At 39.1% G+C, this 72089-nt stretch overlaps 1 long non-coding RNA gene across 1 annotated transcript; it reads left to right on the plus strand.

Moving 5' to 3' along the window:
* The first annotated feature begins 16738 nt into the window (after positions 1–16738).
* LOC140694292 (uncharacterized) lies at positions 16739–32993 on the plus strand. The gene is made up of 3 exons (XR_012070029.1): positions 16739–16833; positions 17461–17538; positions 32688–32993. It is a non-coding gene; the product is annotated as an uncharacterized lncRNA (long non-coding RNA).
* The last annotated feature ends 39096 nt before the right edge of the window (positions 32994–72089 follow it).

A 72089-nucleotide genomic window follows, 5' to 3' on the forward strand; every position in this document is an offset into this window, starting at 1 on the left:
GGATATTGAAGTTTTTAAAAACTTTTCATCTCTCGAATAAATTTCAGAAGAGGTGTCAGGAAAGAGAGCAAAAACTAGACAAAAGAGAAGAGACAAGAAGCCCATCTGATGACCAGCTCTGTAGGGGAGTAAGAAGAGATAAGTGAGAATAGCAGTGGAGAGGTCTGAGATGGCAAGTGCTTGCAAAGCTAAAAATAGAGAATTTAATCTGGGATGGAAGAAACTGTGAAACCTGACGGGGACTGGTGATGTCTCATTCTGTAACGGTCTAACTTTGCTCTCAGTATCAATGAGGAATGTTATTGATGGTGATGGGGAGGAAAATTGGGGATTGGGTGCCAAAGAAAAAAGTATTTCGGCTGAGTGTCTTTGATGTGCTCATCGGAGGAAGGGGGAGGACCGGAAGAGTGGTGAACAAGTGCCGGCAAGAGCTGCGGCAGGAAGCAGCCCACGTGGGGCAAAGGTTTGGGCAGGTTTCTAAGCGGAGAAAGAAACCATTTCTGGTGCTGATGCAGCGCACAACGCAGCAGGACTTGGCCACAAGAGCCAGGTAGGAAAAGATGGAAGGAGAGATAATTGAAAGATAAGAATGAAGCTTGAATCTGGTAGCCAGAAGGAAAAGGTGTTCCCTCAGATGAAAGGAAGAGGTGGGGAAAGGAGCAGATGCTGACAAGAAAAGCAAAATTATTAAGTTAGTATGGAATGCTTAATTTAGCAGTATGTTCAATATAATGACTTAACATCTCTCTCAATTCTCATAGTGTAAACAGCAAGCACAAGGAAACAAGTTTAAAAGGAACTCCCAAAATCTCACATAGGAAAATCCCTCCATGTAACCGCACACACCAACACATTTATGCTATATGTTAAGATTTTGTTTTCTAAAGCCTTGGAGGATTTGATGGAGATCTTCACTTAAAACTTGAACCTCATGTGAAGTTCCCTCACATATATACCCTGGTGTAGAAAAGCATCGCGTCCTGCAGAGTTCCGAAAGAATGAATGATGCGTATACACGTCTATGCTCTTGTGTTACTCAACGTGATAAAAATAGTGTTTAGTGTGCTTCAATCCCACAGATAAATAATGCGTTTATCCGTTGCATTACACCAAATAAATCAATGAAAACAAAGGTCTTTCTGCAGAATAATTTTGTCTCAGACGCTTCACGTAGATCAGGAAATAGATTTCCTGCGTTCCTGCGTAAACAGCCCCAAGCCGGTGGTCTCTGTTTATGGTTTTGTGTAAATTTAGAGGGGGAGAGGCTTGTTTACTAGAATAAAGTCTTTTAAAAAAAATTCTTCTCTTTCATTTAGGTTAATAACACACCACATATATTTGTCAATCAAATTGGAATTACTGTCAGCCCATAATGCATTTTAGTTTAGCCAATATCCGTCAGTCCTGATTTATTTGCTTAATACAAATCTAATTGCGTTTCAGCCTGCTCGCCTCCTCTCAGCTGTTAACCGACCAAGTACATCTTTAATTTCCAAGACCGATGGTATGGTAGCAATGGAGGGAGAGAGATTTGCATAAGGCCCCAGAAGGGTGCCAAAACTCTTCACGCTTTAAACAACAGCCTTTATTATTCTGTAAGTGGATGTGTTGAATTTTCATGCTTTTGTTTCCAGTTCAGCCCTGACAGAAAAGAATAAAGTAGATTTTGCCAGCACCCCTGCTGTGCCCTGGGGGAGAAATTCAATGTGCCTCATTTGTCTTAATTGGAGAACCGCCCTCAGCACCAGCTTTTTCTATGAATACATTAGCATAACCGACAGAAAATTCAAGCCCACTTTGGTAGAAGTAGTCGCTCCCCCTGCACACACACCTCCCATTTTTAGGCTAATAAAAAGTGCAAGAAGGGAGAAGTCCGTGTTTCATCTCCTGGATTTTTCAGAGTTGCCGTTGGAAAATTCTCCTTACAGGAGAGATGCATCAAACCTATTTTATCTCTGCGCTGTTATTAGAGCCGGTCGTGAAAAATGTGATAAATATCATGGATGACAGAGAGCTGAAAGCTTCTCTTTATTCTTCATAATGTGCTAATCCTATATCCTTGTTCTTTGACTGGTTATGCTGCTTGTTCAGAGGGGAGAGTTGGTTTTACACAGAGACAAATGTGCCGCAGGTCTGAATGAAGCTGGGGGGAAAAAAAGAAAAGAAGAATTCTTACCGAGGCGAATTTATTCGTACTGAAACAGACGCACTTATCTCAGTCAGAGCGGGATTTCCAACTCCGTGCCAATTCATTGGAGAACTATTAAATTCATCTTCACGTTTTTCATAGTACAAAGGGGTTCTGAGTCTGGACAAACAGCCTGCGCTGTGTAAATCATTTCCCTCATCCAGGCTCTTCCAGGGTCTGATTGAACTAATGGAATTTCAAGGTAGGTGTTTCAAAAGAAATATTTCGTTTCCATGTTCCCAAGACTGGTATTAATTCTTTCATCACATCTGTTCAACTCACTTGCCACTGCCAGTGAAAGAAATGGAAAACATGAGGAAAGATATAATTTCTTAATAAAACGTGGTGTACACATTCTCTTGGAAAGATGGCTGCCTTTCAAAAAAACAATGAATCCATATTTTGTCTTGATTTTGCTCCAGCAGGCCTAATTTACCACATCAGTCACATGCTGCTCTCACTAAAACCCTTCCAGGGATTTTCAGTAAGGTGGGGGTTTTTGTTAAAAGCTTGTTTTGTTTTGAATTATTTGGATGCCCATTTAAAAATTAAATACCCTTTGGGTCTGGTCATTGTAGGGAAACAGAAGGCAGAATCACTTTGGAATAATAAATGCGTGATGCAGAAGCTCCTATGGCCTAGAGACAACCAACCCGTTCTTACTTCTGGGTAAACCCTCATTGTGTCGCCAGTTGCAAGTTCTTGGTCCCTCCATCGGAAGCCCGAAGGCAGAATGAGGGATGAATCCACTCCTTCCCTCCCACTCCTGCCCCCTTCCTTTGCTTTTCTTTCACTCAGCCCCAATAAACATTCCAAAAGGCCAAGAGGAGGTGGTGAGTGTTGGAAACTAAGAATAAAATGTTTGCTTTCTTCTGTAACTGATTCTAAAAATAATCATTTGGCTTTATCTGTCCGGTGAGAGGATGTCAGCTTTTCGGTTTACTACTGGTTTCATTTACATTATAAAAATGACAAGCAGTTTACCCAGTTTAGCAGATAATCCCTGCTGCTTTCTAAACAAACATTCCAGCCACTGTGAGAGCTGTAACTAGAATCCTTCTCCCCACAACCCCCCCTTTACCCCCCCAACTTGCCTTGAAGTCTGGTCTGGGGTCTGAACTCACCTCACTCACCTGGCTCAGCCTTTTCTGCACAGCAGTATGAAAGAGGGTCCTCTGAACGCTCTCTCCATCCCAGACTCTTCATTTCTTTAAAAAAAAAAAAAAAAACTCATCTTCCAGGAAACTTGTATTTACCACTGTTCCTAACAGCTTTTAAAAATTATAAGAAAAGAGAAATAGGATTAGAGGGAGCAATGAGGACTGAATTACAAACTGTGCTCAGTAGGTTGTTGCTGTTGTTCTAAAGTATATTTTATTAAATATTTTTCTTAATGTTTGCTGTTGTGAGAATAACGTGTTCACCTGGTCAAAATGAGAAGATACTGATTATAGAAAAGAGTGAAAGCCACTCGTGTTTGGGGGTGTTTTTTTTTTGGTTTTTTTTTTTTTTTTTTGGTAATTGTTCCAGTTTCTGAGAAAGACCTTGCACCCTTTGTGGATATATTAAAGGAACTGGAGTTTTGAAATACACTGATATGGTACTTTCTTGTTGCTCTGCGCGCTTGCACGCGCAAACACACACACACAGGGCTGATCTGGCCCACCTCTCCTAGGTTGAGACGTGCCAGTGGGATTTAACCTTTTTAGGAAGACTAATCACTAACTAGTTGTTAACCCGAGCAGAGTTAAGGAGGAATGCTTTATGGTAATTCATACATTATTTTTTGTGCCATCACTCTTTGTGAAAATCAATTTTCCCCACAAAAATGAAACATTTGTAGTAATGACTCTTGAAAATCAAGCATAGGTATTGGGGGGTGAGGTGGGGTGCATATTACAATTGAGAAACAGATGGAAAGGAAATGAACTCTTTCCCTGTTCACAAAATATACATGTATCTGGAAGACCCGGAGTGAAAAATCATCCTGATGATTTCACATTGCGTTGTCATGGGCCACCAGCTAAGTGGATAACTTGATGAGGAGTCGGGTCTTGACGTGGCATGTCTCAGAAGAAACTCCTGGGATTCTTCCCTGGATCAATACTTTAAAGACTGAAATTTTTAAAGTTATATAAATATTAACATGGAAAAATCTAGAATTGACTTTGGAAAGTATTCTTTTTGACTCCATGGATTTATTTAATTTACACAAGTTCCTTACGTGGTCAAAACACAACAGCCAAGCAATACAAATTAGGAGAAAACTTGTGAACAAGAATAGGAAACCAAGTAGGACTAGAGTTGAAGATAAAATATTCCTGAGTTTAAACACACAGTTCAAATAACAGTGACCTAACACTCCATGTGATAATCATTTCCGTTGCAGTTACAAAGAAAAAGGCACATAAGTGCTAATTTAACATCAACAAATTAACAATAACATGTGCCACTTCCTGTAGTAATGGGCAAAATGAGGGGGTGAGGGGGAAACACTTACCTGGTACTTGTTTTGTACAGTGAAATTTCTCACTTTAGGAAATTTGTAACAAATTAGCCAAACGAGAATCCCCAGTTTATTTAGGGGACACCTTATGATTTTTTTTTATTGTTTAAACTTCTTTGGAAGCTACTGATTCACTGTTCACTTTCTTGGTTGATAACCTCTGTATCTGATTCTAAAGACTTAGTCAACATAAACTGGGAGAGTCATTTCAAGTAATCTCTGGCTTATCTGTTTGACTCTTTTCAGTAATATATCTCTTCTCTGAAAAGAGAAAGAATGTCAGATAGTGAATGATGGTTGTTCAGTAACTATCTCCTTTAGGTTTTCACTGGAAAAAAAAGCAAGACACCTGTGTGAGGTATGCAGTTGTACACACATTTTCCCTCTGGGAAACCGACCAGTTCCCTGTAAGAAGGTGAAGTAGAAGCAGTTCATTCTGGCTTGGATCTGAGGTGTCTGGACAAACTGCAGTGTTATCTGGTCTGACAAGGGAAAGCAAGGGATAGAGGGACACAGACTGTTACTGTTCCCAGCAGCTTTTCTCGAATGTTCTGAAAAATGAAGAGAAAGAACAGGGTCAAAGAGTAAGAGATCATATAAACACACCCACTTGATACTGGAGGCAAACAGAGGAAAAGCGCATGTCCAAAAGTCCACCAGAAGAAGGAGGTTCGGGTGGTACTGGAGTGTTCAAGAGAGCTCAGGAGGTGTCAGGGAGAAGACATTGCGGGCTGGGTCACAAAAAGTATGCTGGGAGAGGAGACGCTGTCAAAGATTCTTTGGGCTGTGATACTGCTGTTTTCCTCATTCATTTGAATAAATTGTGTATCTCTAGATCAGAGATTCTGCCCTAAGAACTGAGGTAAAGTGGAATGAAATGTAAAAAAATCCAACTGATCAGACTCCCACAGGGATTTTGCAAACCACCTGGCTTGATGAGGCTTAGGATAGCTTGTAAAGTTAGGCAACTTTTGACTCCCTATCTAGTTCTGATTTGCCTGAGTCTCAGCAGATTCGAGGGAAAGGTCTTGAACTCAGCAATTCAGACATGTATTGATGGGGTATAAGTGAGGGCATTGGATCCCCAACCGCAGAAGAAACAATGGCATCCCTCAGGAGGGGGAAAAAGAAACATTATGATGAAAGAAGTTCTGCGTTGTGGACCAGATGCAAAAACAGTTCTAACAAACAGAGAAGTAGACCCAAGTGGAGCCTGAAACTAAATTTGAATCCATCCTAACATAGCCCTCAGAGATCCCCTGGATATGCTGAGGAAAAGATGGCTCTATGTGGTTGTAGGATAAGAAAATGAGAAGAGGTAGCTATGAGGACTAAATAAAGACCCATAGATCCAAAAGGATACACAAATGTCAAGGAAGTCAGGGTCAAGCACAGAGACCAGAGTGCCTAAAGTTGTGAAGGTTAAAACCTGGTAAGCACCACCATTCAGATTCCCTGAAAACAGCAATGGTGATGTGCTGGGACACTGCCGGAAGCACTACCAGGGTCAGTGTGATCTGCAGCGGAGCCTAGGAATGGCAGGGGGCTGGTAGTGGAATAAAGGTAGTGACATCCACACAGGGAGGAAGTTAAGATTCAGTCAGGTTGGAGCTGACTTGTTCCTACCTGGGAGCTAATGATGATCATTCATCTTCAAGGCTTTGTGTATGACCTGTAGATGAGAAAATCCTGTTGCATCAAGTAAAAACCCCATTATTCCCCTCTCTCAGAGTTTCCACGACATGGTCTTGTTTCACCCTTTTGTCTAGTGGCTAGTTAATCAAAAGAAGAATTCATCACTTACACTGACAAAAATGAAAACCATTTAAACAGTGTGTGAATTCTGACCATCATGAATTTTCTTCAGCTTTAAGAAGGTGTGTTCTATGTCAGATTCATGCTATTGCTATCTATTGCATCTAATTCTTCAGAAGGCAGAGCAATAAAAATATGAACATGATATCAATGTATTACATTATGAGCTGACAAAAATACCCTAACTTCAATTTTTTTCCAGGGAAATAGAAAACCAAAAGTACACCAAAATTTCAGTACACAATTGATCTTTCTCTAAGAACAAGTTAAGGAGCATAGAAGATTTGATTTTAGTGTATGCAAATAACCTGAATTAAATGTGCTTCAAACTACTGACCTGTCACATACTAAATGAGTATTCAGTATCTTTGATCTGTTCTCTTTCAGTGGCTGGTTATCATATGTGGACAATATGGCATTTAGGTTGGGTTATAGGCAATATAAACCAACTCCGACTTAAGCAAAAAGAGACTGTTAGATGAAAAGGTAAAAGTCCCAGAAGTGAAGATAAGCTCCTGGCCTTTGAAAGGACAGGATGCAGAGTAAGTTTTAGGGGTCTAGGGAGCATGACTCAATAGCCACTCTCTTTAGGAAGCCACTGTTGGGATAAATAACAACCTCACTAGCCAGACTTACACTAAAAAGAGTCACATTAGTGATACTTGGGTCAGGTGCCCGTTTGATTAACAGTTCCACTAAGACCACACATGATGAGGAAGTGACAGGTTTTCAAAGAAAGCATGTGTGCTATTAGAAAAATGGGAATGGACACTGAACAGGGAAAAGCAACAGATGTCCAATAGAGCAACTTCCTGAAATGTACCTGTGTTGAATATTGATTAGGGAAAGGTGAGAGGTGAGAGTATAAGCACTGGCAGCAGAAAAATTTCAGGCTGCCTTTCGTTCCCATAAATGACCTCCAAGGAGATCCTCAGTCTCTGAATACATTGTAGTAAAACCCAGAAATAACGATGTTGTATAATGGCAAGGAATATCTGCCTAAGAGATGCATTTAAATATGGTGAAACTGAGACCCCCTAAAAATGAGTTCCCTTATCAACTTTGTGATTTATTTCTCTATCCAAAACTTTATTCCCTGTCTTGCCCCCTCTGATCTCAGTCTTGTGCTAACTGAACACTAATCAAACAGTCTGATGGCTAAAATTGCTGTTGTCAATAACACCATTAATGCACTAAAATTACTATTATAGATATCATCATTAACATACCAACTCAGGTTGTTTATCCAGGGCAAGATAAGCTAACAGACCTTCAAGCCATGTACCACCTGGCCAGAGAACCATAAACCAGAGGCATCCTAACTCCCAAAACTGGGATTAAGAAATGTCACAGAAATGTCATAAGAGAATGATTAATTCCAGCTTCTTTGTTCTTCCCCTTAAAAAGCAAAACAAAACAAAACCTAACTCAAAACCAAGTGGGAGTGGATCTGAGGCTTGTCTCCCATTTCCTTACTTGGTGTTCTGCAATAAACACGGTACTTTCCTTGACCATTGCCAGGTGTCGGTAGATTGGTGTTGCTGCATACTGGGTGAGCAGACCTAAGGTCTGGTCAGTAACATTGGTCATTTTTTGCCTCCTTTGCAGGCTTTAAATGCCCTTTCCTGGTTTTGTACTGCTGACCACCCCTTGATCACTTTTTGATTTTCCATTTGATCTTCATTATTTCTCCATCTCCCCACAGATCTACTCACCATCCCAGTGTCTCAACAATGCCAAACCTAAAGCAATGGTATCTGAGTTTTAGTCTTTCATAAAACAGCAATCTTTATCAATGTGAAAATGACATTACACTCTAACTACCCTCTAATCCTTGGTACCCAGGCACTATAACCTCAGCTGTCGCCTCACAACTCCATGTTGGTCTGACTATAGAGCTTTTAGCAAAAGCGAATTCTTGTGATGCAATTAAGAAAAGTCTAGGTATAGACCAAGCAGCCTTTCAACTGTGGGCATTTTTAAGGCTGGTCTGATTTTGAAATGGCTCCCTTAAAGACCAAATGGGGGAATGCCAAGAACTCTGGGCAGTACTTCAAAAGTCAACAGCTGCTCTGCACTCCCAGTCAATCCCAATTTGCCACTTGGCTGCTTACTGATGAGCTTTTGTACCAGCGTTGGATAGCCCCATAGTGTATTTTCTAGTTCACCCATTGGCTTGTCAAGCTTTGAGCAGATATCTGGTACCCCAGAAGTTTGGCTTCCCTGCAAAATAGCTTGTTATAAGGGAAAGAGTATTTGATTGGAAGTCAAGAGTCCAATTTCAGGTTTGAACTGTTCCTAATTACATGTATGGTGTTAGACAAGTAACTGAATGTATCTGGGCTTTAAGGATTTTTTTGCTTCGTATTGTTGTTATTGTTAACATTTTATTATGGGAATTTCAAACATACACGAAATCAGAAAGAATAATAATGAATCCCACATAACTATCACCTACTTTCAATAACTGTTAATTTTGATTTATCTACACTCTGCTGTACCCACTAGATTATTGTAAAACAAATACCAAACTCTTCATATTATATCCTTAACTATTTCAGAGTATATCTCTGAAAGACTAGAACTATTTTGTTTTTTAAAATCACACCAACATTGTAACCAGGCAGGACCCTTGGGGCTTTCCTGGGACAGACCCCGCCCCCCACGTCCTCTGCTGTAGCTCCTCTCTGAAGTACCCAGATAACAGTATCTGATGCACTTTCCTGAGCTGTTTTATGGAGGCTAAAACCCCCACCAAATGGAAGGCAGTAACTTGACCTACTTGAAGCCTACTTGAAGACCATGAGCATGCAGTCCCTGTGACACCTCCCTGTTACTTCACCATCAGCCAATCAGAGAGTTGTGCACAAGCTGATCACACACCCTGGGATGCCCCTCCCACACCTTGCCTTTAAAAATGCTTTGCTGAAACCCATCAGGGAATTTGGGGTTTTTGAGCATTAACTGTCCCAGACTCTTTGTACATACGGTGCCTATAATAAATGCTGTGATTTTCTTCACCACAGCCCTGTATCAGTATATTGGCTTTACTGCGTGCAGGTGAGAGGATCCAAGTCTGGTTCAGTAAGAATTTTAGATACTAAAAACAATCATAATTTAGCAATATTTTAAAATATCCAGTCAGTGTTCAAATTGTCCTGATTGTCAAATGTTTTAAATGCCTTTTTAAAGGATCCAAATGAGGTTTACAAAATTTAATTGTAGAAATATTTCTTAAGTCTATTTTAAACTATAGATTCTCTCTCTCTCTCTTTCAACTTATTTAGAGGGGGAAAAAATGAAATCATTTGTCCTGTAGAGTTTCTCAGTATGAACTTTGCTAATTCCATCCTTGTAGTCATAATATTTAATATATTCTTCTGTCCCGTGTATTTCCTGTAGTTAGATCTAGATGCTTGGTCATTTCAGGTACTAATTTTTAGTAACAGTGCTTATTAGGTTGTATTGTTTACTTCCATTATGAAGCATATTATGTTGAGTTATTCATCCTTTTGAATTGCTAGCAGCCATTGATAATCATTGTCTAAATCCATTATTTCATAAGGTATTGTGGAATGGGATATATTTCTAGAATAGCTTCTACATTTACTAGCTGCAGTACTTCTATCAACAGTAGCTTCCTCTTGCAGGCTATTTTGATATCCTGCAGAATACATATATAGGAAAGGCAGTATAAATATTGGAACATTTCTCTGTATTCACAACTTTTAAAAAATAATTATTTCCTTGGCATCTTCCAAAGGAGAGCAATAGGATTTTGTTTTGTTTTGTTTTGTTTTAAGATCACTATATACACTTCTAGGTTTGATATGCTTTAATCCATCCTAGTTATTATTCTTATTTACGCTAATGGGAACCTCTTCAATTAATCTAATAAGGCAAGAATACATAAAACACATTCACAGAAAACATGATAAGCGATGTAGAAAATCCAAAAGAAATGACAGAAAATACTCCTGGAACTAATAAGCAATTGTAGCAAGACTGTAGGATACAAGTTTAATATACAAAAGTCAATCCCTTTCCTGGCAGTAGTGAAAAAGTATAATTTGACATTTAAAATGCCATACTGTTTACATTAGCACTCCCAAAAATGTACTTGAGATAAATCTAACAAAATCTGTACAAGATATATATGAGAAAAACTATAAAACTGAACAAAAATCAAAGAAGGACTAGGTGGAGAGATATTCCATGTTTGTGGATATGAACACAATATTGTCAAGATGTCAGTTTTTCCCAATTTGATCTATAGATTCAATGCAATCTTAATCAAAATCCCAGCAATTTATTTTATGGATATCAAGAAACTGATTCTAAAGTTTTATGGAGAGACGAAAGACCTGGAATATTCAATACAATATTGGAGGAGAGCAAACTTGAAGGACTGACAGTACCTAACATCAAGACTTATAATTTAAAACTAATGCTCTGCAAAAGACAATGTCAAAAGAATGAGAAGACAAGCTACAGACTGGGAAATAATATTCACAAAATACTTACCAGATAAAGGATTCGTCCAAAATATACAAAGAACTTTTGAAACTCAACAATAAGAAAACAGTCTGATTTAAAAATCAGCTTTAGGGGGAGGGTATAGCTCAGTGGTACAGCATGTGCTTTAGCATGCACAAGGCTCTGGGTTCAATCCACAGTACCTCCATTTAAATAAATAAATAAATGAACCTAATTGCCTCCTCCCCCCAAAAAAACAAGCAAAAAAAATTTTTTTAAAAGTTAAGTCTTTTCTAAAAATTGTCTTTAGAAGATGTAGAGGAGGAAGGGAAGGAAGAAGAAGAGGAAGAGGAAGAAGAGAAGACATAACTGGCAAGAAAGCAATGCAAAAAACAGCCCCTGTCTCTGCAGTGCTGAAGTTGGATGTGGATCCAGACAGAAATCCCTGAGACTTTCTTTAGCATGCTCTCTCTTTTTTTTTTTTCAGTAAAAAAGCCAATAATATAAAAACTTTAAAGTTATCAAGAAGTCAGATTGTGATGATGACCTTGTTCAAATCAAGCCTGAATAGGTAAAAAGAAAAACAGATTTTTGTGACTTTAAAAATACTCCTAAGGTATTCAGGAAAATGTCCTTATGTGTAACATCTCCATTCTGAGTGATTCTGGATAAATGATGTGTGGCTGTAACTTCCTCCTTGGTTAAATTACAAGCTATTATCCATTACAACATGATTGAATATATGCCACTTCAAACCAAGCCCAAGATAAATGACCTATATTTCAAGTTAAGCTTTTTACATTTGAACAGAAGACAACAACCTTGGACTATGACTAAATCCCAGAGCAGAAAGCCTGATATTTCATATATTCTAAATATCATTGAGTCAAAGACAATGAAATTTGTTATATACTATGATATTTGAGAATGTATGTGAGCTTTTACAATGTACTCCATGGTTCAGTACTATTAAGCACTGATACATCCTGCTGATGCATCGCATCATCAACCTGCCAGGAAGCCTTTGGAGAGCCATTTGTCCCTGGATCCAAATCAAATATGTATCCTGACTGTTAAAAAATATTTTGTTAGACTCAATGACCGAGCTATCTTTGACAGGACTGCCAAATGAATTATGACAATGGTTGACCGCTTTGGGCCCTGGGGCCATATTGCCAAAAGGAAAAAGAGAAAAATCTGTTCTTTCTAGTCTGATCTTCTGCAGAACAAATGCATCACTCTTTCTGTTCTAAATTTCAGTTGAATTAGAAGGTTTTTGCACTCTTTTCTATTGGAACTTAACAGGGTCTGGAAGTCATATATCTTGAGTATTATTTGAAGTGGCATAAACTCATAATCAGTGCACAACATTAGTTCTGAATCACAACAAAGTTGAGGCTAAATGGAAAGAGGTGTGTAGGAGCCTGACTTACCTGCGTTCAAATTTCAGCTTTCCCACTCATGAGGCTCCTAGTTTTAAAGTGGGAGAATAACAGCCATTTTTGGGGACTGCTGTAAAGGTCAATGGTGAATGTTAAGTGCCTGCCATATTGTAGGCATTCATTTAAAAGATAGCGTTTATTATTATTATCTAACAACAACAGGCTTCTTCTAAAATTGCTAACTTAAAGGCTAATGAGGATAAACATATGAAAACAATTATGTATAAGGCAATGGGGAGCAGTCAACTGGGAAATGCAGAACCTGCCTAAAGGCCTTCATAAACAAACATTATCGCAAATAACAGTGTCAACAATAATAAATTCACGGTGCCACCCAAACCTACCCTGTCTGCCCATTGGTCTCTAAACATTCAAATTGTTTCTAATAATGTATTTAGGAAGAATCATCAGAAAGTATTTTGCCTTTGGGCAAGTTTATAGCTCAGATATGCAAAAGCAGCTTTTACTTTTTTTAAAAAGACAAATAGTTTCTAAATTCATTTTAAGTTCCACCTCACTCCTTTGATCAACACATTAGTAATCCTACACATCCCAGCTTTGTTTTACTGCTCCCCCACTGATTCAGAAAACACAAAACCTTGGATTTTTTGGTCTGTTTTGTACTTTTGGGGGGGTATTGAAGTACTATAATATTTAAAATGTGTCAGTTTCTGGTGTACAGCATACTAGTTAAGTCATACGTGTACATCCATATATTCCTTTTCATATTATTTTTCATCATAGGTTACTATAAGATATTGAATATAGTTTCCTGTGCTGCACAGAGTAACTTGTTGTTTATCTGTTTTATATATAGTAGCTAGTATCTGCAAATTTCAAACTCCCAATTTATCTCTCCCCACCCTCTTCCTCCTCTGGTAACCATAAGTTTGTTCTCTCCGTCTATGAGTCTGTTTCTGTTTTGTGAAAAAGCACATTCACTTTCTCTGTCTGACTACCTGAACTCCCTAAGTCAACAGCAACGAGCAGAAAGGAGATGCAGGCTGTGTTTCATTTCCCTCAGGCTTACACCACATTGTTATAATTTTCTTAAAGTCCAAGGTCTGAGGAATTATGTAAATGGCAGTAACTTATCTAAGACAAAGACTTAACTTTCAGCTTTATTGCATTTCTTTGTATTTTATTATTTCTCTACATTGTATTTTAGGAAAGTTTTGGAAAGTACAAAGATCTTACCTCATGGTGGGGGGGGTGGAGAACTGTTTAAAACAATTACTTGGTTTTATTTTTTTTCCCCCAAAAAATTGTTCTCCTCCTGTAACTATTTGGGAGTTCACTTTCTCACAAAAGATGGGCTTTCTGAAAAATTTCCATTGGCAGTAACCCAATGTCATATTACTTTAAATTAAACCCTCAAGTGTTTCACTTTCTCTTCCTTAGCACCACAAACAATTTCTTCCTCTTAGTGTTAGACTCAGTTTAACTCAGCAAGCTTCCAGAAGCAGTCCACAAGGCCCCCAGAGGGCAGAAATTCAAACTTACACCTTGAAAGATGCTGCTAGGATTTGTGGTTTTATATGTTCAACACAGTCGCCAGTGCATCGCCCATGTTCAGTTGTGGGGGTGCACTGGGGGCCAGAGTGTCTGTGGAGAGAGAAGGGGTTGAGAGTGCATCTTGAAGATTCCTAGGGGGTCAGAGAGGTACTATTTATGGAAGTTTTGTATGGCTGGAAAGGAATTTTAGGCAGTTGTGTAAAATTATTATTCAAAAATTTATCTAAGGATAAAACCCAGATCAGATCAAATAGTCTAAAGAAATGATTCATAATTCAAGATTCTAATATTGACTCTTTAAGTCGAAAACATTTGCACTTGCCCAGAATTTATTTCACCCTCCAAATATATTTATAACAATTTTATGATCTGTCATATGTATACAAGTCTACCAGCCAGAATTATTTTAATTCTATTTAATTTTTTCAGACAATATTTCTCCAAAGCACTGAAGATTACTTGGGGGTAAACCCACAGTTGGAGAGAAGCAGCAAAGGCTTAACATCTTTCCTCACCCAGGTCCCCTTCCACCCCCACCCCATCCCAACTCAAACACTCAGGTTTAACTGAGACAAAAAATACAGATCTGAAGAACAAAAGCTGAAGTTTAACCAAAGTGTGAAATCTCATGGGACAGGGACAGAATAAGGCAGAATAAGGTGGGCTCCACAAATGAAAGTCTGAGTTTGCTCCTTGGATTTGCTTGGCTGAAAATTGCTTTCTCTTGCCTGGAAGAGAATAGATCAGATATGACTCTTTTTTCTTTTTCTTCTTTTTTTCCCTATGGAGTGACTCTTAAGAGTGGCTCTCAAGCATTTTGTTAGGAGTCTCTCAATCGTTCACTGTGTATTCCTTTAGACTTTGCCTTTCTTTTGAATTCTGTAGTTCAGTTACCTTTTGGTTGATTTGTGTTGCTGATGATTTGAAGACGGTTCTGGTTCCCTTTGATTCAGCTATTTAAAAAGATTTACAGGTGGGTCTCTTTAGTCATGCCCTGAAAAGGTGATAAAAATTTTTGTAAGCTATTTAGAGACGCCCCAATTTAACATAATTCTACTCTCATTTCTCTTCACCTTATCCAGATATCCATTAAGCTGTTTTATATAGGCAAAATATGAAAGGACAAGGCTACTGTGGTATTTCTTAACCTGTTATCCAGACCACAATATTTTAACAGGAATGAAGAGCCAAATGCAAATTTCCATTCTCTTTGTATAACATTTATGCAATAAAGAATAAATTGAGGACATGATTTTTCATTTCTGAAGTACTAGGGCTAGTAATGCATGAGCTGCAGAGAAGCAAGCACTAATCTATCTCGCTGCTAAGAAATGAAATGTCAGCTAGAGGAGCTTGTTCTTACTGGCACTCTTTCACAGAGTTCTCCATCAAAAGCAAAGGAAAAAGCCAGTCTTTTTCCAATTGCATTATATCACAGTACGTCTACCCTTTTTTCATGTGTCCTGATTTAGTTCCTTCATATGGAGTATATAGAAGCTTTCTTTTTTTCAAGGCTACCTCATTTGACTTCATTTTCACAATGAAATAAGTGATTTTTTTTTTCTAAAGAAAAGTAGGATGGAAGCAAAGGAAATACTTCCTTAAAAGAACATTTGTTTCTCAATAGTGGTTGTATTTCTGGGCTGGCATTTTACCTGCTATGGGTTTTGGGTGGTGTCACAAGGGGTGTGTGTGTGTGTGTGTGTGTACCTGATCAGTTCTCTTCACTCGTGTTATTGGATGAATTACTTCTCTGGTGAATTGAGATCACAAATTTTTAGGTGAATTTAGATCACAAGTAATATTAATGATAATAAAGCACTTTCATATAGTAGGTGGCTGAAAAGCCTGAGCGCTTACTATTTGTTTAGTTTTTAAAGGTGGGGCAATTATTTTTAAACATATTTCTTTGCAAAACAGTAGGTAATACCATTGATTTTTCTAGTAGAAGTGCATTTTTAAAATAATGTGTTTATTTACAAAACACTGAACGTAAAGAACAGACTCACTTTTTACAAACTGGTTTTAAAAAACATTTATTCAAAATAATTTAGACTTCAAGGAAAAGATTACAGAAACCCACACTACCATCTATGCTTTATGAACTGGAAGTATCTATGGACATTTTGTTGATTTTCCACAAGTGTGTCTTCCTGTAATGAAACATATGGTTACATCTAAGTAAAGTAACACCTCCTTTATTGGACTCCCTCAGGGATTCTCTATTTGAAACAGTGAGATTTTTCCAGGTAACTGAGGCTTTTCTCTACAAAGATTTTTCAAATATTTCCTTAGAAGTGTACCACATAGGTCCATCTTTTTTTTCAAAGTGCAGTGTTGTGGGGAGGGTGTAACGAAGTGGTATAGTGTGTTCTTAGCATACACGAGGTCCTGGGTTCAATCCTCAGTACCTCCACTAAAATAAATAAAACCTAATTACCTCCCCTCAAAAAAAGGCAAAACAAAAAAATTTAAAAAGCAGTATGAAACATAGTTTAATCTTTTAAACATAGCTTAATCCCTCCTTTGTAAATGTGGGCTAATGATAATACTTAATTTGCAAGAGTGTTTTAAATGTTTTTTACTAGGCTGTGTCTCTGCCGCAGATGAGTCAGGTGCAGCTCATAAAGTTATTTGTAAGTTCCTCACGATGCACAGGTGCCTCCTCTACAAAATCTGAGGGGGTGGGGCTGGTGAGGAGGAGCTCTGTCCTAGCCAATCACGCCCTGTTCTGTTTTACTTCCGGTAAACTTACCTCTGGGAGCGGCATCCGGCTCCCCGTGCCTCCCGCCCTTCCGCGGGAGTTGTGTTACTGTTCAGGGGCTGAAAACCGGAGCTGAATTTCTTAGCCTCCCAGGTAGCGGGTACTGATGAACACTGGAGCCTTACCTGTGAGTAACAGCTTAATAGTTCCAAGAATAGTGGTGTACCATCAGGGAGCCTGTGCTGGTTGCGAGCCTGTCTTGGCTCTTCCTTCCCGCTTCTTAATTGCGCTGCCCTGAGCTGGGACAGCTGGATACGCGCCCCTCACGTTCAGAATACCTTGCACTTACCTTTGATTGGCTATTGCTTCTGGGTGGAGAGGAAAACATAAGTAAAACTGTCTTAAAGAATAGAAACTTGGGGCTGTTATACTTCAAATACAAGTGGTTTTCAAACTTGTTTTGGCAGCAGAATCCCTTTCCCAACTTCCTAGGCTAAAGAAAGTGAAACAGAGCTACCTCCCACTTAACTCAGCACCTCCTCTCAAAACAAGGAGGCCACTTGGAAAGAGACTCCTCAGAGCCCACGGCCTTGTTCTCTTTCTATCCCTAAACAAAATACTCATTTTTAAACTTGATTAATCACTTTTTGATTCTCCATAATAAATGTAAAAACCAGGATAATAGTAAAGACATTTTAGTAGCTCTAACAGGCTATGACCTTGAATACTACCCACCCTTATGAAGGGAGGCCAACCTTCTCCCACGTTTCAGAATTTCAATGTAGAGATATTTTTTGTTTTTTAATCTTGGCAGATGTTTGTGTTCCTCAGTGGTGAATTTCTCTACATGCCTTTCAACACCTGCCATCCATGGAGAAGCCAACCTATTCAAGTCAGTACTCATTATCCTTAAAGTAAGATCAGCTGGGATCCTATTATGGGCCTGGTCTCGATGACTAATATATCCTATTTTTAATCTCTCAGCACTGATTTTTAAGATTTTTAAGTCATCTTTTATACAATGGGGAGTAATAAAAAGAATATTGGAGCAGAGTGAAAAAAATTAGAATATGACAACAGTGAAATAGTGTGTGAAATATCTTTGAAAATGTGTTGTATTATTCTTTGATTTATAAAGACGTTTTGTTTGAGGGCCCATTATGTGCCAGGGACTGGGCTAGGTACTGGGGACGCAGTGGTGAACTAAACTGAATCTCTCTCCTCATAGTGCGTACATTCTAATAGAGACAAATCGAGCCATAGATTTACTCTTGTTACTGTTTTCTATTACGTCATCATCATCATTGTTATTAAATAGAGCAACTTGGCCTATTTGTGCCATGCCTAACATTTGGATTGTGAACATAGCATGTTTGAAGTTCAAAGGTAAAGACTTGGGTTTGTGTCTTGCCTCCGATACTACCTTGATAGATTCACAACCAAATCAGTTCATTTTACCAGAGACACTTCCTCATTTGTAAATGTGGGATAATAATAATACTTAAGTCGTCAGAGTGTTTTCAGTATTTTTTAATATGGAAAATATAGTCTATATATCTTAAAGTGCAATACAATACTACACCGACAGTTATATATCTGTTCATATGGTATCTTTCTACAGAGAAGCACAATGTGGTGTCCTCACTTTAGCTAATTATCTTTTTTTTCTAAACATATGGTAAAAAAAATTAACTGGAAACAGTGTTCACTGTTCCAGATAATATGAATTGTGTTCATGTTGCAACATTTAAGCTACATGCATAGCCATGAATTGGCCAGTGTTTTGCCAACAGCAGAGTAAATGACAACAATTCACATATCAGTTCTCCACTGTTCTGATTACAACCTTGTACATGGGGATGATTCATGGTTTACTTGCTTTTCAAGTCACAATTTCATGCAGCATCATTTATCTTCTATCAGCAATTTATACTCAGACCAAGAATCCACGTGCTGATCTCTTGTATGTCACATTATTTCTAGTCTTGCACAGCCTCATTCAGACTGTAACATCTTTAATGTAAATGGTGCAGATGGCCTTGAAAAACACGAAAACGCAAACTTTCATTTATGTCTACTTTATGACCATAATTATTTTGCCTAGTAGAGAGAGTCTTGTTCCATGCTAGGGGCAGAGTAGTTTCTTCAGTAATTTTTATCCACTGAATATTGTAGTGTGTGTTATCATGTGTTTATATTTCACATATCAAAACCAATCTAATTCCAGGAGAACCACATGGGTTAGAACCATAGATTTGAACCAAATAAGAAAAGACAGATGATAGAAAGAGGGTGGTCTTTAAGATGGGCATTCATTGATTCATATTTTCATTCAGGAAGCATGTTACAGATGCTTACTGTGTACCAGGTCCTGTACTAGGACCAGGGGTACACGTTCCCTGTCCTCAGGTAGAAAGAATTTAGTGAGTGAGTGAATGACATAAATAGTTACAAAACGCAAATAGGGGTAGTGGGAAGAGGGCATGAGGAAAAGGCATGGAAACACATAAATTAGTGCAGTCTAGAACAGGCAAATCCACAGAGAAAGATTTGTGAACGGGGAGGTGGAGGGATTGGGGAACTATACTTCTAACAGAATGGGATTTATTTTGGGGCTGAGGAAAATGTCCTGAAGTTAGGTACTGGAGTTGGTTGTACAACCTTGTGAAAAATATTTTAAAAACCACTGAATTGGTATACTTTAAAAGGGTAAATGTTATATGAATTACACCTGAATTTTTTTTAAAGCACAGAATGCAGGTTCAGGAGAAACATGAATTTTCCAGTGTAAGTGGATGTATTAGGTTCCAGGATTACAATAACAAAATACCACACACTGGGTGAATGTGTGGCTTGAAATAACAGAAATTTATTGTCTCATGGTTCAGGAAGATGGAAGTCCAAAATTAAGACATTGAAAAGCCCTGTTCCCTCTGTAACTCATGAAGGAGACTCCTACCTTCCCTCTCCCCAGCTTCCAGTGAAACCCATCAACCTTTGTCATTTCTTGGCTGGGACCTGCATCCTTCCAGTCTCTGCCTCTGTTGTCACATGGTGTTTTCTCTATAGGTCTGTTTCCAAATCTCTCTTATTAGGACACTGGTCATTTGGGTTAGAGCCTATCCCGGTGACTTCATCTTAACTTGATCATACCTGCAAAGACTCCATTTCCAAATCAGGTCACATTTTGAGGTTTCAGGAAGGACATGAATTGGAAGGGAACGCTATTCAACCCCTAACACTGGAACATAGAGGAGAAGAATGTTAGGACTTGATGATGTACCTATAATGCTGTATTAGGAGTTTGTTCTTAAATTCCTAGGCAAAATGTAGTTTTGATTTTTTGAGCTGGGAAACTAACAACTACATGTTAAGAGAATTAGTCTGGTGATAACTGGTAGGATGATGTGGATTTAAAAGAGACAAGAATTAGAAAAACCAAAAAGGAAAGTTATAGAGAACATTGAGGAGGGAAAATCCTCAACTTGAACAAGGAACCCATACCCCCACTGTTACCATTTCAAAAAATCCACAATATTCTGTAATTAGCCTGCCTCCAGGGCTTAAGAATGGTAAAATGCTGATTATTAGTATTGATTGTTTTGTGAAAAATTATACAGTGGAAATGTATTTGCCTTGCTCACCAGTAGAAACACAGAGAAGTAGAGACATTTAGAGAATATTTTAGGAGATGAAATTCTGAGAATTTGATGCTGGATTAGATATGCTGAGGAAGAAGATACCAAAGAAGGCTTCTGGTTTGTAGTTTACATGAGTATGTAAATCATTCACTGAAGTAAGGGATGTTGGAAGAGGACCAGTTTGGGATTGGGGATGGAGGTAGAGATGATGAGTTTAGTATTGCACAAGCTGAATTTGAGATGCTTTTGATATGTATTTAGTGGTTATGTAAAGGATCTGAAGCGCACTGGTGAGTTTGTGTATAGGAGATAAATGGAATTAGAATATGGATAAGATCTAGAGTAGAGAGTACCTAGTATCATGAGGGGCTCTGAATTGAAGATCAGGGGGAAGATGAGCCTGCAAATTACACAGGTTGGGAGAGACAAGAGAGGAAGAAAACAGCAGAATTTCTCTACTGAAAGCAAGAGAAGGGGCCATTTTAGATGAAGACCATGGTCAGTAATGTCCAGTGCTATTGAGAAGTCAAGATGAAGATTTGGCTGCCTGGAGATAACTGATGACTCTAACCAGTTACTTACCATTCCTATGCTGATAACTCCCAAATGTAAAACTCTAGTCCAGCTCTTTCCTAAACCCCAGAATCATATCAGTACTTCATTCCTTTTTATGACTGAATAATATTCCATTGTATGGCTATACCAAACCTTGTTTATACATTCATCAGTTGATTGACATCAGGTTATTTCCACCTTTTGGCTCTTATGAATAATGATGCTGTGAGTATTCATGTCTTGTTTGAACATATGTTTTCCTTTCTCTTGGGTGTGTACCTAGGAGTGCAATTGCTGGATCATAGGGTAACTCTGTTTAATGCTTTGAGGAACTGCCAGATTGCTTTCCAAAGCAGTACCCATTATCTCTTGGCAAGATTACAGCACCAACATTGTTACTGCTCATCTTGCTTCCATCCTTGCTTCCCTACAGTCCATTTTGTCTGCTTGCATCCCTCCAGTGTATCCTCGGTTTAGTCAGAATAAAGCCAAAGCACTTGGAATTACAGGCTCCCACACAATCTGGCCCTGTGTGATCTGATTAGTTTTATCTCTTGCTGTGCCTCCTCCCCTTGCTTGTTCCCTCTTTATCTCTTAGCTGTTCCTTGCATGCACCAAGCACACTTCCACTGCTTATATGCTCCCTCTTCCTGGAACAGACTTCCCACTATATCCATAGTGCTTTCTCCTTACCTCCTCAGGTCTTTATTCATATGTCTCCTTCTCAGTGAGGCAGTGAATACTCCATTAATCCTTTCCTGCCTTCTGTGTGTGTGTGTGTGTGTGTGTGTGTGTTTATTTTTATCCATCATATTTATTACCACTGAAAGTATTGTGTAGGTTGTGTTATATCTGGTTTCCCCCCACCAGAAAGCTAGCTCCATAGAGGTAGGGATTCTTAGGTTTTGTTCAATACTGTAGCTTTAGGGCCTAGAGTATATAGTAGGATTAAAGAAAAATTTGATGAGTGATTGAATGATTATGTGTTGAGCCTGGCAGCCGTACTGGAAGAGGTCAAGTAATGAATGGGAAGTGAGGACAAGAGTCAGTGAGAGTAGATACACTTCCAGTTTGAGAATGAGAGACTGAATGTACACCAGTCCCTCTGCCTTCTCTCCTGTTACCGGAGATTAAGGGTCCATGTTCTTAACTAAGGCCAACTCTCCACATGTACCCAGGTTCTTGTTGGGAGGAAAAAGTTTTTCTCTACCAACTTAGATACAGATATTCAGAGGCCTGAAAATAAACAGATTAACTGGAGAAAAGACGAAGTTTCCTTAAAAAGAGCACATAGGAGTTGCTTAGTGATGACTAACTCACAAGATGGCTAGAGATAAAGGTTTATATACCAGCTTAACAAAGAGCAGTGGGAAGGTCTGGAAGATTCTACTGGGCTTTTTGGTGCTAAAGGAAATGGGCAGTCCATCTCCTTCCTGGCTGGGAATTTCCTCCTGGTGGAGGATGGGGAGTATGGCAGCTGAATTCCTGTTTCCTAGTAGCGAAGGTCACCCTTCTTTCAAACAGAAAACTCCTTCAGAGGGGGGTCAGTGAGCAGCTATATTTTCAGGAGGTTTTGTTTATTTAGATAATGTCTTTCTGTGACTGCTGTCTATTCAGAGGTTTTCAGTTTAAAATAATCTTCCGACCACTTTGGTAGGCTGCTCTTCCTTCAGTCCCATCCCCTGTAGCCTGCACAGACAGATGCCCTTGATGCACCCTGTCAGGAAACCAGTCACGGAGAAAACCACATGATGGTCCCCCTGGATGCTGAGCATGGTGCAGGGTCCTGGTCAGGGACATCACCCCTGCAAAGATCTCCATTCAATCCTGCATCATTAATTTTCCCTTCTCAGCCACATCATCTTGTTACATACAAACATTCTGTTATTCTCCCCAGTTTGTTTTTTTTTTAAATAATAATACCCAGATACGTTTATTGAATAAATAACCGTAAGCTACTACAAGATACTGAATATAGTTCCCTGTGCTATACCATTTAAACTTGTTTATCTATTTTATATCTATTAGTATCTACAGATCTCGAACTACCAGCTTATCCCTTCCCACCCCCTTCCCCCCGGTCACTGTAAGTTTGTTTTCTATGTCTATGAGTCTGTTTCTGTTTTGTGAATAAGTTCATTTTTTTTTTGATTCCACATATAAGTGATATCATACGGTATTTATCTTTCGCTTTCTGGCTTACTTCACTTAGAATGACAGTCTCCAGGGCCATCCATGTTGCTACAAATGGCATTATTTTATCATTTTTTATGGCTGAGTAGTGTTCCATCGTATAAACATACCACAACTTCTTTATCCAGTCTTCTGTCAATGGACATTTAGGTTGTTTCCATGTCCTGGCTATTGTAAATAGTGCCGCTATGAACATTGGGGTGCAGGTGTCTTTCTGAATTAAGGTTCCCTCTGGATATATGCCCAGGAATGGGATTGCTGGATCGTATGGTAAGTCTGTTTTTAGTCTTTTAAGGAATCTCCATACTGTTTTCCACAATGGCTGCACCAAATTACAAGTCCACCAACAGTGTAGGAGGGTTCCTTTTCTCCACACTCTCTCCAGCATTTATCGTTTGTGGACTTTTGAGTGATATCCATGCTGACTGGTGTGAGGTGATACGTCATTGTAGCTTTGATTTGCATTTCTCTGATAATTAGTGATACTTGGTCTCCCCAGTTTTAAATAAAGTAAAAACCATTGGCTTTAGTAGAAAAATTTAAATATATACTGGGTACTGGATGACACCTAGGAATTACTGTGAGTATAATTGTTACCAGACTCAGATTTGGCTGCTTGCTGCTCAAAAGCCAATACTCGAGAGATGAGTATTGGTTGGAAAGGGAAAGTTGCTTTATTCAGGATGCTGGCAACCTGGGGAGAAAGCAGAATTATGTCCAAAAATCAACTCCAAAGATTCTGCTCAGCCATGAAAGTTTTTAAAGGGAGAATCATTTAAGGAGGGGTCAGAGTCTTTGTTTTCTTCCACTGTGTACCGACTTTCTTCTGATTGATTGGTAGTGATGTTCCAGGAATCTTGTGCTCAGCCTGAAGTCACCCTCCTCCACCTGGGTGGGGGCCTTAGTTACTACAGAAGAACTCAAAGATGTTGTTATGTCTATTTCTTGTGGAGGAACCAGGACCCTGCCCCAGGGCTGCACTGTTCTTTCCTAACTGCTCCTTTGTGTCTGCATTCCATCCTTTCCCTGATGAGCAATGTTTGAATGTGCCCTTTGGAACTCAGGGAAGGTCAAGGGGGCTGAATGAAGCCTATTTCCTATAAACAAGAAATGGGAGACACAGAAAGGATTTGTACCCAGGAGGGCCCCACAAGGTCCTGCTCGGTTTCATAGTCACAGGAGACCACAACAAGATCAATAAACACAGAAGGCCCTCTGTTCTTCCTAATTTACAGCAAGTCCTGTCTTCTCCCACAAGCTTGGAATGAAGTCTGCACAGAAAGGGAGAGAAAAACTAAGGGTTCAGACCAGTGAAGGGCCTGGAGAAAGTGAAGCAGTGCTCAGGGAGACTGCCCTAGGACTGCCAGGAAGGCACCTCTGTGTGCTTAGAGAAAAAGCTTAGTGAACTGTGATGCCTGGAACTTTTGCCATTGTCTTTGGTTAAAACATTTAAAATTAGGTTGTGGATTATTTTGTCTTGATAAAAAGTTGACTTAATTTTAAGGGACTAATTATGAATACATAGACTTATGAAGTTAAAAATAAACAAACAAACTAGGCAGCAATCCTAATTTTAATCTAGGAAATTGTGTAATAAATTTTCAAAGACTTGAAAAACTAAGTTAAATAATCAATATTCTGCATTGACTATATAACCCATCAGAAGGAAATAGCTTTTGGAATAAAAGAGCAAGCAAAAATGTAATCAGCCAAGTTGTCAGATTCCCCCAAACCATTTTAGTGTTCTAAACGCCAATCCCCAGACCATCCTTAGATTAAGAACAGAAAAGAAAATACTAGCACTTACTTCTATAACTTACTTAATATTAATGGTCTTAAACACTCATAAACACAACCTAGAAATTGCCAATCCTGCACTTCTGTTAGTTGCCTTTCCCTGCACAAAGCGTATACATTCTGTATTAATTTCCTAGTTAATTCAAAACTAGCTAGTGTGTTTCTATAGATAGATATCACCAAAGAGGAGGAAAAAATGGTGAAAAAAAAAACTGTCTTATGGTTGTTGTTGTATTACTGTTCTCAGCAATGGATTAAATTATATCCAAAATACCAGTGCATTACTAATTCCTGGAAAAATGACCTCACAGTGAGGGGTTTCTCTAAATCACTAGTGGGTTTTAGGCAAACCTCCTTAAGCTGCCAGATTTAAAAGAAAAATCTGCTGGGGACCAGTCCGAGGCATAGGCATCCTCCACATAGGAGGGCACAGCCAATGGTTGAGACAGATATTGTTGTGTAATAAAGAATTTAACTGGCCTTTGTCCCCACTTCCTAGGAGGGAGTCGCTAAATCCTTGGAATTTCCAAAAGGAAAGGAGTGTCTTTGTTATTCATGGTGGGCCCCTTGGGCCACACTGGGAATTATGCCAATGAGGTGACTCCTGGTGAGCCCTTGGGTAATTTCAGGATGCAGGCTACTGTGCTTGAGAAACTAGCCATGTGATGAGGAGGTTGAGGCTTTGAGCCATGCATTTATAAGCCCAACTTCCCAACTTGTAAGAAGGGGAAGGGGGTTTAAGATTGAGTTTACATGGCTAGTGATTCAGTCAATCAAGACTATGTCATGAAACCCCAATAAAAACTCTGGACATCTGAAGCTCCCGTGAGCTTCCAGGTGATTGATACTTAACAATGTGCTAGGTGGATCACGCATCATGAGGACAGGGAACGTTTTTGTTTTGGATCCTCTCAGACCTCACCCGCTGTGTCTCTTCATTTGGCTGGTTCCAGTTTGTAGGCTTTATTATAAAATTACAATCCTAAGTATAATGCTTTCCTGAATTCTGAGTCATTCTTGCAGATTATAGAACCTGGGGAGGTAGTGGGAAGCCCCAAATTTGTAGCCAGTGGGTCAGAAGTATGAGTGGCCTAAGAGCCTGCAACTGGTGTCTGAAGTGAGGGGAGTGTGGTGGAGCACTCCACCCTCCACCCGTGAAATCTGACCCAGCTCCAGAGAGTGAAAGTCAGAATGGCACAGCAGATACATACACAGAAAACTTGAGCACCTGCAGTAAGTGCTAACAGGGGCCATGCACTGAGAAGGTGCAGGGGGCACACGGAGAGGTGCACAGAACCCTTTCTAAGGATGAGTAACACATTTAGCAATTGTCTCTTGCGATGACTCTAAGAATGTTTGTTTTGTAAAAATGGAAAGTAAAAGGAAGAAAATAAAATCTCCCAACTGAAGACGATCAAATCAATGTTTATATTCCTGACATATTTTCTTCTACACGTCTTTTTAATGGATTTTTATATATTTGAAGTAGTGCTATAAATGTGATTGTTTTTATTTCCACTTAGTATGTCCACCATCAACATTATTTTTTGACGTTAAAGACTCATCAGAGATTTTCTTTTAAATGGCTACACAACACACTATCGTATAGATAGGATGTAGTTTATATAAAACTTTTGCTAACTTTGAGCCCTTGGGTTGCTTTTGGCTTTTGATATAACAAATCTTGCTAAGATGAATCTTTATGTATAAATCTTCGTCCACATTTCTGATTATTTACTTAAGGTAAACTTTAAAAAACAATGTCTGATCTTATTTCTTACTCTTAGAAAATCTGATTTTTGATTGGCCTCAGACTTCAAGTCAGAAGCTCTCAGACAAGACAGCCTCTATCTCTTGGCAATTTGTTCCTGGCATTTTCCTTTGGTGTCCTTCATCCTCTTGGCCAGTGGTTAGCATATCCTGTGGCTTCTTCCTTTTTTTTAATTAGTACACTGTTTCTTTAGAGCAGCAAGCTGACTTTGGTCTTGCAGGACAGGTGGAATAATGTAACACTGAATCTTGGGCACCGAGGTTTCTCACCTTCTCTGTTTAGGGGCATTCCACAGCATACTGGGGACATCATCTTCTTTATACAGATTGAAAAATTTGTGGGTTCAGCCAGCTCTTGGGGTACTAGGCGTTGAAGCACAGTAATACAAGTACAGCCAAAAATACCTTTGTCCTTCCCCCTCCTTTTTTTTAAACAGTAACCAAATTGAGAACACTCAGATTGGCATATACTAGGCATCCCCTGAGCAGATTTGTTCTTTCTTTCTCTCATGCTCCTTAATCTATTACAGAAGTGCCCCTTACTCAGGAGCGGGTGCACTGGCTGTGGGTCACAACACCCAGCCTTGTGGAGAAACCTGTTTCTGCCACCAATTCAGACCATATATAGCCCTTCCTTTCTTCACCGAGAGCATAGGCGGCAGCTTCTGGAGCTAAACACTTCTCATAGAAGGTTCAAAGTTTGCATGCGTTGTCCACTTCAGTGAGTTTCTGGCAGCCCATCATTGGGAAAGAGATGTTCAGCTTTCTCTTGAAACAGCCTCTGAGGCACCACAGCAGAGGGTGATAAACTCTTGAAGTAGAATTCCTGAGTTTAAAGGATTTGTTTTTATAACTCCTGAAACCTGATGCCAAACTGATTTACAGAAATAGGAATTTGTACTCCTGCCAGGCATGTGCAGTTGTCTAACTTAAAGCTCATTTGCCAAAACTAAATCATTTACTTAAAAAGTTGGAAACGTAATAGTCCGTCAAAACGTATTGCTTTAATACGCATTCATTTCACAACTTGTGAGGTCAGCTGAATATTTTTTCATACCTCTTAATTAATTGTACTTTTTCGGTTTGAGAACTTTGTTCTGAGTATTCACTGGGATCTTAAGTGTTTAGCTAGTTGTTAAATATATATATAATACATACACTACAGATTTTTTTCTACAAAAGACTGATTGATGTTAAGATAGGGTGTTAGCCTTTTATGAAGTTACGATATTTACAAGTCATGGATTTTTTCCTAACTTTCATGTTTTATATCTTTGCATATTGAGGATTATGTTTTTGTGAAGTTAAAAAAAAAGTTTTGATATTTTTGTTTGTGCTTGTGTGTTACTCAGATGGCCTTTTCAGAAGGGACTCTGCCCAGTGACCAGGTGTATGCTTAGCTGCAGCCTCCAGGTGTTAGGCCTTTCAGGTTTTACCTCAGCTTTTGAGCTAAGGGCTCACTATTTTCAGGATGATTTTCAGCCAGTGAGAGAGCAAGGCAGTAGTTTAAAGCCTGGCCATTTCTGCCCAAGGCGGAAACAACAATTTTTAAAGGTTCTATCATATATAGTTATTATAAAATATTGACTAAATTTCCATGTTGTTCAGTATATCCTTGTAGCTTATATGTAACAGTTTCTGCCTCTTACTCCCCTACCTTTATCTTGCCCCTCCCCTCTTCCTTCCCCCTACTGGTAACCACTAGTTTCTTCTCTGTATCTGTGAGTCTGCTTCTTTTTTGTTATATTCACTCGTTTGTTGTACTTTTTAGATTCCACATATAAGTGATACCATACAGTATTTGTCTTTCTTTGACTTATTTCACTTAGCACAATGCCCTCCTAGTCCATTATATTGCTACAAATGGCAAAATGTTGGGGGGTTTTTGGCTGAGTAGTATTCCATTCCATATATTCCATATATATATATATATATATATATATATATATATGTATACACACACACACACACACACCCCCCACACACATCTTCATTCATCTACTGATGGACACTTAGGTTGCTTGTAGAGCTTGGCTATTGTAAATAATGCTGCTCTGAGTATTGGGGTGCATATATCTTTTCCAATAGTGTTTTAGGTGTTTTACCTATACACCCAGGAGTGGAATTGCTGGGTCATATGGTGGCCCTATTTTCAGAATTTTTGAGAAACCTCCATACTGTTTTCCACAGTGGCTGTACCAATTTACATTCCCACCACACAATGAATATTTGTTGAATCATTCGTTGAATGAGACAGGAAAAACCATTATAAGCCTATTACTTATTTAGACTTGAGAAGGTAATTCCCAGAAGAACTAAAAAATCAAAAAGGTTAAAAAATTGCTGCTGGAAATGGGCCTAAATGTGGAAAAGGCTACATGGGAAAGGGATGCTTTTCTTAAAAACCCTCTTCCCCTATTTGATTGTTTCTATCTTGAACGTGTATTACTATGATAAAAATTCAAAATACTTTTAAATAAGCCAAGATGGCTGGAAAATCATGGAATGATAACAGTGTAGGCAGGCTAGCCAACAACAATTTGCTTTATAGTAAATTGCTCTAAATATGTTTTGGGAGCAAACTATTGAATCTGCTAATGGTAGATACAGATGGTACAAAACAATAAACTTCTTTTTGGTGTTGGATGTAATTTTAAATAGAATCTCTTTTATCATGCTTGAAAGGGACTTCAATCTACTTACTGGATCAAGCTTTATATTATTACATTATGTTCCACATTTTTCACAATGAGTGTAAACTGTATAGGGTGTCATCATCATTCAAGGCTTTATGTAAAATGTGATTTTTTTGCTTCTTGAAATGTGGGTGGAAAAATAATAGAAATAATTTTTCATACACAGATAGCTGGCATTTGTGAATGCCTGCTAATTTGAGGAGGGAGGTGGGGAGAAACGGATGGAAGTAACAAAAATAATTTTGTCGAGGGCTGCAAGTGACATCCATTCAAACAATTGCTTTTTCAGAGTCCTCAGGCTTGTTTCTATTCAGTGTTTGCTGAGCTTTAGGGAAGGCTGAATCCCACCATGGCAAACTGCCATCTTTGTCAGAGCAAAGAGCTGTTTACATTCAAGGCACATAAGAAGTACAATGTGAAGTAAGAAACAGTGTGAGTTCTATTACGGCTGATTAGTCCATTGTACACTGTTTCAACTAACATCTTCCTTGTGCTAAAAATAGTGCCAAGCCACGGGACCTCAGGCAGCATGAGCCATCGGTACTGTACTCTTTCACAAGACCGCCAACAAAAGCTGCCTCTAACTCCCCGGAAAAATAAAAGGGCCACTTACTAGCTTCAGCGTCCTCCAAAAGATGTAGTTTATCTGAGCTGTTTGGAAACCTTGCAGAAAATGAGGTGTAGAGAATACACAGCTTCTAAAATGTGGGTCGTCTTCTTGGTAACTTCCTTTTCTTGTTACGATACTTGACGTGAACATCATAAAAGTCAGTGGGTTGCTATTAAACTTGCATCCTCAGCTGTTGCTTAATCATAGAAACAGTGGCATGAGTGCATATATTGACACACCGGGCATCAGTAGCCTAAATGAATTAATTAAATAAGTCTCTCTGTTGGAAATGACAGAAGGAGAAGGAAGTAGTATGAATAAACTGAGTCCCAGATCATTTCATCACAAAGTCAGTAGCTTTTCTCATTGAAGGGGAGCAAACAAACTGCTTTCCAGTCTCTTGAAATTCTGGAAGAATTTGCACTTCAGTAATCCCACATCCAGGGGCAATCTCTTAAGAACTCAGCATTACCAATCCTGAGACTCAATTGATAAGCACACTCTCCCCACTCTCTCACCCCCGCCTCCCCCAGCATTAATCCTCTTAAAGATCGTACTAAGTAATGAAAGAGTGTGATGAAAGAACCCCACCCTTTTTATTACAGCCACACAAAATGCTTGTTGTAAATGTTTCATTAACAAACTGCTGGACTAGTATTTAATATCCTTGGCTTCCCCTCCCCCTGGACCCATTGGTAGGTGCTCCTTCGAGGAGCATGACTAAATGTGTGATTTACACATGTTTAAGAGAAACATTCCCACACTTGAATGCTGTTCCATGACAAAGGGTGGGGAGGGCCTGAGAGAGAGGTGTTGAACCCATTGTCGACGTTTTAATTTACAGTTCCCCCTTCTTTATGGGCTTTAAAAGATGAATGACTTCCACCCACTTACCCGTTGATGTTTCATTTCTCAGGCTTCTTTCTAACTGCTGGTCTCTGTAAGTGCCCTTGGTGATATAATTTGAGGCTGGTCCTTTTGGAGACGTAGTTAGATGCTCTAATATTCTAAGAAAAGCAAGATGAATTCCAGTGTGTATCCACTGTGCAAAGAATCCTCTTCCAAACCACAGAGAGGCCAAAATAGATGACTTTACTTTGAATATGCCAAAAGATGCCTCATATTTTGGGGAAATATGCATCCTATGTTTTTTCTCTGGAGTTGTCTAATTAGAATCTGATGTTTATGTTCTTTAGCTAATCTAGTAAATCCTAACAGGATACGTGTATTATCTGATTTTTTAAATGTGGCATTTTGGTATAAAAATAAACTTGCCTTTGAGACAAGCAAGATATGCCGATGGCACGATGGATATGAATTAGTCAATATCCAGTAACAGTATGTATTGATGCAACTTGAAGGTACAGAATCAGTCTCTTAAAAGCAGAGTTTAAGTTAAATCCTGAGAGAGGATTCATATCCAGATGAGTGCTATTGAGCCAAATCCTTAGAAAAAAAATTTCTATTGCATTCCAGAAACTGTAGGCTTTGAAATTAATATAATAAAGAAACCACACACACTGACGTAGCCACTTTTTATTCGTGTCTTTGCCCTGGGTATCACTCATTTAACATCAGTTCACCATGAGCGTCGGAACATAGATGAAGTCACTCGGTTTGGGTCAGAACCACCTTTCGTCAGTGTGTGTAGTTGTGTCTTTAGCACAACCATGGTCTGGTTTCAAAGTGAATAGATTCATTTAGATCAACAATGCCCTGGGGGATAAATGCTTAAATGTATTCAACCTTAGAAGAGCTGAAAACATCAATACCTTCATAAAGCCACTTTGATTTGTATTGACTCCGGTTGTGCTGCTAATTCATATACATCACTGTTTACTTCACAGCGCTTTTAACATGACTTTTGATTTATAAAAATCATGATTCAATTTCTCCCAAGAAGTGGCGAGCTCAGACCTCCCCATCTGATGTGACACAATTGAAAGAGGAACTCTCTTGTCACAGCATTAATAAATTGCCGTATAACAGTTTATGTGCATTTAAAAAAATTTTTGTGGTAACGGGTAACAGCAAAGTAGATTGCCCAAATAAGGGCAGTCAGTTATCTAAGCATGTTATTAATGTGTTCACAGCAAAACCATTGATTTATAGTGGGGCGAAGTCTACAAGCTAGATGCATTTCCCGCTCAGAAAATCTGTGTTAAGCAAAGGAGCAAATTCACTGGACAAGGCCATGTCCTGTCATTTGTTTAGAGCCAAGCCCTAAGAGACTTTTATGTGTAGGAAACACGAGGACACATTACATATCAGCATAACTAATATCCCCTGTTCCATGAAAATAATACTGTCGGCCTCTCATAGGAGTTTCAGTTTTGTTTGTTTGACGCTATATACAATGGAGACTCAAAACTCTTTTCTAGCACTTCTTTGATTTCTAAGCCACTTAAATAAATGGCTTTAAACCAAGCCAGTGGGCTTACGTGACCAGATCTGGATTTTGTTTAGTTTATTGGTTAGTTCCCAAATTTAAGTCAGGATTGAAATATTTTGGATCTTCTTTTGTTGAAGTCTTATCCAGAGGTGCATTTGAACAAAGGTGTTGGTTTTATCAAGAAGAACATTCACATGAGGTCCTGGATTCAATCCCCAGTACCTCCATTAAAAAAATAAAAATAAATAAAATTTATTTAAAAAGAAAGAATAATGTTCATTCCTCAAAATGTTGCCTGAAAATAATATTGAAGCAGACAAAAAATTCAGACTCTAAGGAGACAAAATGGTGACAGGAGAACTGGTGTTCCTTTTTTCTCTGGTAAAGATGAGCCGGGACACAACATATCTGTGGCTCCAGAAAAATTCGCAGTTCTGATGGAGATAAACTTAGAAAGCCTCGACAGCCCAGACTCGTCAGCATCTCACAGTTAATTAAAGAAGTGAGTGAAGGCATCAAGGCTGGCTCCCATCTGCCTGAATAATTCACCGCCTGTATCCATTATTAAAACCCGCTACTTCACCGCAATGCTTCCCAGCTCGAGATGGATTGGTCTCAGAACCAAGAGATAAATTGTAACAAGGCCTACAGCTATATTAATAAATTGAAATGAACATTTATTTGCTCATCTAATTAGAACTGTAGTTTTTCCAAATAGTGTAGTCATGCATTACCTTGACAGGCAGCCCTCCCTACCTTTTGTGAGATCAAATGAACAAGAGGGCTTTGCCTCAGATTTGGGGTTTCTCTGCATAAAAAATCCTTTGGTCTCTGCTGTTCTTTTAAACCATTCACTCCATCACTATGCTCCGCCGATCCTATCTCTCCAGGATTGATGGGAGCTTAGCTTTTGAGGTACTTCGTCAGAGCGCTGCAAAGAATCGCGCATATCGAACGCGCATTCCTCTTTTGTCCTGTCTCTTTTTAAAGGGTTGCGGGAGGAAAAAAGAGAATGGAAAGGTTTTCCCTGCCCCCTCCCTGTCTCCAGTTCCCTTCATTAGGAGGACAAAGCCTTAGAGCTGAGGTTCACAGAGTCTATGCCCGGGTTTGATTCCTGACTCAGTCACTAACTGGTGTGTAACCTCAGTTTCTTCCTCTGAAAAATGAAAGTAATAATATCCATTTTCGCGGGCTCCATATGAAGTTTCTAGAGGTTGTCTGTAAAGGGTGGAACCCACAGTAGCCTCCTGTCAATGACAAGTGCTGTTATTATTCAACAGTTCTTACCTTCCCCTGTTTGCAAATACTTTATAATAAAAGTTCTTTATAACGGGGGAAGGGTATAGCTCAGTGGTAGGGCAGATGCTTAGCAGGCATGAGATCTTGGGTTCAATCCCCAGCACCTGCACTAAAAAAATTTTTTAATATGTAAATAAATAAACCTAATTACTACCCCCCCCCAAGAAAACAGAAAAAAATACTTTTCCTTATATTGCTATGCCACAATAGTCATGTTTATCCTTCAGAAATTGAGAGCTTAGCTACATTATATAAAGACTGCGCCATGTGAACGTGATGAGTGATTTTTTAATCTAAAGTATTTCCATAGCAGAAGTCCAGGCTCCTCCCGCTAGATCATAAAGCCTCAATGACAGATTCACAGATAATTGAGTATCAGCTCCCTTCATCTATTCTTCACCTCGCAGATAAGGTAGGAAATTAGCGACAGTTTCTTCCTTGGCAGGTTCTGGCCAGGACTGCATCATTAGAAGAAATAGTATTAGACATAGTTTGAGAGGAAGGGCAGTTCTTATTTTTCTCCAGTGAATTCTGAAAACTGCTGAATAAGACAAACTTCACCAAGTTTCTGTCTTCTCCCTTTACTAGCGGAGGGCCTAGGAAATAGTGGCTCATAGGACATAGCTCGGTAATTGGTTTTTTACCATAATGATCAGTATCATTGTTTTGAAGACCCTACGAAATAAACATTTTTCTTTTGTGACCTATGACACCCTGAGGCATACAGAGGTTAGAGAAGTCGGCCCTCTTCTTGATTTTACACAACCTTCAAATTCAAATCCATGCTCCTGCAGACTTCAACCTTGTGATCCCTGGAAAGGAATGTACTCTTTTTGTTTTTTTCTTTAAATTAGCAGAAATGGTACTTAACACATACTTGTTGGAAATTTAAGGTCCAGGTGATTGAGCACTTTTCCCTTAATAAAGGGGGAAATTTAACAAATTAATGTCTAGGTTGCCAAAAGGAATATCAGCGCCCTTCATCTGTTCTTTACTTCGCAGTTAAGGTAGGAAATCAGTGATGGTTTCTTCCTTGGCAGGTTCTGGCCAGGACAGCATCATTAGAAAGAATAGTATTAGACATAGTTTGAGAGAAAGGGCAGTTCTCATTTTTCTCCAGTTAATTCTAAAAACTGCTGAATTAGACAAATTTCACTAAGTTGGAAACCCTTTCTGAAAGTAGAATTTAAGGAAAAAAGGAAAATAGTTTGCAAGGTATTAAATACATTCCTGAAAGATCTGATTGATGGTGCTCTTTTATGGTGGCTTTGCTTGTGGGGCAAGAGTACAAATTAAATAAATCGGTGTCAAGTTGTATGTTATCTAAACAAATACAGTATTTTGTCTTGCAGCCGGCTCTTAATATAAAACAAAGGGAAGTAGGATTCACTGTAGACGCTCGTTCAGTAATTCCTTAGGCTGTATACTCAATGGAATGTTTAAAGACAATATATATTAGGACAGAATTATTTCTATAGGTTTTAATAACTTTTTAAAATTTAAAACGAATGCGAATTTAAGGTACAACCAATCTACTATTTAGTTGTAAACATTATGAATAACTGCTTGCCTATGCTTCCAGAAACTTCCATGCATTTAGAGTTGTATGTATATGCTCCCTGCTTTGTTTGATGTTACACAAACAAACTGGAACTATATATATATTTGTTTTATAATTTTCTAAATCTTAATGTATCTTGAATATCTTTCCACATGGATCTATCTCCTGATTTTAAGTGTTGCAGAATTTTTTTTTTGTTTTCTAGCATAGATATACTATATTTTATTTAACTAGTCCCCTGTAGATGGATATTTAAGTTGCTTTAAATTTTCTGGTATTGTAAATACTACATCAGTGAATATCCTTGTAGCAGCATATTCATTCAGATAATGTTTAAGTCAATTAATCCACCCCATGTGTGATTCAAAAAAGTGACTAACAAAAATTTTCTTCAAAATACAGATTTTTTAAAAAGATTTTTCCACTGTTTAATAAGATCCTTCTATAAGTTAAGGAATACAAGTAAAATCTAGTCAAGTCACAGCGAATTATTTCTTTTTAACAATTAGCTATGAATTATATTCATTTAATGGCAGTTATGCCATTTGACAAATGTAGTGTCCATCCATTGATTAGAGGATTAGCAGTGCTGCTCATTCAAAACAGAATGAAATGTCCCAGGCTGCCTGATCTGAACTCAGTCAAAGCAATAGAGTTGCTGGGAACATAATTTCAGAGGCTAATTACAACTAAATCTTGAGACATTTCCACTCTCTTAGATATCTTCAGAAAATTTTTTTAGATTCTATTTTTCCTGATTGGAATTGCCAGAGAACATTCCAACACCACAACCCTTTGGCCTAATGGAAGAGCCAAATGTAAATACAAAGTATTGCTATCTTATTAAAGTGACATTAGGTTGGTTTTTTTGTTTGTTTTTTGTTTTTTTATGGAACTATGAAAAATTTAAGGTTGGCGTAGGCAGCTTTTAAAAGCTGGATTTTCAGGAGACCAGAAGAGGAAAGCAAAAGTATGGTCTTCAGCTTACAATGGCTTCCTCTTGAGGCAAAGGAGAAGTTTGATGTTCAACCTTACAAGAGAGGCAGCATCAGTTCTTCCCCCCTCCCACTGTCGTGGAGCCATGGCTTTTAGCTGAGTGCATGGTGGCCCAGATTAAAGACCTCGTGAATGGGGGTGGCCATAAAACTAAATTCTGTCTGGTAAGTTACGTGCAGAAATAATGTGTGCAACTTCCAGAGTATGCCTTTAAAGGGAAGACAGTACCCTCTCCTTCCCCCTCTTCCCTTTCCTGCCTGCTGAAATGCCCGAGTGATTGGGAATTGTCTTGGGTGACTGCAACAAGGAGATTCAGAAGCAGCGAGGTAGAAATGTAGCCTGGAGTCACATACTTGATGGCTTTCCTGCTTACACTTGGACGATTACAGGAGAGAAAATTATGCTCCTGGTTCTCTTTTACATTATATTTGGAGTTTTTTTTCCCAGCAATCAGACATGTATCTTAACTATCAAAAGGCTCCAAATTTTGAGATTCTCAGACAACTTAGACTACAGGTCTAGGGAAAAGCTCTTCTCTTAGGAGTCCTGTGTTTTCTTCCACTTTTGTTTATGGACTGTTCATCTCCTGAGTTAGTTTGTCTCTCCCTTAGGTCTTGGTTAAAAGCAGTGAGAAGAGTCCTGCACATGCCAACATTCAGTATTATTTAGAAGTCAGTAGACAGCTTTCCTAGAGTCTGAACAAATATTTTGCCCTGTTTAATATGAACCAGCCAGCTGTACCCCCTGCAGTACTGCCCTGACTGTCCCACCTCTTCCAGAAAGCAAGTTAAACCTTTTAGACTCTATTATTTGAAGCATTCTTTCTTCCCCACACCCTCCGCCAGTTCTGATACCATATTCTAGTTTAGTTAGGAATTCCATTTGGCTGTGCAAATCAGAGACCTGAAAATTAGTAACTTAATTTAGAGGAAGAGAGAGGAATGCCTTTTTTAAGAAGTCCCAGGCACCTAGATCTGTGATTCGGTTCACTTTTTCCCCCACCATCTACTGCACAATGGCTAGTTGTTTCCAGCTACTGTAGGGGAACACACAAGAACAAGACTTTTGCCTCTCAGCTGCTTCCGTCCTGTTTTAAGTAGCTTTGAGTAACTTGCCAATACCATTGGCCAGATGTGTGTTATCTGATCATCTCTAACTGCGAAGAAGGCTGGGACTGTGGCTTTCTAATCTGAGCACAGAGCCACTTCCTCCAAATTAGGATTTGGACTGTCAACCAAAGTTAAAACAGAAGGCTGTTTTATATTACAGTGGGTCCTGATCCATTCTAAAATTGTGATATGTTGATGGTTTATTCCAGTGAAAGATTTTGTGGTCTCCCAATCCCAAAAATATACATCCTGCCTTTGTATTTCTATAAATATTTATCAAGATATTAAAGCTCCCATAAATGAAATGCTTTCATCAGTAGAGTCTGTCCATCTTTACTAAGAAAGGCTAAAAAGGCATATATTACCCAGGTAGTGTGACTCATGATCACACTTCAGAAATAACAGTGCAACATGTGAAAAGGCCGTTGGTGCCCAGCACGCTCTTTTCTGGGAGGCTGCTTCTTTGGCACAACAGCAGTGGCTCTTGTGTGCTTAAAGGAGCATGTCAGAACTGCTTTCTGAAAGAGAGACAAGAGAAGGGAAGGAAAAGGAAAAGGAAAAAAAGGAGCATCAGACTAAGTGACATGACTGGGTTAGGGAAGCTAATCACACTCTTTCTCCAGGAAACCCTGGGAGCTGTAGAGAAGAATTTAAATAAAACATGCTGTGTCTCCAGCCCGCTGTTAGTGATGTTCTTTGGTCACTATCATTTTTATCCTTCTGGGAATTCAATTTGTCCCTATTATGCCAAGGTCACGGATTGAGGGATCTTAGTGGCCATCAGGGCTCTGCCTTTGAAGCAAAGGGTCAGTGCATTAGTACAAAAGGGAATTAATCCAGTGTGCAGGCTCACCAAACGGTGGTTAATTCATTTAAAAGGAATGACCAGGGTTCCTATTCTAGGTTTCCATCTGGACAATCAGAAGCCTCCTTTCTCCCAAACAAGGACTTCATTAATGAATATTCAACGGAAAGTATTACTTCATTGTCAGCTCTAATTGCTAGTTTTACCTTATTAGTAGAAGCATTTCTGTGGCTGAGCCTGACATACATTTGTTTGCACACTGTTATTAGTCAAGACTCAGTGAAGTCTTGTAATTAACACCTCCACATTATCTCATGCAGTGAAAGCAAAGACAAAACCAGATGACTCACTTTGTTTTAGCTTTGCTCTTGTTTTCTGATATAGAGGCACTTAAGGCGAAGTGTAAGCTCATCAGAATGCCATATGGAGCCAACAGAAACCATAAAAGGGTTTTCAGGAAGCAGGGCATAGAAGTTCATTAAGTGAGCGACACTACAGTCACCATGCTGATTTAAAACTCTACCTGGCAGTAATAAATTGCACAGGTACATTACCTGCATCACACTTAGGAACCATTCCAGGTCACTGATGAAGGATCCACAGTTTCCAAGAAACAGGGAAGGTAACATATTCTCTGTAAATATAATGAAGTTAATGATTCACAGAACAATTAAATAGCTTTCAGAAACCTTATCAGTTTAGAGATAAAGTGGATCAAGACAATAACTGTATTTTAATCATTACTGCCATTAAGAACAGTGTGTCTAGAAACTGGCTCCCAGCAGCTTATAACTGATATTTCCGTGGAAAATGGGGAGGGGTTGGGGGCAGAATGTCAACAGTTCATATTTCAGTTTTATATTTGAAAAGAGAGCTTTTTCTAAATGCCTCTGTTAAAAAAAAATAAAAACTCCTAGCAAAAGAGATTTTAAAAATCAGGATATCATCCTGACTTTTTCAGTGAATTTATAAAAAGTCTAATTGTTTAATTTTATTTTTAAATGCAAAAATAAAACACCAAACCTTAACAGAGAGAAATACCATCATCTGAAAGTTTAGCAATTGATTCTGCAAAATCTGTCATGGTTTAAAAGAAAGAATTGCTTATTTACTGCTTGCAAATACTTCTTTCCTAAGACAATATAAACAAAGTAAAAAGCAACTACAGTTGGAAAGAGGAATAATATATAAGCAGTGGCACAGAAATTTGAAAGTATTCCCAAAGCCATGAATAATCTGGCTATTAAGTTACAATTTCTGTTATACACAACTTGTCCTGGCTGAATGGTCAAACAGCAAATTGTGTCTTCAAATGAAAACAGGCCCCAAATTTTAATGGACCCGTCTGTACTAAATTTCCGATATTACAAATCTATCCATTAGAAAGAAACAAGAATGAGCTTCTCATGCCACCTAAAGCAATCCACACATTCAGTGCTATCCTTGTCAAAATTTCAATGGCAATTTTACAGAAATAGTACAAACTATTGTAAAATGTGTAGAACCACAAAAGACCCTGAATAACCAAAACAATCTTTAGAAAGATTGCTGGAGGCATCATGCTCACTGATTTCAATTTATATCACAAAGCTGTAGTAATCGAAACAGTATGGCTTGGGCACCAAAACAGACACCTAGATCAATGGAACAGAACAGAGAACCCAGAAATAAACCCATGCTTATGTAGTCAGTTAATCATTAACAAAAAAGCCAAGAATATACAATGGAGAAATAATAGTCTCTCCATTAAATGATGGGAAAACTGGACCACTGTCTTATACCATACACAAAAATTAGCTCAAAAGGAATTAAGATTTGAATATAAGACCTGAAACCATAAATTCCTAGAAGAAAACACAGGTGGTAAACTACTTGACATCAGTCTTTAGGATGATTTTTTGGATCTGACTCCAGAAGCAAAGGCTACAAAAGCAAAAATAAACAAGTGGGAAGATAGTAAAAAAAACCTTCTACACAGCCAAGAAAACCATCAACAAAATGAAAAGGCAACCTACAGAATGGGAGAAAATATTCGCATATCTTACATTGAATAGGAACTAATATCCGAAATATATAAAGAACTCATCCAATTAACAACAACAACAGAAACAACCCAATTAAAAAATGGGCAGAGAATCTGAAAAAACATCTTCCCAAAAAGACATACAGGTAGTCAACTGGTACATGAAAAGATACTCAGTCTAACTGATCATCTGGGAAATGTAAATCAAAACACAATGAGATATCTCCTCATACCTGTTTGAAGGGCTATTATCAAAAAGATAAGAAATAACAAATGTTGGCAAGGATGTGGAAAAAAGGGAACCATTGTGGAAATGCAGACTGGTGCAGTCACTATGGAAAGCAGTATGGTGGTGTCTCAAAAATCTAAAAATAAAACTACCATATGATCCAGCAATTCCACTACTGGGTATTTATCCAAAGATAAATGAAAACTTATAATATGCATCCTCATGTTAACTGCAGCATTATTTACAATAGGCAAGACATGGAAATAGCCTAAGTATACACTGATGGATGAATGAATAAAGAAAATGTGAGCTAGAGAGATGGACAGATGGATACATAGGTAGATTCACACACATGCATACCTACATGTATATGTATGCAATTAAGCCATAAAAAGAATAAAATAGTGCCATTTTTGAAAGCATGAATGAACATTATGTTAAGTGAGTTAAGTCAGACAGAAAGACAAATACTGTATGATCACATTTACTTGTGGCATCTTTAAAAAAAAAATAGAGTTCATGGATACAGAAAACAGATTAGTGGTTGCCAGAGGCATGGGTCGGGGTTGGGGGTGATGAGCAAAATGAGTGAAGACGGTTGCTAAGAGAATAAATCTTAAAAGTTCTCATCACAAGGGAAAAAACCCTGGCTGAGGATGGATGTTAACTAGCCTTACTGTGATGATCATTTCACAGTATATATCGAATCATTATGTTGTACACCTGACACTAATATAATGTTATGTCCATTACAGTTCATTTTTTAAAAATTGAATGCCCACAAGTTGCCTGGCTCCTCTGGAAACACTGCTGCTGGGCTTGTAACTGACTAGGCCACGAGGAAGAGGCCCTTTTATACTATACATGGCGTTTTACGTTGTCACTCTTAGATCCCAGTCACAGCTCGTGCAATATTGGTTTCTCATTCTGTGCCTGTACCTGGGTTGATGTAAATGACTGTGTTATAAGTGTTCCTACATCCATGTGATTTGAGAAAATTACTAACCTCAGCAGCTTCATCTCTGAGATCCCAGGGGTGCTCTCCCAACTCCAGGAGACAAGTCTCTTTTGAAACCAGCTGAGGTTTCAGGGGACAGGGCTTTGGCTGTCTATCTGTATTTAACCTCTGCCTAAAAACACCACCATGGAAACATTTTCACATTCATGCCACTGTGCAGGTTTTGGCAATAGATGGCTACTTTGCCCTCCTGGTACAGTGTGGGCCCTATGGCACCAGAAGAGCACAGTCTGAAAATAGAAACACGGACTGTTTTGTGGCCATTGAATAGGGAGGCTAATAATAGCATTGTTTCATTGTTTGGCAGGGACTCAAGGCTACCCTAGCCAAGGAGCAGCACACACTACAGTAACCAAATCATAAAACTTCTCCAGGGAATAGTGCAGCTTTTCAGAACATGTTTTATATTCTAGGATTGCTCGGGAAGGAAATAGTTTGGAAGTTGTTTTGACATCAGCGTGGTTTGTTTCCAAGTTGAAGGCAGGGGGGTGGGTAGGGGGCGGCTGGAGAGATGAGCCAGGAGGTCTGTGGCAGAAGGGATGCAAAAATGTGTGGTTAAAGAGTTCCTGACAGGTGGTGAGAGGGCTGTGGCTCTGGCGGGGAGTGTGTCCCTGTCAGGTTCCCAGGGGACTCTCAGCATTGCCTTTCACACTCCCGTTCTGTTTATTTCTGTTGAACTTAAAGAGTGACCTTTTGCAAACTACAGTTCAGCATTGACCCACATGCTTTTCTGAGACCTCATTTCCCTGAATGCCTTCCTTGTTCCTGCAGAGGAGAACTCTGTTCGAGAAAATAGGAAGAGGCTGAGAAGAAAGAGCACTGGAATGGAAATCTTTGAGGCATGGAATCCTGCCTGCTATTAATAATTTAGAAGTGTTTTTAATGCCCTGATATGGAAAGAAGGGGTTTTTTTTTTTTGACACCAAAGGCATCTAAATATTAATTTCAGAGGAATTGGTTGTTACAAGCAGTTAACATCCATTTTGTTAGTTGACCTCCCAAGGAAGGTTAATGCACTAAAATCTGGTCATTAAGTATAGTAACAAATGTTTTTTCAGGGAGGTTATTACTATCATAAACTCTAATCCATGGTTCACAGGCAGCAGCCTCTAGTGCGGTGCTCTGACTAATGAAGAATTAACTATTTCTGAGCACTTAATAAAGATTTTTTTTCTCCCACCAATCAACATACTCTACATGATCCTTATAATTACTAAAAGCATTAGGCTCCTGGTATGAGTTGCCCACATGTCAGACCGGAATTCTGCTCTGAGTAAATGACAAATGGCAAACCTAATCCCATTTCACTTAATTTTTTTTTCCTAACATGTTCACTGAAATAAGAAATAATGGAATTCCTAAGTATTAGAAAAAGATGGTCTGGTATGAAGCATGTGCCAAATGAGAATTGATGAGGTCTTTAGTCATATTTTATTGTGATGGAAGATTTTAGCTGTGGTTTAGTTCTTGCTAGAATTGAGAAGTTAATTGGCTACAAACAGTTTTTTGCTCATTGTTTTATTTTGTTTTTCTGTTATTAAAGAGTGCGCTTACCCACAAGAATGCGGGAGGCAGAGACTTGTATGAGAAACACTAATATCTACATCACAACAATAAGAGGGAAAAGGTACAACCTAACCTTTCCAAAAGGCCTCGGGGCAGTGTTTTGCTTTTCAATGGAAAGGTCTTCCAGAATTAATTAAAGTCACTTTCCCGCTGAGGACAGAGCACCCGGCTTTACTTTGAAGGCTCAAAGAAAGTTGCTTAGACCAATTTCTTAGAGACCCGAATTTAAAGCAACACAGCCAAACCATGGGTCAGCCTTTGAGAAGAAGTAATCTTTTGGAATCAAAAGTCTGAGCAGTTAATACACTGAGGCGTTAGGTGCCTCTAAAGACATAGGCCAGACTTGATAGTGTAAAACTTAAAAAGAGTCGCTTACTTTTCCCTCAGATGATCACCTCTCATTCACGTAGAATCGGTCTTCACATTTCCAAATAGCCTTTCACCTCCTTATTTTTAACCTCAGCCAAGTCCTGTCTTTGAGACAGATGCCCCTGTATTGAACAGGGAGGGAGTTTGGAAACCTTACTTAGCCAAAATAAAAGGGACACTGTCTTGGGGGGAACAAAAGTATTTTGGAAAGGTTTGCATTACATATAAAAGCTTTAAAGAGGCCAGATACACTGCAGTAGCTCCTCATGTTGGAATATTTTTTGTGGAAGATTCAGCACAGTGTGCCCAGATAAGTGACCAAAACCAATAGGGCTGGGTCATCTGCACACGTTATGACTGTATCATTGGCATGCGTGGCAGTTTGCTTGCTTGAAAATAACTGCATTAATTTCCCACTTCCCAGTGACGGCAGATGACTTAGCCTTTCTGAGCCTCAGTCTCCCCATTTGTAAAATGATATCCTAATATCTTTGAGGAATAGTTGTAAAGATGAGTAATTATACCTGGTAGAGAGGGGCCTAAGACATACTAGTTAAAATTTGCCTTACACTGGGTCCATTGCTTTATGTATTTTACATTTTATGAAAGTGACTAGAATCCTAAAACATGCCACAAAAAACCTTTTGGGTTCAAAATGAGAAGCAAGGAGGAATAACACATTAGCCTGACTTCTGAGAACTGGGCTTTTACTGAGTCCAGCCCATCGATCACAGCCCCATCACTGGACACAAAGCCTCCCTGGTTCCCTCAGCCAGAAATAAACCTTCCAGCCTCTGTGTTCTAATTTGCTTTGTACTTCGCAAATACCATTCTTCACGCTCATTCTTTGCTCAGAGTTATTTGTAGACAGATCTTGGATCTGTATTCCCAACGCTTAGTGCAGTGCCTCAAACACAAGGACTAAAACGGATTCATGAATTTCACTAACCTCTCTCCTGGGTATTTTGCCTGCCTGACCCATGGTGGGTGAGTGAATGAATGAATTACTTTGGAGGTCATCTGCTCTTTACTCTCTCATCATCTATCCTCCCTCTCACTTTTTTTTTTTCCACTTCTAAACGGAGTCTCTAGAATTTTGCCCTCTCCTTCCCCACTATTTCCCCTCAGTTGATCAGTTGACAGTAAAAAGAGAGCCAGGAGGCAGTTGTTTGGATGACTGGATCATTTCTAAGCTGGGTGTGTGCAGATCAGGGGTTTCCTGCACTTGGAAAAGGATTCTAAAGTGAATACGATAAATAGGAGCTGAGACTCCATAAAGATGTATCAGAGTGTCTTCTGAAGTCACTGGGTCCCCCGTATCCTTATTGCTGTATCTCTCACTGCTCACAGAAATCACAGAAAAGAGAGGTTAACATTCTAGGATTACTAGTGATTTGCTGTGCTGACCTTTGGTATGCTCTTTAACCTCTTTCAACTCTAGTTTTCTCATCAATAAGAGCTTACCCGAATACTAACAACTTCATAGGCTTACTTAGTAAGTCACAAGATAAGGGAGGTAAAGAACTTAGGTGAGACAAAAGTATGATATAAAAAATATTACCACTGGACCTGGACATTCAAAGAGGATCAGATAAGCTGGTGTAACTTTCTTTTCCTTAATGATTAATATAATCTGAATCAACATCTTAATCATGAAAAAAATTAGACTTGCTTGAAAAAAAATATTAAAATCAGGAAGGAGCCAGGGAAAGAAAGTTTGATTCATTGTCGTAATAGAATAAGAATATTGCCGTGGTCACTCATAATGCTCTGTGCTCCCCACCCTCCCAATGAATATCCAGTTCATTTGGAATAATCAACATGGTGAGATGCTAACAAATTACAATGATATTCTTAGGTAGATCAGTGGTAGAAATTGAGTCTATCCACTTAATACCCACCCCCTTCACCTCAACACGTGCACGTGGTCATTATTTCAAGGTGAGCAGATGGTCTCAGTGACTCTTCGCAAACCTGGCCATATGTAATTTCCCTTCTCTCCACCAATCCAGTCAAGGCAGTTCTGAAATGGAGTGAATGAATTTAAGTACAGAGTTGACACTGCATTGAGAACCGGTACTTCCTTCTAAGGAAGAGGAATGGGAATGCTTGGAAACACTCAGTCGAGAGAGTAATTGAAAATACGTTCAATGTCTTCATTCTCTGAGACTACGTGTGAGCAAGTGTGCATCTGTAGTCGCTCTTTCAGGAAATGTGTATGTTTCTGTTTTGATTCTGAAGTTTCCCTCTGCTGCGGGTAGATTTCACAGAGGGGTTCCAGCTTGTAAAGGTTAACGGTGCAGAAATCAAGGCTTTGTGCATTTTTGCAAAGGTCACACTCATCAGCTGTTCCGGAAAGACTGCTGGGCCGGGCCATGGTAACCACCCCACGACTGAACCATGGCTCTGGGTTTCATTTCCTTGAGAACCCCTCCACAGTCCCTGGTTGTGTCACCGAGAGAGAGAGAGGCTGCTCAGTCACTTGAAATTCAATTTGTACGTTACTCAAATCCAGCCCACCTCTTTCCTTCATGGTGTTTGGCAGCTGCTTGCTGGCACTCTGCATTTCTAATGCCTGAGCTGCAGGAAGCTGTTTAATAAATGGCATAGGTTTTGATTAATGTAACAAGCTGAAAATAGACCATGATGTAATGCATATCTCAGCAAGAATCACAGATCAAATTGGACAGTTTCAAGGGACCGTGCTGTAGCAGAGAGTTTTCTCCAAAGAAATGTGTTTTATGTTTCTGTAGCACCTTGAAGGGTCAGACTGCAGAATGTGTACACTTTAGACCTGGAAGCCTGCCCTGGGGGTCTATGAATAACAATTATAGTTGACCACACAAGAAGCTCCAGAGAAAACGAGATACTTGACTCTGACTCGGGTCTATGAAGGATTATCTATACTTCACTGGAAGCCCTGCTATTATTATTTTTTTAAACCACAGATAGTAACAGAAATGATAGTAAAGTTCTGGTGGTATCTGTAAACTCAGTTATTTAAGTCATGCACTTAGTTTCATCTAATGATCTAAACACCTCACATAGCCCTATTCAGCAAGGCATTGATTTAAACTTTCCTCAGTAGGTAAAATAATTGGGATTCATGTTGCTCAGTTTTAGAGAGATCAGTGAAAAGAAAAACAATAGCCTCATATGCCAAGATCCCCTTATATTTGCTGAGAAATGGTGTATTGTGTAAAAGAAATGTGGGTCATTGTTCTCAATTAAGTGTGCAGTATTAGGGAGTGAGGAATAGCTCAGTGGGAGAGCACATGCTTTGCATCCACAAGGTCCTGGGTTTAATCCCCTGTTAAAAAAGAAAAATAAAGAAAAAAAAAAGTTAGCAACATTGAAAGGTTAGAAATGAGTCTAGAACATACTAAAAGGAAGCAATAAAGGAAAGAACTTCATTGCCCTTAATTACTGCTTACTGAATTCATACATTGTGAGTTGCTTGAAATCACTTTGAGAAGTGAAAGTGTAGTGTGTGTGTGTGTGTGTGTGTGTGTGTGTGTTGGTGTGGGGTGGTAGAATAGGGGTAAGAGATGAAGGCAATCATTTTCTCTTCCTACAAACAGAATTAGATTTCAGGAAAATTTTTTACATTTCTGTTTTCCCTCCAGGTTAATTTCACTTTGCCACTATGAGAATTTGTATAATTTATGAATGATCTCACACTCTGGTTACTGTAAAGAAGTTGACTTGTTAAGACTTACACTGCCTGCAAGGGAGAGCCAAAATTAATATTGTTAGGCCTTTTGAGTGATTTTTTTTCCTGAACTTGCCTGTCTAACCAAAGTACTTTCTTATGGGATATTCAACTAACACAGCCAAGGTCATAGAATCAATAAAAATAAGTTAACTTCAAACAGAGCAAAACTCTCCCAGCTACTGACCACAGGTCTCACCAAGCCAATCATTTAACAAGAGATTATCAGCAATTAAATAAAATCTATCATCATGCCATGAGGAACAACGAAAATTGCTTAAACCATACTATCCAGACACACCTTGTTTTATTGTACTTCACTTTATTCCACTTCACAGAATTTGCATTTTTTTATAAATTGAAGGTTTGTGGCAACCCCACGTCCAGCAGGTCTGTCGGCGCCATTTTTCCAACATCATTTGCTCACTTTGTGTCCCTGTCAAATTTCTGAAATTCTCACAATATTTCAAACTTCTGTTGTTGTTGTTAGATTTGTTATGGTGATCTGTGAGCAGTGATTTTTGATGTTTCTTTTGTAATTTTGGTGGGGAGGGGGCACCATGTACCACATCTGTATCAGATGGTTAACATAATCGATAAACATTGTGTGTGTGCTGACTGCTTCACCATCCAGCTGTTCCCCCACCTACTTTCCCTCATCTCTGGCCTCCCTCTTCCCTTAGACACAACAGTATTGAAATTAGGCCAATAAATAATCCTACAATGGCCTCTAAGTGTTCAAGTGAAAGGAAGAGGCACACATCTCTCACTTTAAATCAAACACTAGAAATGATTAAGCTTAGTGAGGAATGCATCTGGAAAGCCAAGATAGGCTGAAAGCTAGACCTCTTATGCCAAACAGGTAGCCAAGCTGTGAATGCAAAGACAGGTTCTTGAAGGACATTAAAAGTGCTACTCCAGTGAACACACAAATGCTTTGAAAGCAAAACAGGTTTATTGCTGAAATGGAGAAACTTTTATTGGTCTGGATAGAAGATCTAACTAGCCATGACATTCCCTTAAGTCAAAACTAATCCAGAGCAAAGCCCAAACTCTCTTCAATTCTGTCAAGGCTGAGAGGTGAGGAAGCTGCATAAGAAAAGTTTGAAGCTAGCAAAGGTTGGTTCATGAGGTTTAAGGAAAGAAGCCGACTCCTTAACGCCAGAGTGCAAAGTGAAGCAGTAAGTGTTGATGCAGAAGCTGTAAGTTATCCAGAATATCTAGTGAAGATGATTAATGAAGATGGCTACACTAAACAAGAGATTTTTAATGTAGACAAAATAGCCTTATCTTGGAAGAAGATGCCATCTAGGACTTTCATAGCTAGAGAGGAGAAGTCAGTGCCTGGCTTCAAAGCTTCAGAGGACAGGCTGACAGTTGTTAGAGGTCAATTCAGCTGGTGACTTGAAGTTGAAGCCAGTGCTCATTTACCATTCCAACAATCCTAGGGCCCTTTAGAACTATGCTAAATCTACTCTGCCTGTGCTCTCTAAATGGAGCAACAAAGCTTGGCTGGCAGCACATCTGTTTGCAACTGCTCAGAAAAAAACATTCCTTTCAAAATATCAGTGATCATTGGCCATGCACCTGGTCACTCAAGAGCTCTGATGGAGTGATTTGGGGTGAACACATATAGAGGGAGACACAAGGCCTGCTAACACAGCATCCATTCTGCAGCCTGTGGATCAAGGAGTCATTTTGACTTTCGAGTCTCATTACTGAAGAAATAGATTTTGTAAGGCTATAGCTGCCATAGGTAGTGATTCCTCTGACAGATCTGGGCAAAGCCAATTGAGAACCTGCTGGAAAAGATTTATCATTTTAGATGCCATTAAGAACATTACTGATTCATGAGAAGAGATCCAGATATCAACATTAACAGAAGTTTGGAAGAAGTTGATTCCAACCCTCATGAATGGCAGTGAGGGGTTGAAGACTTCAGTGGGGGAAGTTACTGCAAATGTGGTGGAAATTTAGAATTAAAAGTAGAGCCTGAATTGCTGCAATGTCATGATAAAACTTTAATGGATGAATAGTCACTTCGTATAGATAAGCAGAGAAAATGGTTTCTTGAGATGGAATCTACTCCTGATGAAGGTGCTGTGAAGATTGTTGAAATGACAACAAAGTATTTAGAACATTACATACACTAAGTTGATAAAGCAGCAGCAGGGTTTGAGAGGACTGACTCCAGTTTTGAAAGAAGTTCTACTGTGGATAAAATGCTGTCAAACAGCATTGCAGGCTACAGAGAAATCATTCATGAAAGGAGGAGTCTGTGAATGTGGCAAACTTCATGTTGTCTTATTCTGAGAAATTGCCAAAGCCACCTCAACCTTCAGCAGCCACCACCCTGATTAGTCAGCAGCCATCTACATCAAGGCAGGACCCTCCCCCAGCAAAAAGATTATGAATCGCTGAAGGTTCAGATAAAGGTTAGCATTTTTTAGCAGTAAGTGTTTTTAATTTAGGCATGTACATTATTTTTTAGACATAATGCCATTGCACACTTAATAGACCACAGAATAGTGTAAACGTAACTGGTATATGCAGCACTGGGAAACCAAAATCAGTGTGCCTCACTTTATTTCGGTATTTGCTTTATTGTGGTCTGGAAGTGAACCCATAAGGTGTGCCTGTAATGGTTTGAATGATGCACCTTAAAAAGTTACGTCCCCTGGAACCTGTGAATGTGGCCTTCTTTGGAAAAAGAGTCTTTGTAGATGTACATAAGTTAAGGATCTTGAGATGAGATTATCGTGGATTAGGGGGGTTCCTAAAGCTAATGTCAGATTTTCTTGAGAGGAGAGGAGGGGAGAAGACAGATGCACAAAGGAGTCAACTTGAAGACTAAGACAGGGAATGCAGTGATGTGTCTACAGGCCAAGGAGCACCAAAGATTGCCAGCAGAGACCAGAAGCTAAGAGAGAGGCATGAAATGGATTCTCCCTCAAAGCCCCCAAAAGAAACAGCTCTGAATGCCTTGAGTTTGGACTTCTGACCTGCAGAACTGTGAGGGTATAAAACTGTCACCCAGGTTGTGGTCCTGGGAATTCATATGCATGACTGAGAGCATTATGTTTGTATGACGAAAAAGAGAACAAGCTGGTAGAAAAGTGGATTGGTGACACATTGCATGAGGCGTGTCTGCAATATATTCTTCTTTAAATATGTGTTATTGTTCATTTATACCCTGCTTACCTAAAATATGTAAATGAGATGTCTTACCATCAAAACACAGGTACATTAAAAACAAAGATGATTAACAAAGAATAAGGAAACCCCAGCCTGCAACAAACTAGAGAAGTTGAGAAGAAAACCATAGGTGAGAAAAAACAAAAACTGGGGGTGCAGTGATCTCAACATCCAACAAAAGGAGTACCGAGTTTTTAGCTAAATTTAATAAACTTTGTTTGAAAGGCAGTGATTCTCATCAGTAAATGGTTATGGAAATAAGTATACACACTGAGAAGTGAAATGCAGTCTGTTCTGGTGTCACACATGCCTTTCTGATGGACACAAGCTCATATGCATTTGTAAATAAGAAAGCAATGTGAACCTAACTGGGAAGTCCTACTAGTTCTTATGTGAGTTTTTCCTAGCTCACTCTGTTGGTCAGGGTTCTCCAGAGAAACAGAACCAATAGAAAATATATGTTTATATTTACATTTAATTTATACCTATATTTATATAGAGAGATTTATCACAGGAATGGGCTCACATCATTACAGGGACTGAGAAGTCCCATGATCTGCCATCAGCAAGTTGGAGACCCAGCAAAGCCAGTGGTGTAATACAGTCTAAGTCCAGAAGCCTGAGAACCAGGAGTGGGGTTGTCAGAGGGCAGGAGAAGATTAGATATGTCAGCTCAAGCAGGGAATGAATCCACCCTTCCCCTGATTCTGTGTTCTGTTCCGGCCCTCATATGATCGGACCACATGATGAAGGCCATCTTCTTTCCTCCTTTACTGATTCAAATGCTTCTCTCTTCCAGATGCACCCTCACAGACACACCCAGGTATCTGGGCGTGCCTTAGCCTAGTCGAGTTGACATCCAAAAATAACTATCCCTCACATGAACGCTTTTTGTCACTGCGTAATAGGAGCTGGATGCAGCAAACCACGCGGGGAGAGAGTTCTTCCCGGGGTGCCCCTTCACTGCCTGGTCTTCCTCTTGGCTCAGTTTATTCTGAACTTCATGTAGGGACTTTGGACTTGGTTCTTCCTCAATCTTCATATGTTTTTTCTTATCACTATAACTTAACAAACTTGGCTCTTCCTTGTACTCTCTTCTGTAGAGTATGCTTTACTTTAAAAAAAAAAAGATAAAGTCCTATATTTGCTAAGGTATTTATTTCTTAGAAATTTGGAATGTCTTTTTAACTGTGTTAGTACTTTAGGATTATTATTCTTGGTGCTCTGTTTATAAAGTTGATCTGTTTGAATGATCAGACCAACCCTATTTAGCCAAAAGCTCTATTATTTTCAGGGTACGATTTTTCAGAACATGAAGACTTTCAGGAACATGTATATTATGTAAGAGCAGAAAAGCTTATAAGCAACACCTCCCTTTTAGACATTATTCTCTAAGACAGGCAAAGCAAGTGATCTCATTTTAGTTCCACTACTCCCCACCCACGCCAATAATCTCTACGCTTTCTGAGTAACCAGCAGCAAAGACACTACTTTTTGCCAAGCTGATTATTCAGAAACTAGTAAGTTGAACTTATGTTTCAGGACATCACAGTTACGATTGCAGAAATCATCTGAGTTCAGCTCACTCAGATTTACTTAATATGTCTATAAATCTTTAAACTATAAAAATATCTTTTAAAGGGCAGCAAAATTTGGGAGTAGGAAAGAATTAAATTCATAATGTGAAATAAATTAAATGTAGTTGACTCCATTTTTATCATAGTCTACATTATGTGGTTTTAGTGTTAATTTCAATGTTTCACTTGTAAAATGGTGAAACCCTGAGTCACCTGTTGTTTGGGAGAAAATAATCTTGTTTGTTGGTTGCTCCCAATCCCTTTGGGTTGCATACTGACCCACGCCCCACATTGATTCAAGCTAGACTGTGGACTTCATTGTACCAGGATTGGCATACTGATTGCAGAGGATTTTCCTTTATTCAGTTTAAAGTTAATTTTTAAAAGTCAAAGTTTTCATTGACTGTAGTAACAATCTCAGTGACCTCAGTTTATATTTGAAAAGCACCACAAATGATACAGTGTCGTATTGGGACAGGCTAAAGTTTCCATCAATGTGATTAAAATAGTGATAATAAAACTTCAATAGACAAGAGGCTCATGACGGACCACGTTCCATCAGTGTAATGGTTCCTAATCCAAATCATCCAATAATTCAGCTAGAATTTTGAATAAAGATTGCATTCAAGTTTTCAGGCAAAAAAGGTATACAGAGGCTCATTTGTGCATGCATAGAATATAATTGACTTGATAGTAATTGTCTGATGCTAGCAGAATAAAATATAACCACTTAAATGGCTTGCCTGACCACATAGACCTGACAGAACAATCCTCAGCCAAAACCAATCATTGTCGCAATAGTCATGCATTGTGGACTCAGTCAAAGAAATGTGTATTCAGACTTGATGGCCTTTGTGTTTACTAGGACTTTTCTTCTTCTTTCTCTGGGTCCTGCAGAGCTGACTCTAACCCCCTTTGAAGTCTGTGGTAACCCTATGATCAGAACAGATGCACTGGAGTGGGATAGGAAGGAAAGGAGAAGGGAGCTCATTAAGTGCTCACATTTTTAGACCATTTTCTGTGGATTACAATGATTGTTGGAAGAGTTCTAGCTCTCTATTCAGAGATTTAAAAGTTAATATTTTAAGATACCAACTTACTATTGTAGTAACATGGGGGCTAGTGTCCTGGAAAGGAATAAAAGATTTTCCAAAAATAAAAATAATTAATATAATATCAATGAATTTGAAACATAAGTCTTTAAAATGTATTTAATATGTTCCTTGCTCCTTTTTGAAATCTTTGATTTATGAACATGAGCAACATGACTGTATGTTTTTATTCACTGTGCACTTGCCCAAATAGCATGTTGCACATGGTTTATTTTATTTTATTTTATTCATGTAAACAACGTTTTTGAATGCCTTCTGTGTCCAGATTCAGTATGCTAGAAACTTCAGATGTAGTGACGAGTCAGATAGTTTACATTATGGCGAAAGATACAGAGAAAAATTGGAAAATAAATGAGAATTTGAGATTGCACTCAGGACTATGAAATAAAGAAGAGAAGGCAGTTGTATGGACAGAGCAAGAGTGAGCATTTACTTTACATCGAGTGGCCAAGGAAGGCCTCTCTGGGTGTACCATCCTGGCAGAGGCTGGAAGAAGCCAGGAAAGCAGAGGTCCAGGCATCAGGAACAGCCAGTGCAAAGTTCCTGAAGAAAGTATAATTTAACTTGGTAATTACTAGTTTGTGTGCCATCTCTATCATATTATCAGCAAAAGCATTATGTCTTCTGGGAAGTAGCCATTCTGTGTTTATAATTAAATAATAAATGAGGATAAAAAATATCATGATTACTAATTGTTAATATCTATTGCTCTTCATGTACTCCAGAATCTATTCTAAATACTTCTCACAACAGCCTTGCAAAGTAAGTGAGGAAACTGAGGTTCAAGGTGGGTAAGTTGCCCCCGTGTTACACAGCTGACATCTCAAACTGGCTGACCTGGAATTTGAATCCAGGCTTTCTGACGTTAATGATCCCCCACCATTAACCACCTGTTATGGTGGTTACACTGAATTGTGTTCCTCCCCAAATCCGTATGTTGAAGCTATAACCCCCAGGACTTCAGAATGTAACTGTACTGGGAGATAGGGTCTTTAAAGAGATGATGGAGTTAAAATGAGGGCATCGGGCAACCCAATCCAGTATGATTGGTATCCGTACAAAAATAGGAGATTTCACACTGAAACACACAGAGAGGGAAGACCAGGTGAAGACAGGGAAATGACAGCATCTACAAGCCAAGGAGGAAAGCCTCAGAAGAAACCAATCCTGCTGGTGCCTTGACCTCAGACTTCCAGAGAGCTTGCAGAACTGTGAGAAAAGAGGTCTCTGGTATTTCTTATGGCCACCCTAGCAAACTAACACACCATCCTACAAGGCTAGCAGAACAGAAACGTAGAACAGTTGTTCAACAGCAATGTTATAAGAAGAAAAAAGAGTTGACTTGAGCCCAGGTCACTTGTTTGTGTTTTTAGCTCTGCCATGTACAAGAATTTTAAAGGGAAACATCGATAATGCTCTATTTCTTCATTATCTGTGGTCTGAGTATGACGTTAATGATGTAAGAAGGCTGATTGATACTTTTGTAGGTAAATCAAATGATTTGTCTTGCCCACACAGCTAATCTTTATACTTTTCCTCTGAGTAGTTGTCTCATGAAGATGGAAAAGAAAACAAAATAATCAACTCACAGTATAAGAATCATCTCATTATTCAAAGACCCTCAATGTTCAAATTTTCAACTTAAAGGATTGTGATGATTCTAAATGTGTATTTGTGCTGGTGAGTGATTTGTTTCTGCTCAGCTCCAAATTAACCCTTTTTGCCTGCTCTTTGAAAATGGACCTGTGCCCTTTAACTATGTTCCCTTTACTGACAAGTATGATGTTAAGTGTTGTCAGTAGAGAGCACTGGAGACACATTGCAGGAGGAGAAGGATTTGCTTCCTGGTTCAGGTGTCCTGGCACCTCAGACTCCTGAGCATGGGCATTTTCTCCACATCTGGCACCTGCAGCACGGGTGGATTCTCCAGGTCCAGCTCCTGCAGTGCACACTGCTTCCTCAGTGCCCAGCTCCTGCAGCACGGCTGGCTTTTCCAGCACCAGAATCTTTGTGTGCTCACAGGTTCTCCAGTGCATGGTCCTTGTAACCTCCTACAGCACCTGCCTCAGGTGGTTCTACACTAGAGTACCTCCAATGAGACACCTTCCCAGGTACAGCTTTCCCTGGCATCCTAGAGGGTGGATTTCCAGAAAGTTCCACTAGCAACTTTTCTTCCATCTAGCAGATGAGCCAAAGCCATGCCTCTCCAACAAGACATAGATCTCAGCTCTGGGGGGTTTCTTCCTTGGTTTTTTTTTGCCCTCAGCCATAGGGGTAGTAATATGTTACATGCTTTATTTTGTATTATTATATACTAGTCTATCTACCACTGCTTCTTTCTTTAGAGTTCTCTCTGTTCCCTACTAGCCAATACCTCAGTACTCAAGTCTCTTAAGTTAATAGTTCTACAGTAAACTTGCCCTGTTCAGATTCCTGTGTGGTTTCTCTCCTGATTGGACCCTGACTGATAACAGTACTTAAGGTTTTGTTTGATGTTCCAAGTTAGATTGTCATAAGAACAAGAATCATACTGTAACATTACTTTTTACTTCAAGGGCAATAAAAAAGTAACCCTCCCTCTCATACTGGTAACCCTGGAGAATACTAGCCCAGGACCATGGTACCTTGACTGGCTTGTGGTCTGTACTCTGCAGCACATGGCTGGCCATCCGTGGTGGACCATAGCTCACAGTGTTCATGAAGTTGATGTTCCACAAACATTAAGATGAGACCCCAATTCTGATAGTTCATCCCATTTCTCCTCCTTCCCACCTCCCCCTACTTCAGACCTTCCTCATGTCTGCCCCTGTCCCCGGCCAGGAGAGCCTTTTATTTTGTCATTACAATCTAAAAGACAGTTGTCTCCTGAACTGCAGTCATTTCGGTGATTATTTTGACTGTACCAGAAAGGATTTTTTTCCTCTTCCGTCCTAATTTGTGGTCCCCACTCTTTGTTTATCATGAGCCCCTGCTTTATATTGTAGGACTATAAAATTACATATATACATATGAATACACATACACAGGCTTACCTCAGAGACACTGCAGATTTGGTTCCAAACCACAACAATAAAGCAAATATCACAATAAAACGAGTCACAAAATTTTTTTGCTTTCTTAGTACATATAAAAGTTATGTTTACACTAGGCTGCAGTCTATTATGTACACAATGGCAGTATGTCTAAAAAAGGGACATACCTTAATTAAAAATACTATATTGCTAAAAAATGCTAACCATCATTTGAGCCTTCAGTGAAATGTCATTTTTTCTGCAATAGTAACATCAAATATCATTGATCACAGGTCACCATAACAAATACAATAATAATGGAAAGGTTTGAAATTTGGAGAGAATTACCAAAATGTGACACAGTGACACAAATTGAGCAAATGCTATTGAAACAATGGTGCCAATAAACTTACTCCTCTCAGGGTTGCCACAAAACTTCTATTTGAAAAAAACAAAAAGGCAATATGTATAGTAAAACAAGGTATGCGTGTATATAAATCTTTCAGTTGCTCTCTTTTCTTGATGATTTCATATTGGTCATCCTTTTGTAGTACTATATCTTACATCTTCCTGCATTTTTAAGTCCTCTGAGAAAGTAGAAGTGCTAGCTTTATTTCTTCCTTACTGCAGATGTTCACAGTGGCAAATTGCTTTAAACACAAATCCATTATCTGAGTCGGATTCAGTCTGTTGGTAGTTTACTGTGTTGTCAGCACAGGATTGATGTGAAAGTGCTATGTCTCATTGCCAAAATCCTCCAGTTTCCACTACATTTATATGATGATTTTGATGTGGGAAAGCTTAGATCTGAAAAGGTGCATGGAAATGATGTCTCTCTATACCTCACCGGGTCAAGCTCCTGTTTAATGTCAAGAATTGGGTGTGTTTAATACTGAATATATCAGTCCCTTCCATCTTTCAGTGTAAATTTATTCCACTGAGTCCAGGAAAAACGATATAAATTTTCATTAAAGAAAACACTGTATTATGACAGCACTAAATGAATCATCTACAATCACTTTTAAAAGGCTTGATTTATTTCCTGCACTTGGGAGGCACTATGTTGTAAAAATATTTTCACTAACAAGTATGAAATATTGCAATATATATTTTTATACATACTGCCGTGTGGCTAATGTGTTTCATTTTTGTGTGTATCTACACACACGTGTGTGTCTGTAGTGGGCCCTCCAGGTAATTTTTTGGTCACATTTACCTCTTTAATAAAAAAAAAAAAGGAAAACAAATTGGCCAAGCAGCCCAGACATACATCATGTTCATCAGAGCGGAAGATAATATTTTCCTGAAATGATTCATACTCTCACCTTCCTGCAGGAGTTTTCTCCACCCAGTGACATAGTGACATAGTGAAATGTCACTGAAGTGAAGGCTATTTCATTTAGCCTTGAGCAAACACAGAAGCTGAACTGTGGATATGCAGAGTTCTTTTTCCTTCTAGGAGACATGGTTTTTAATGCATGTGTAACTGGAGCTCAGCTGAACCCGGAGAGCTGCTGCCTGATAAGAGCTTGCTTTGAAAACATGTGCAACGGAATGACTTGAATAACAAAATCCTGGGCAGAGTGTTCCTGAGCTAACTGCATTTGCACTCTGCAAGGAGATCAATGCTCCCCCTCATTGATTTTCCTCAGTGGCAGAGCCAGGATTATGCACATTGTGAAGCTGTGTTCCCAGATTCATCCAATCTGATTTCCTAGTCAGCACTAAAAAGGCACAGTGCTCAACTGGAAACTGGAGGTTATACAAGTATAACCGGATCAAATTTGTCCCTCCGCTGCCTGCACAGTGAACAGGAGCACACTAACGTATTCCTGGTGGGATTCAAGGGCTGCCTAGGACAGGACGAATTCTGCTTGTGTGCAGCTTCTAAATAAATGGCAGAGATGCTAAAGATGCCTTGCATACTTCAGCATACCTCCCAAGATATTTTCCAAATGCGCCAGAGCTTCTTTCTGGAAGACCTGGAATACAAAGTAAGCATAGAAAGATATTATTCTCTTCCTAAATTCACAGATTGACTGTAGTCGTTCCGATTTTGAAATTGCCTTAACATTTATAATTGGAGAAGGTGGATGGTTAGAAGGCTGGACAACTTAAGGGTCTACCAAAAAATTGAGGGTCGTCTTCACTGTAAACAGTTGGTAGCTCTAATGGTTAATGGGTTTATTTTGCAGTTGCCACCATTCTTACTTTCCTGAACTTCATGGAACTTAATGTAATTCACGTTAGCGCTAACAGCCAACTGTAGTGCTAGCCAAATGAAAATACCCTGAAAAGATGACTTCAGCTCTTCCCCAATTTTAACCTGTTAGTAAGGGGTGGTGGAGGGAGGAACACTGTCTCCTATGTTGAATTTTCCTCTCTTCACTCCGCTTTGAGGATGGGGAAGGTGTCTTATTACAGCTAGAACTTCACATTTGCTTTTGAAAAAATGATGTAAAATAAGCCATTTCCTACCAAGACTAGATAAATGATTACACAGCTGCTTGCCTTTCAAACAGAATTTGCTTAGAATCTGGGCTTGCCTGGGTGCTGGCTTCATTATCAAAGAGTGCTGTCACAGCTCACTCTCTGTGTGTACTGGGGAGCAGGGCGCTCTCTCACATGGCCACCTCTGACCGCTGCCTACTCTAGGGAAACGAAGTCTGGGGGAGAAGGAAGGAGGGTGAACACCAGAGACCTTTGGATAGACCCACATTATCCAGGATGAACAGTTTCCACTTCCCAGACTTAACACACACATTGACCTGGCAGATCTCCCCTCCTATCTAGGAAGTAAAAGCATGTTTCCAGGTTACCTAATCAGTGGACATTTTCCTAGTAAAAGATTAACCAAGTTGATCAGTTTTTCAGTGACAAAGTAAAAAGTGAATTCTCTGTTCCAAACCCCAAAACTTACCCCACAGATCATCCTTCCTCTGAATCATTCACAAAGGCTTTTTATCTTTATTTTTTAAGCAATGCATTGCAAATTCATTCATTTATTTATTTTTAAAATTGAAGTCTGATCAATTTACAGCATTTAATTAATTTCTGGTGTACAGCATAGTGATTCAGTTATACATATATATATTCCTTTTCGTATTCTTTTTCATTACAGGCTATTACAAGGTATTGAATATGGCTCCCGAAGCTATACAGTAGGACCTTGTTCCTTATCTGTTTTATGTATAGTAGTTAGTATCTGCAAAGACTTTGTAAAGATTAAATAAATATTGTTTCTCAATGTAAATGTATAAGAGACCAACTCAGCCTTAACCACTAAAAGCTAACACACCTTGGTTTGCTTATGTATTTCTATACTACAGGGTGCACAGTATGCATTTTACTTGCTGGCACTGACAGTAAAATGTATTTTTCCATTTATTATTTACAAGTGTCAGTGATTTTCAAGTAACTGATGTTGGATTAATTACATTCATTAAAAAATTTTTTTACATTAATATTTAAATGATAGTAGTCTAAGTACTTTTTAACTGAAGTAACTTATATATATCCCCTATAGTAATTTTGCGATATTTGAAACTTATATCAGAATTGTTTTCCTTGAGTGCAAAGGAACACATTCTTCTGTTCCTCCCCAGGGAACTTTCCCATTGGAGTGGTCTCTTTGATAACGTCTTCTCAGAAAGTGTGTTGTTATAACTGGTGCCGTTGATTCAGTGATAGTAGTCTAAATAAACATCACGAAGTAATTTGATAATGAATAAGGAGGAGGAGATACCATTGTTTAACCTCCAAACTATGCTAATAAGTAGGGTGATAGACTTACCATGCTGAATAATGGGACTGTTATTCTAGCCCAGGGGGCTGTCTCCACAGCCTCCTGGGAGGATTTGCCAGGCCAGGCTGTGTGTTGTTCCCGAGTGCACTTTGCAGAGCCCCCAGTATCTGGTTACAGCACATTTATTAAAGGAAATCACAATTTGGAAGAAAAGCACATTCTCTTCTCTTTCAAATAAGAAGCATCCCTGTGTGTTACTTTCTGTTTACTTGTTTTACCTAGGTCAAACCGAAGACTAATTCGGAAAAATAATTATTCAGACAAAGAACTATAACATCGAGGGAATTTCATTCCTTTGAAATTTCTGTTTTAAAGGGGCCATTTTAACACCGTCAGAAAAAAAGATGTTTTCTATGTAAAGCCTGAACATGCTAATATATTGTTATACACAGCATAAAGTTAGGGGTGTTTGAACAGTGGAAATAGAACGCAGTTGTAGTTATTCAACCCTGAATACTTAGGACATTTCATTTCTTTTTACAGCAACCATATTCAGTCAATAAAAGATCAAATGCTTTTGGTTACTGGACTGAAAAAAATCAAATCCTCCGAACTTTTAGCACTTGATGTTCCTTGAGTACTTGCTCTCAGCTATAGCTCATTAAATGAGCTGATTCACCACTGAGTCTATAAATTGAAACAAAAGCAAAGACCTTTTTTTTTTCCTTCACTTTTCAAAGTAGATGGCACCAAACTGAAACACACCTAAATCTGGATTGTTTACACATTTTTTCTGTGCCTCTTGCGTATTCTGCAGAATGAATACATGTCCATTAATCTGGCAATTTTTCAGTACAAATCCAATTAGGAATTCTCTGGCTAGGAGTGGTAAACCTGTGATTATTGATTGATAACTGGAGATTGAGGGGAGATGATACAAAAGGTAAAGGAAGGTAGATAAGCTGGGTCTTTTGTAATGGCATGACTTGCATTTACTTAACAGTGTTTATTGAATTTTGTTTATTTCATTTCACACAAAAAATACAGCATTAGGCACGATTCTAGGCATTTTATAAATATGGTATGCAGACAACTCTATGACATGGGTGTTACCACTTATCCTTAAAGGGGATGAACCAGGCCGCAAAGCTCACAGAGCTAATAAGCAACAGAGTTGGACTTGAATCCAGGGACTGTTACCTAGAGTTGATCCTCTCAACCAGTATACTACACAACCTCTTGCCTCTTTTTTAATGGATGCTAAGTAAAGAGCTTTTTTTCCTGTAAGGCTTGCCAAATGAGGAGTCCCAAAGAATCTGAAGCGGATTGCCCAAGAAATATAGTAGCTAAGGTATTCACACCACCCATTTCTGCAATCTCCTTGTAGTACACATCTCATTAATAAGATGCAAATCTAAAACCCTGTGCATTCTGGCACATGTGAATGCTGATTCACTAATTTTAAACCAAATTTCCACCTGAGAGGTAATACTGGTAATATTACTGATTCTCTATTTCGATCTTATTTTTCCTGTAATTTGTATCCTAAATCAAAGAAAAGGTTAGCAACAATTTTGGGGTCTTAAAAAAGCCAAGATGGTATTTCAGTAACAGCTCTGCAGTACTCTCTAAACAGTCTCAGAACAATCTTGAAAAAACAAAGTTGGAGGACTCAGACTTCTTGATGTCAAAACCTAACCACAAACCTGCAGTTATCAGGACAGTGTGAAACTGGCGTAAGGACAGGCATATAGATCAACGGGACAGATTTGAGGTATAGAAATAAACCCTCATAATTGCTGTCAGTTGATTTTCAACAAGGTACCAAGACAATTCAGTGGGGAAAGCATGGTCTTTTTCAAAAAAATGACGCCAGTACAACTAGCTAGCCATATGCAAAATGATGAAGTGTTGGACCCCTACCTCATACTTCACACCACATACAAAAAACAACTTCAAAAAGATTAAAAACTTTATATAAAGGCTAACCTATGAAACTCTTAGTTGAATACATAGATGTAAACCTTCATGACCTTGAATTAGTTGATGATTTTCTTAGATACAACAACAGCACAAATAATAAAAGAAAAAGATAATCTGGACATCATCAAAATTAAAATTTTATTCTTCAAGTGACAATATCAAGAAGCTGTAAAGACAGTTCACTAAATGGAAGATGTTTGCGAATCATATGTCTCATAAGGGACTTATATCCTGAATATATAAGGAATTCTTACAACTCAATAATAAAAAGATAAATAACCCAATTAAAAGGAGCAAGAGATCTGAATAGACGTTTCTCCAAAGAAGATATTCAAGTGATCAGTAAGCTCATGAAAAAAAAAAAAGCTCGACATGATTATTCATCAGGGAAATGCAAATCAAAACCACAAAGATAGACCACTTCACACTCATTAGGATGGCAAGAATTTTTAAAAGTATGTTGGCAAGAATGAGAAGAAATCAAAACTCATACAGTGCTGCTGGGAATGTAAAATGTTGCTACTGCTTTGGAAATCATCTAGCAGTTTCTCAAATGGTTAAGTATAAAGTTGCCATACGATCCAGCAATTCTAATCCTAAGTATATACCTACGAGAATTGAAAACACAAAAACACGAATGTTCATAGCAGCATTATTCATAATAGCCAGAAAAGAAGTTTACCCAACTGTTCATCACCTGATGAATAAACAAAGTGTGGTTTAGCCATACAGTGGAACTGATACATGCTGTAAGATAAATGAAACTTGAAAACACTATGTTAAGTGAAAGAAACTAGTCACAAAGGACCACGTATCGTATGATGCCATTTACAAACAATGTTCAGAATAGGCAAATCTATACAGACAGAAAGTAGACTGGTTGACTGGGGCTGGAGGTAATTAGGAGGATGGGGGTAATGGCTAAGATACATGGAATTTCTTTTGGGGGCAATGACAGTGTTCTAAAATTGTAATGATGGTTACATAGCTCTATGAATATACTAGAAGACACTGAACTGTGCACTTTAAATGCATTAATTGTATAACATGTGAATTATGTCTCAATAAAGCCGTTTTGTAAACATATTGAGCTATACAGATAAAATCCCTGCCTTCGTGGTGCTTACCTCCTAGTAGGGGTAAGAACATGTCAAGTGGTGACAAGTGCTATAAAGAAAAATACGAAGTTGGAGAGTGATAGGGAGAGGTCATGGTGAGATACCATTTTATACAGGGTTGCCACTGAAGTCCTTTCTAATGAGCTGAACTCAAGAATTCTGTACGGAACATAGAACACTGTAAGGACTTTTTACTTTAGATCAGATGAAAACTATTAGAGAGGGATCAGAACAAAGAATTGATGGGACCTGACTTCTGTTTAAAAGGACCGTGCCATCTGCTATGTAAAGAATTGGTTATAGGTTTGCAAGAGAAGAAACAGTGAGACTGATTAAGAAGTTACTTCAGTAATCAAGGCAGAAATAATGGTGACTTGGATCAAAGTGGTAGTAGCAGAGATGATAAAATGAGTTGAGGTATATTTTGAGAGAAAGATTTTGAAGATTGGGCTGGCATAATTTTGGATGTGAAAGGAAAGAGAAGTTAAGGATGACTTGAGCTATACAAAACGTGGACTCATCATTTACTGAGATACTGCTTTTGGTTGGAATGGGGATAGAAGAGCGAAGGAAAAGATCAAATTGAAATGATAAATTACATCTAGAACATTAATTATGACATAATCAAACTGACTAATCAGATGAAAGCAATACAAATACACAGCACATGAAGAAAATTCTATTCCAAAAGGGAATTCAATGACCACAAGATTCTTCAAAATAATGTCATATTGGACCACATAATTTTTTTTTACTGTTTGTAATTCATGTTTTATGAATTACAAAAGTAATACTTTTTTTAATTCAAACAATTTGAAAAGTAAAAATGAAATACTGAAATCTTTCTCCTCCCCCAACAGGGGTAACAAAACGGTGTTTTGTTCTTACCGACCTTTTTATGAGCATATATTGAAGTGTTATATGCAATATAAAGGGATATATTTAAATGGAAATTAAAATGTTCGGATTGTTGTAGTCTTTCACAAATGTAAGAAAAACATGAGTATTTACAAAAATTCAGTTGTCACACAGCTTGTTGGAAAGTAACTGATAGAATCAGGTTATGTAAAAAAATATAAAACAAAAAAGAATGCATTTCCAATGCCCAAGATCACAGCATAAATTTAAATATAAATTTTAGAGGTAATGTTAGTTTATTTTTTTAAATCCAGATAACTTTCAACTTCATGATAAATTCAGTTCTTTATGCCATTTTCTGTGAGTTACTGGACTCTTTTTCTTTTAACGAACTATTTCTAGGTTCATAGCCAAACTGAGTGGAAAGTACAGAGAGTTCCCATATACTGCCTGTCCGCCCATACACACAGCCTCTCCTGGTAATGACATCTTGCACCAAAGTGGTACATTTGTTACCATTAGTTAACCTACACTGACACATCATTAGCTCCCAAAGTCTGTATATTACATAACTTTTCTTTCTTGCTTTTGTGTATTCATGGGTTTTGACCAATGTATTGACATGTATCCACCATTATAATATCATAAAGAGTAGTTTTACTGCCTTAAAAATCCTCTGCGCTCTTCCTGTTCATATCTCCCTCCCCTCCGAATCCCTGGCAACCACTGATCTTTTTCCTGCATAATTGTGCCTTTCCCAGAACATCAGCTAGGTAGGATTATTCAGTGTGTAGCCTCTCAGTTTGGCTTCTTTCACTTAGTACTGTGTGTTTCCTCCATGTCTTTTCATGGCTTGATAGCTTATTTCTTTTAAACACTGAGTAATAACTATTTTATGAATGTACCACGGTTTATCCACTTACCTACTGGAGAATGTCTTGATGGCTTCCAAGCTTTTGTAGTTTTGAGTGAAGCTGCTATAAATACCTGTGTTTCAGTGCAGGTTTCTGTGCAGACATAAGCTTTTGAACTCATTTGGGGAAATACCAAGGAGTGCAGTAGGGGAGGAGAGTTTTTTCCGACTCTTAGAGTCCCTGGCTGGGCCTAAAATTAAGTGTCATAAGATAGATTAACAGGAGAAAAGTGTACAGATTTATTTGATATAAAATTTTACATGACACAGAAGCCTTCATAAGGAAATGAAGACCCCCAAAGAAATGGTTAAACCTGAGTGTTTGCATGCTAGTTTTGATGAAGAATGGAAAGTCGTGGAAAGATAGGATGGGGCAAAGAGTATGAGGCAATTGTAGTGAACTGGGGAAATTTAGCAAAGCCTGTCCCTTCAGATTCTTCTGTGTGTCCCTCCATCTTTACTGATAAGGTTGTTGCCTTCCCCCCAGTCTAGGGAGGTCACCTCTCATATGAGGGCTTTGGGACCTGTCTCAGGGGAAGAACAGAAAATCCTTTCTGCACTTGCCATTTCTCAAATTCCTCCAGCTTGAAATATGCAATATGCCAAGGTGCCATATTTTGAGGTAGCGCATACTGAGTCCCATCATCATTATTACTGGATTATGTGGTAAGAGTCTGTTTAGTTCTGTAAGAAACTGCCAAACTGTTAAGGACTGAATGTTTCTATCCTCTCCAAATTCATATCTTGAAACCCTTCGCCATCTCCATCCCCTTCTGCAGTGTGATGGCATTGGGAGGGCCTTTGGGAGATAAGTAGGATTAGATGAGGTCTTGATGGTGGAACTTTACTGAATGGGATGTGTGCCCTTATAAGAACCTTGTAAGAGAGAGCCTGCTTCCCCTCTCTGTTCTTTGCCATGTGAGGATACAATGAGAAGTCAGCAGTTTGCACCCCAGAAGAGGGTTCTCATTAGAACCTAACCATGCTGGCATCCTGATCTTGGACTTCCAGCCTCCAGAACTGTGAAAAATACATGTCTGCTGTTTACAAACCACCCAGTCTGTGATACTTGGTTATAGCAGCCCAAATTGATGAAGACACTTGCAAAGTGGCTGGACCATTTTGCATTCCCACCAGTAATGGAGGAGAGTTCCTGTGGCTCCACATTCTCATCAGCATTTGGTGTTGTCAGTGTTTCGGATTTTGGCCATTCTCATAGGTGTGTAGTGGTGTTACAGTTTTAATTTGCAATTTACTGATGACATATGATGTTGAACATCTTTTCATACATTTGTTTGCCATCTGTATATCTTCTTTGGTGTGATGTCTGTTCCTGTGTTTTACCTATGTTTCATTTGGGTTGTTCATTTTCTTGTTTTTGAGTTTTAAGAGTTTTTTGTATATTTTGGATAACAAACTTATTAGATGTATCTTCTGCAAATATTTTCTACCAATCACTAGCTGGTCTTTTCATTCTCTTAAGTCTCTTTATTTTTAACGTTTAAGGTGTTTGGTTCACTGAAGTGACAAACCAGTTGGAAAATTTTTTAAGTTCTATAATAAAATCCCATTTTCTCCCTTACATATTAATTAAAGTCTTGCTATTCTCATTCTCACAAACTTAATTCCTTAAATTGCCTAGAGTCACCTTATACTCACTTCTCAAAAAGTCTGAGTAACTAGATATCCCCCGTAAGAACGCACCTCGTGTATGTTGCCCTTTGCGCCTTGAATGTCTGACATAAACACACAGGAAACTTCTTCACTGTTATCTGCCTATATTCTTTGTTTAATTTCCTTGTCTTGAAATTTCCTTTTCAGCTTCCCATTTGCTTCAGTAGTTCTCCTATTCCCCGTGGAGCCTTAAATTTAAAATGTACCTTAATTTCACAACCAAGGGGGACAAAGAATGGAATGTGACTGTTTTCACGTAAAATATATCGCTAGAGCCAATAGCAAGGCACGTTCACTTGCTCATTTGTGTCATCGTTTTCAGGCGTTAGCACCTTCTGTATTAATATATGACGTAAGGAAATTGGTGGAAGAAGGGCCTGTGTAAAGACATTTATTTAGATTTCAAGTGGTTTGAAAAACTGAAGCAGAAGTTTAAAGCTCAATATCAAAGCTCAGTATTTTCCAGGCCTGTCTGTGGATCAGACATAAAGAGTTATGAGAACTCCTGCTCATTCAGGGTGTTGGTAGAAATCATAGAACAGTGGAAACCACTGTTGTCCAGGAAACAGTGTTGCTTTTGAAAGCCTCATCTCCCAGAGACCTGTCTCTCTGAAACAGATGGAAAAAGCCAACTTGGCCATTGTGGTGAAGCTTGAATGTCTCAATGCTCAGCACAGGCGAGAAGACACTGTGGAAGCAAAAATGACTAAAGCCAGCCAGCCAAGCCAGGTTGGTTTTCCGATTTTAAGAGTAATTTGCTCATCCAGTAAATGTTTATACGTTCCCTACTTTGTGTCACTTAGCTCATTGAGAAGGAAAAACCTGTTTAAATGAGCACATAAAAAGACACCAAGAGCTGTGACGTGAGAGGAACAAAAGTAATTTTATGAGTTTTCGGATGGAGAGGGTACTCTCCATTCAGTAAAGGAGGTCAGACGTGATCAGACCTACTTTAAGGAAGAGACGCGCCGTGAGCTGAGTCTTAACGAAGGTGAGGAGGAGATGGCAGGAAAGGGTAGTTTGGATGGAAGAGCATCTTGAGGAGAAGGTATGGGCATATAAGTCTAAGTCCTCTGGTTCTCTTTGGGGAAGGAAGACCTGTTCAGTTTGGCGGGAGCTTCAAATATGTATGAGGATGTAAGAGAGATGAGAAAAGAGGTATGGAAAAGTACATCAGGACTGTTGTATTAGTTATCTTTTGTTGCATAACAAAGTACCCAAAACTTAGCAGCTTTAGGCAAAAAATAATGATTGCTGCAGTTTCTGTTGTTCAGGAATCCTGGTGCAGCTCAGCTGGGTGGTTCAGGTCAGGTCTCTCATGCGGCTGCAGTCACTGGGTCTGTGAGTCTGGCCTGCAGTCACCCAAGGCTTGTCTGGGGCTGGAGGTTCCATTTCTAAACTCATGTGGCTGTCAGCCAGAGGCCTCAAGTTCACCTCCATGGGAACCTCTCCAAGGCAGCCAGTTTCCCCTATAGTAAGTCATGAGAGATGTAGAGAGATACAGAGAGAAGGACCAGAGCAGCAGTTTCTAGTCCCTTTCGTCACCTGTTCTTGGAAATTACTGCCATCACTTCCCCAGTGTTCTATCCATCACACAGACCAACCCTCCTACAATGTGAATGGCCTACATAGGGGCATGGATATCAGAAGGTGGGGATCATTAGGGACCATTTTAGAGTCTGACTAGCACAAACATCATTACAGCTGTGCAGATGGGGCCCTGCACATCTCTAAGGCTTCATTCATATTGCAAATGTGATGGGAGAATTTTTGAGCAGTGGAGTATATGATCAGATAAACAGAACTTTATGCCTCCCACGATGTACTTAGTGACATCAGAACTCATGTGATAGATAAATGATAGAATGAGTAAACGGCTGGGTGAACAGCTGGAAGGATACTGCAGGTCCAGATGAGATCTCATCAAGCCTCAGCTGGGATGGAGGCGGTGGGAGGGGGGAAAAGGGCCAGATGCCCAAGTCAACAGCACAAAGGCTGAATCAGCAGAACTGGGTACCTTTCTCCAAAACAGTTCAAACAGAGGGCTAATGATGTCTGATGTACTTGCTCTATGCATATGCATATGTGAGAGACACCAAATGTTTAATATTTAGGTGTCTGGCAAACAGAGAAATGAGATCTTTAGGAAGATCTACATAAAAAAAAACATAGTTTCAAGGACTAGCAGCTCTGATGTCATCTCTCTTTCTTGATTTCCTAGGAGGTCATCTAGTTTCACGAAAACACAGAAGGGAAAGAATAGCATACGATGTACTCTTTTCAGTCCTGCACATTTCACTCCTCACCTGCTCAGAAAGCCAATAAGCCAGCAAACCCCTGGGCCAGGGCCCAGAACTGGCATTCACTGCAGCCCTTGGATGCAAGTCAGACCAATTACAGGTTGTGAAGATACTGCAGGTTGTCTGAAAATATTAAGTAGGTCAGATCTTCCTGTGAAATGGAGGCTGCCAAATTCTTTATTAGTAAGAAGACCCTTTATTCAATTATTAATGTATTTGACATCTGTTTCTGGAGTTCAAGGCAGTTTGACGGAGATTTTGAGTCTTGCCAAAATGAGTCAGAGGCCCCGTCCCCTGGGGATCCAGAGTTTACAAGGGAGATAGACTTGAACAGCTAATACAGGGCAACAATGTTACGTGTCATACAACACAAATTTCACAATAACACCGTTTAAACTGCCCATTGACATTTTTTTGGATCTCTCACTGGCAGCAAAGTTCAGGAATGGTAAAAAAAAAAAAATGCAGTAAGACTTCGCTGTCAGCTGGGAAGCAGTATTTCTGGGCCAGCGTCCAACTGCCAAGCTGGCCTATGACACTATATATAGTTTAGGTGTTCCAAAACCATACTCCAAGAACTTAAAATATCACACCCCCTTTTTTTAAATCATGTTCAGAAAAATTAGTTAAAATCCCAGCAGCTCCTTGGATGAAGAGAGCGTCGTTAAGACAATCTGAACTGGGATCAGTGAAAGGCATCCACTCATCCAGAGGTAGGCAAAAATACCAAAATGTGCCAAGGGGCAGGCAGAAAGGGAAACATCACAGGAGACTTTAGAGGTCAAGGGTGGGTCAGTGCCACTCTGCAGGCCGCCTGAGCAGAGCTTTGGCCATCAGGCTGATGAGTGGGCAACTTCCCTGTGAAGAAACTCAGCTGCAGCAGAGCAGTAGGGGAGCAGAGGCACAGATAGTGGAGAGGAGTATGAATAGGAAATGATCACCTCCTCGGACTCACAAGAAACAGTTAGCGCTGACTTCCTGCCACCCCGCAGGAATGTGCTCTTGACAGATTCTAAAGGCAGCGTATAAGATGGACCCGCTGAGGGTCCTAGTGAGCGTGCTGGTGGCAGGACCTAAACAGGGCCCTGGGGTATAGAAGAGTCAGTAGTGTGGTTTCCTGGGCAACCAGAAGAGGTGCGACGATGCCAGCAGGACTGCCTGTTCTTACTCGACCTAATTTAAGGGAAGAAATCGCCACCACAACTAGGTGATGATTTCTTCCATCCAGAATAATTTCCCCTCGTGGACATCCCCAGAGCATCTTGAGTTTACCTGTCTCACAGCACAGGGTTAGGATCACCTGCTTGTTGTATGTCCCCCTGCCCAGACTATAATCTCCTTGAAGTAACCATTATTTATTATTTTCATTGCCCAGTACAGTGCTTAGCATATAGCGATTATTAAATGTTTGCTAAATGGGACAGTGATTAGCTGATTCGTTGTTGGGCTCTGTTAGAGTGTAGGACGTTACATTGGAAAGACAGAGTAAGCCCGTAGTGAGTGTTTATCATTGACCCAGATTCTATCCCCCTAATTCCTTTCCTTTGAGGAATTCCCAGTTTCCTTTATGGAATCCACCACTGTTGAATCATGGAAGGAGGCAGATCTATGTCCCAGTAAAGATGACCAGTTTGCCAACTGTACTTTCCCAGCCTGCCTTGCAGCTAGAGCGTGGATGTGTGACCTAAGTTCCATGCCCCCTGCCTGGTTTTTTAATAAGGAGTTTGTAATGCAAGTAGCAGGGCCTGAAAAAACTTCAATTTTTTTTTTTTTTTTGGCATTGTGTGACAGTTGCAGAATTCGTGTGACAGTTGCAGAATGGCTGCAACAGAAGATAGTGCCCATGGCAACAAAGTCAGTGATGGGAACCACCTCTTTTGGTGGCGGCAGCAGTGGTGTCCTCAGACAACCAGGTCCTTGGTGTGATGAGAATTAGCTCTGGCAGCATAAACTAAGCCTGGTTCTTCAGCCCTCCAAGCAATTTTGTGAGTTGCCCAATACCCTGTTTCAGAAATTCCTTTTTTTGCTTAAATCAACCAGAGTCGGTTTCTGTACCTTGCAGTGTTGGAACCCTGACTGATAGAAGACTAAATCCTGGGAGACCAGGTTAGAGCTTTCTGATACTATCTGTAGGCAGCAGGGATCCATTTACAAGTTTTAAGGGAATTGTGGCAATCACAGAAGGGCTCTGAGAAGATCAAACCGTCAGCACGTAACACAAACTAGAGGAGGATAAGTCTGGAAGAAGAGAGGCCAGGCAGGAAGTTTTGCACCTATACAGGTGAGAAGCAATGCAATAATGAGGGGCTGAGCTAGGAGACGTGTAACTGCTCAGACGGTAGGCAAACAGAAATCAGTCTGTTTCTGATTCCCTTTCTAACCAGAGTTTTCACAGGGAGTTTAGTCCAGTAAGGGAAAAAATGTACTTCAATGGGAAATGCATTTTGTTAGGTCACACCTTGTTGATTATCTGACTCTAGCCTTTCATTGTGTTTGAACTCTTTACAACTCTGTAATTTGTAGACAACTGATAACAATGCAAAATAATGCTTGTCTCCAGATGTGTAAATTCTCCCTAATAGAAGTTCAGCTGACTTCCTTCCCCATGTGGAAGAGGCCAGTTTTGCCTCTCTTTGCATGTTCATGTCAGCATTTCTGATCAAAGAATGTAATCTTAAAAAAAATTCTCCCTTGAACTGGTTGAAACAGCTCACTGGTTGCCTTATTAATGAGGTAAATAAAATCTAACTTGTGTCCCTATTTATATCTGTATTAAGACTGAGATTTAATCTTTTCATTGAAAATTTTAACAGCCATCCTTTCTTTTTTGTAAGTGGATTCTTGAAGCCAAAGCTCTAAATAGAGGTGAATGACTGTTACTCTGCTGGTGTTTAGCACTGGAGGTAAATTTCTAGTAAATGATAGAATTACCCAAAAGAGACCACTTGCCAAGTGCAAAGGCCAGTGTTTTGAAGGTTAAGTACAAATAAAATAACAAAGGCATTGTGCAGTCTCTGCCTTCCAGAAGACTCTTACCTTATTGCAGAAAAAGCAACTTCCTGTCAGGTGGCAGAAAAAGAATCCCAGTTGCTTCCATTTTATCAGGAGTTACCACAAAGAAATGAATATCTAGTTTTTAAGAAATGGAAACAGGCAAATATTTCTTTTTCACAAAGCAGGCCTATTCATATGTAAAGTATGCTACCCATGTTCTAAGTGCATGGAAGATCCAGTAGAAGTGTGTAAGGTGTTAAAACCGCTGTAGATCGTTATCCCTGTAAATGAACAGCTTTTATAGTGCCAGTCTTAGAGCTGCGTGCCAGATCCCTTTCAGTGAACTCCAGAGAAATGACCCGATTCTGTGGTTATGTTAGAATTTTTTTGTATGTAATACTGCTTAAAATAAATGGGCCACCAACTGAAAATAAGAAATCTTTGAATCCATCATTGGAATGGAATTTGGTTTTGTACTACAATCATAAAATGTAGTCTCGCAGTGCAAGTTACCCTTCTCTGAGTTCAGGAATACTAATCTACTTTTTACATAGATGTATCTCAGAAGCTAACATTCGGAAATGTGCTCGCACAATATGTCACAATATGTTGTTTAACAAAA

This window comes from Vicugna pacos, chromosome 3, assembly GCF_048564905.1.
Source record: "Vicugna pacos chromosome 3, VicPac4, whole genome shotgun sequence".
NCBI lineage: Eukaryota > Metazoa > Chordata > Mammalia > Artiodactyla > Camelidae > Vicugna > Vicugna pacos.